Genomic DNA, 68,028 nt, shown 5'->3' with positions numbered 1-68,028 from the left:
GGGCACCAGGGAGAGGGTCCCCAGCGTGCTCTCCGGCTGGCAGCTCTCCTGGGAGGCACAGGGATCCTGCAATGTCCTAGGGATAAGGGTGCGGGTGACACCCTGGGGGGCGGGTCAGTCAGAGGAACCCACCTCATGCCTACTGGGCTGGCAATTTCGGGCACTGACCACCCCCCGGCACTGGGCTCTTGCCATGGCCTTCTGCCAGCCCACCACCCCCTACCGCCCCAGGGTGACCCCAGCCCTTCTCCAGGCTTAGGAGCTCAGGGCAGCCCATGGCTGTGTCTCCAGACAACCTGCCTACCGCCAGGCCTTCACCTCTGTTGCCCCCCCCCCCCGCCGCTACCCCACATTCCGCCAAGCTCAAGACCTGCCCCCTTCAGAAAGCCTCACTGGACCGCTCCAGCCAGTCTGCCCTGGAGGGCTGCCAGGTGAAATGCAGGCTGCCCTGTCACATTTGAATTTGAGATAAACAGCAGATACTTTTCAGTATAAGTATGTCCCAATTATTTCGTGGGACACACTCATACTAAAAAGGAAATTTTTAATGTAAAATTCAATCTAACTGGGTATGTTTTTTATTTGCTTCAAACCTGCAACCCTGGTCCAACTCCCCCGTCGCACCCACGGACACCAGGAGCTCCTGCCCCAGGACGGGACCTGGGTCTGCCCCACTCTCCCTCTGTCCCAATCACAGAAGCCGGAGAAGGGCATCACATGCAACCACAGCACGTCAGGGTCTGAGGCAGGGGGTGCAGGGTCTCACGAAGGCTGGGCTACTGCAGACAGCAGCTCTGTGCCCCAAAGCCCCTGGCACTCAGGTGTGGCTTATCGTATCTAGAACTGCTGCCCCATCTTGGGCCAGAGGAGAACTCTGCTGTTGACAGGTTTGCGGCACAGGGAGAGCCCGAGGGTCCTCTGTCTCAACTGCATGGGAAGAGGGGCATTCGGGCCACCGGCATCTGGTTCTGTGACTGCCCACCACAGGGCTCAGTAAGTGTTGTGCTGGAGGAACTGGTGAGTGTGATTGATCCTGCGTCAGCAGGAAGGGCCTCACGTGTTCCTCTTTGGACCCTGGAGGAGGCTCTCCCTGTCTACCTGCCCCCGACCCGAACTGAGCTCCTCTGGCGGACACTGCAAGGAGAGACCCAACATTAGTGTGGGCCTGGCTGCAGAACAGGCAGGACAACCAGGAGTGAGAGAGGGGACCCCAGGGTGTGAAGGAATGGCACAGGGAAGCCAGACTGGGCAGAACACTGGGGTCCACGCAGGAGGGAGCCTGGGAAGAAGGGACTCTCCCAGAGGGACCCTCAAAGTTCTGGCAGTAAGGCGGAGACAGGCCCTTACTGGGTCACAGAAATGAGGTTGCTGGACCCGGTGAGCTCCTGATTCAGACAACCCCTTTCTCCACCAGAGACACTGCACAGCTTTGGGGCAGTTTCCCAGAGCCTCTTGGGAAGGGCTGACTGGACCTCCTCTAAGGGCTGGCACGTGATCCGGACAGCGGAGAGTGATGCCACCCAAGGTATCTGATGGGCACTGATCACAGATCCCAGCCACTGGACAGAGAGACCAGGGCCACGTTACATGTACACCTGGTCAATGCCAGGTCAGCCCTCAGCAATGGACAGGCAGCCACAGGAGCAGCCAGGTCAGAGTCCCCCCCGACCTAGCTCCAGTCCAGCCATCCGCCCCCCCCCCACAGCCAGACTGGGCCCAGGTTCTGAGAATCTGCTTCCCATATACTCTGGGCTCACCCCTGAGGTCACGTGCTGCACGCAAGTCCCCCTGTGGGCCATGGCTACAGCCACAGCCTCCAGGATCAGGCTGTCCATCAGTCCATCTGTCCTCCAGGGTGAGAGGCCTTCACAGATGGGGACTGGCTCATATGAAGTCATCCCCACTCCAGACAAGCAGACTGCTCCGTGTTCCCTGGACAAGGCTCTGGGGCCCCTGTGTCTCCATCCCTCAGGCCCCACCTCCAGGAAGCGGTGTGTCCCCATCAGGCTCCCAGGCCCCCAGGGCAGGGACAGGGGCTGTCCCGACATAGTTAGCCTTGGAGATCCCAGCCCTCCCTGCCCTGCGCAGACCCCAGGCAAGCTCCTGCACAGATGAGGGGTGCAGGCTGGGAGATCCCTGTTGTTCTCCCTTTAGTCCTTACAGTGTCCACGCCCTGCAGGCCATTCACCTAGGGGGCCAAAGCCCAGGGCTTAACACAGGCCAGAGTCCCAGGGGGCTCACCCACTAGTTCCAAAGGAGGGGACTTATGGAGACACTGCAGGTCCCAGGAGATGCTCGCCCCCCTACAGCACAGAACACGAAGGGTCAGAGCTGGGGGAGTCCTGCCCCTGTCCATCCCTTCCCAGTTTGGCCCCCAGGTCCCCAGTGGGGCTGAGGACACTGCTGGGCAGACGTGACTGTCACCCAGGTCCTGACCATGTGGGCTACATGGAACACACACGTGTGACATCACCCCAGCGGCAAAAGGAACACATTCAGACCTCCCCTCATTACCCGTGGCACATCTCACCTGAGGTCTCATCACACCCTCTGGCTGGGCCTCAAGAGCACCCTGCACTTTCATCATCCAAGGGGACCCCCCTGCCCCCACCAAAGTGTACAAACACAGAGAACCCACCCTTGCTCACTCAGCCCAGACGCCCTGAGCCAGTCTCCCCGCACCTGGTTCTGCCTCTTCAACTTCTGAAGCCAGCCATCTGCCCCTCCCTCCTGTCTGCCCCTCCTTGCCTCCATCCCCCCTCCATCCCTCCACCTCTTTAGCTGTCCATCTGTCTTCTGTCAGTTCATGGTTTCATGTGTCCATCTGTTCATCCATCCCCAGACCCTCACTGATGATGCAGCCTGCTCTGTGTGCAGCCCTCATGGGCAGTGCGTGGTGTAAGGAGACACAGGGGCCTGGGGAGGCATGCGCCCACTCGACAGGGGAGGTAGCCTGCAGCCTGAGGTTGGCAGGAGGCCATAAAGTTGGGGCAGCATTCCTGGGAGAGGAAAATATGTATGGACAGGCCCAGAGGGGCAGCATGCAGTCAGTGTCCAGGGACTTGGTACTCAGGACCTCCCAGAGACTCAGGACTCAGCACCTCCAAGGACTTGGTAGTTAGTACACCCAGGGACTCAGGACTCAGAATTTGCACTTGGCAGAAGCATAAAGAGCTAGAAGGGAGCTGCCAGGAGATGAGGCTGGGGGTTGGCAGAAGCCGGATCGTGGAGGGTCCTCAGGCAGCTGGGGCACTTAGTCAGCTGGGGGCCATGGGGAGCCATGGAAGGGCCTGGAGCAGGGAAGTGCACCCTCAGACCCAGCTGGGGGCTGGGGCCGCCAAGTCCTCCCTGCTGTCTGCACCTACATCTGCATACGTCCCTTTCTTTTCCTTCTTTTTTAAGATTTTATTTATTTATTTGAGAGAGAGAAGGAGAGAGCGAGCAAGAGACCACAAGCAGGGGGAGCGGCAGAGAGAGAGGGTGAAGCGGGCTCCCCGCCGAGCAGGGAGCCTGAGATCATGACCTGAGCCTAAGGCAGATGCCTAACCCCAGGCGCCCTTGCATATGTCCCTTTCAAAGCATTGATTTCCTTGCCTCAGCCAAACCAGGTGCTTCCCCTCCAGGCAGCCCTAAGTCTCTCCTTTGCCCCAGCTCAGGACTGGCATGGAAGGAAGGGGCTGACAGGGCTAAGGCTGAGGTGTGCCCATATGCTAGCCTGAGCAGCCAGGTACCAGAGCTGGCTCTGGAAGGGCTGAGGAGGCCCTGGGCAAAGGTGGAGCAAGAGGCCACCTGCTTGGCCCACACCTGGGAGGGCCCCAGGGAGGCTGAGTGGGAGGCTGGTTTCGCTCTCCACCTTGGCACGGGTCTCCTCCCTGGGCCACCCAGGCACTGGCCCCAGTCTGGATGACCTCTTCCCTGGCAGAGGGGAAAAAGGATGTCTTCCCAGGATATTTTCCTGCCCACCTCCCTGGGGCTCCATGGCCTCCTGGTCTGCCCCCCAGAATCAGAATCCATCCGCCCCCAGCCAGCCCCCAACTTGTGCCTAGGGTAGGACTTCCAGGGAGCAGAGGGCTCAGCTGGCTACCCTCGGCCTCCCCAACCCCAGGTCAGCCATCCTGGAGCCAGAGCCCCCTTTCCCTTTGCAGGGCAGAGCAGCAAGTTCTGGGGATGGACATGCTCTCCTCATCTAGGTCTCACACGGGCTCTAAGGACCTGGCCCCGGGGTCTGCAGTATCCCTGACTGGGCAGGAGGAAAGCTGCCGTCCGTCTTCCTCCACCCCCAGCCAGCCCAGGGGCTCTGTCTGGGCTCTGGCGACCCTCACCTCAGCCTGGAGGACTGCAGGGAACCCCCGCAGGTACTTTCCAAGTGAGCTGGCAGGGCTCCACAGGCACGGATCCTCCTCTGGAGGGGGGGCGTGTCCTGGCTACAGGTGTGGACCCCCGCACAGCTGGACTCACCTGCATCCTGGCCCCGGAGTCTGGCTAGGGGCTGGCATTCGTGGTGCTGGCAGGACCAGAGTACGGCAGCAAGGCCCACGGGCGAGTCCTACCTGACTTCCGCCTGGGACTCACCCCTCCCTCCTTCCTCTCTCCCGCCTCCCACCTCTTCCTCCTCCTCCTGCTCCCTGTGACCCTTCTGCAGCCACGCCCCAGGCTGGAAGGAACACCCCTCCCTGTTCCCAGGGGCCTCTGACACATTCCTGGGGACCCAGTCAGGTGGGGACCCCTCCCCACACCTGAAGGCATCGCCCTCACCTGCGGGAGGGGATCCCCTGTAAGATGGAGGGAGATTGGCATCTCCCTCCTAGGGGGAAGCACCACGGGTTGGGCACATGAGCACTCCCCAATATCCCCTGCTCCCTGCTCCCCTTCACTCTTCCAGACCCCAGGACACACTCTCCCCAGGGCCCCTCCAGAGCATCCAGCCCTTGACTCCTACCCCCCGAGTCCAGTGTTGATTCCCTTAGAGGAGAAACTGGGGCAGGGAGGATTGAGGATGAGACAGACCCCAAGAAGAAACTCCCACCCTGAGCCCCTGCTTTGTGGACCCCACCTGGGGGAGGAGAGAGCTGGCCCTGGGCTGCGTGGACCCTGTGCTCTAGCCAGCAGCTGGGGAAGGCCCTGGGCCACCAGAGCGCAGAATGCCCCCAACAGTGATGTGGGGTACCCAGGCTCTGGGAGCTGCTGTGAAGCTGAGGACCCAGGGCACATGGAAACATGGAACAGTCTGAGGGGACACCCCTGATGTCATGGGGGCAGGGAGCGCCCCCCAGTGTCAGGGTACAGCATCACGCAGCCCATGCAAGCCTGTGGTTCAGACCCAGCATTGGTATATATTTGCTCTGTGATAATGTGGCCCCACCCCACCCACATTTCTGCCTGGGGGACCCCACGGCAGCCTGTGACAACAGCAGGGACCAGGACTGAACTACAAGGTGGCAAAGACAAGAGAGGGATCAGCACAGGACCCGTGTGACTCTGATGGAGCAAATCTGGACGAATACATTAAGATGGGTATCATGGAAACCCCAATGCTAGTGAATTCATATATATATAGCAACATATATATTGCTTTTCCCATAAATGAAGTCTGTGGTGGGCCAGTCCAGGACTAGCATTAACTTGACTTGTTGCTCTGCCACCTTATACACTTGGTCCCACCACATGCTTCAAAATGGCTGCTCAAGCTCCAGGCATCACACCCACTTTCAAGCCAGCAAGAAGAGGAAGAAGGAGGGGTGTTCTAGGCAGCACACGGTCACATGACCACAACTTCCTGCACAGAAGCCTGGGAAGTATGATCACTTTTCCTAAGGAGGAAGGTCACCCAGCTATCTGCACAGGCCAAAGGGCCTCAGATGCCCTATTCCAGTTCAGGACAACAGTCAGCCAGGGCTTCTGAGCATGAGTAATGCGAACTCAAGGTCTAGGTTGCCAGCCAGGTCCTGGCCTCTGTGTCTCCTCCTGGTCTCCAACTCCACCTGTTCAGTATGTCTGCGTCCGCACTTGCATTGTGTTAAAACAGCCCACTAAAGGGTTTCCCCTGACACAGGCACCGCTGCAGGTGTCGACAAAGCTGTGGGGTCTCCATGCCTCTACTTGGCATTCCTGTTTGTCCTGCCGCAGAAACACTGCTTGTCGCTTCCACTTTCCAAGGGCCCGAAGGAAGTCAAGTTATATCCAGATCCTTGCAGCTCCAGAGCCAGCGCCGGGGGCCCCTTGGGGCAAAGACAGCGTCTGCAGCCTGGGTAGGGGAGCACTGGCCTGGCCCCAAAGGAGAAGGTGCCCTACGCTCAGTGCAGATCCCATCTGGTCCCATCTGCAGAGAAAACAGGGACAGCCTTTTGGGAAAGCAATTCGGCAAAAGAATCAGAAGCCTAAAAATTGTTTATGCTTTGGTCCATTAATTTAACTTTTTATAAACTATCCTAAGGAAAAAAATAATGAAAATGTGTATAAATATATCCTTTGAGGCAAAAATGATAAACCACTTAGACGCTTAACAACAGGGAAATGTCAGCAAACACGATATACCCATACGCCGACGGAGCACTCATAAAATATGCTTTCCAAGAGCGATGAGAATAAAGGAAAGTGCTTATGTTGTACTGTGAAGTGAAGAAACACAGATCGCAAACACGTACACATTTTGTTGTCTCAACTAAGATCAAATGCATTAAAATGCTGAGGAGTGGATTTAATATTTATGCTCGTATCTGCTTAATGACGGGAGCTGTGGAGGGTGAGATGATGCTTCTCTTCCTTCCGTTTGCTTTCTTCAAATTGTCTACAACACACACCACTTTTATGAACTTAATTATTAAACTTACTTTATGATGATACATGTGGACTTAATTTCCCCAGACTCAGCCTTCCTCTTGGCCTTGGTCTTGAATGCACCCTCTGAAAAAGCCGCATGGCAGGGGATCAGCCCCTTGCAGGCGGTGTGGCCACCCCAGCTGCTGGCAGAGCTGACCCTGCCCTGTTTTGGGGAGACAACGTGGCCTGCATGGGCCTCCTACTCTTGCCCTGTGGACCCTGGACCCAGCTCCCTTTCCTTCCCCCTCCGAGCTCCAGAGCACCCTGCCCACCTGTTGTCTTCCTTCTGAGGGCCAAAGTGCAGCAGGAGACAGCCCCCCATTCCTGCTGTCTCCAAGGTGGCCTCAGACTTCTAACTGGGGGGCTGGTGGCCACCCTGCGAGGGAGGTCAGGATGACAAAGCCACCAGGAGTACCCCAGGTGAAATCCTGCAAGCAGGAACGATGACTGCTTGTCCTCACCTTGGGAATCTGTCCTCCCAACCCCAACGGCCTGGGCGTGATGTAGTTTTGAGATGTTGTTAGTGGGCTCGGGAGCCAACGGACAGTCCCCTGGGCGGGAGAGGCGCCGCTGCAGCAGTTCCCTGCTGCCCTGGAAGCGTGAGGAGCAAGTGGTTATATACCTTGGGGCTGGAGGAAGGACAGATAAGGGACGTCCCCAAAGGACTTTCATATGTTAAAGGAGACTCTCGAGGAATGTTACATTCTGCCTGTCTCAAATATCTGTCAGTGGGCATCAGGTTTAATTTTATCTACATTCCCTCTGCCTTTGTTTTCCATATCAGGTGTGGCCCAAAGACACTCAAAGTCTCCTGAGGATACTTCTCGGAGGCTCACAGCCAGGTCAGCCTCCCATGTTCTCTCTGGGCTGGTCCCAGATACCCCCAGCCCCCTCTGGCCTCTCTGGCTGACAGCCCCTGTCTGGGCAGCGGACCTCCCTGTGCTCAGGGCCCTACAGGGAAGCCTTTTTCCCAGGCTGGGCCTCCGCTCCTGGGGTCTGCCAGATGTTGGTCCTTGCCTGTCACACCAGGGCTTCAGGGTGGGGACCCCAGCCCCTGATGTCCTCACCCCACGGACAATTCTGTCTCCCAAATGTTGGCCCCCAACACCTCTGGGCCTTAAATTCCCACCGGTTCCTGTTTTCTGTCTTAAGGAGCAGAGAGCCGTTCTCACGTGAGCTGACAGCACAGCGGCCCCCAGTCCCTCCACCAGTCCTGGGAAAACCGCAGGTGGCAGGGATCTCCGGAGCTCGCTCACCTTGACAGACCCAGTGGCAGAAACAACAGTGGTTCCTTTAGGAACCCGGAGCTTTCTCTCCCTTCCCTGGAAGGACGTTTTGAGAAAGCACGTCTGCCAATATCTTCAGTGTTTGTCACCATGAGTGTGAGTCCCGCAGGCTGGGGAAGTCTTGGGGTCTGAGGCTAGGACAACCCAGATCTGTGGTTCTCGGGTGTGCTCACAGACCCGCTATTCCTGAGAAAGGCCAGAACTGGCCTCCTTTACAGCCCCTGGTGCCCTGGTGCCAATCACGTCTGTGGCTGAGGAAGGTCAGAGCCTCTGCAGCCTTCCCCAGGCAGGGCAAGTCCCAGACACGAGCGGATGGACAATGTCCCCAAGTCCTGCGGCATACCCTGCGGAGCCACACCTGTCTGAAGGGAGTGGCTGAGCAAGGCTGCAGCCGGAGGGAGGGGTGGTGGTCGAGACAGGGACCTGGTGGAGCTGAGACCGTATTATCAGGTCCTAGGTACAAAGCTGCAGGTGGAACGCTCCTTGCAGAGTATGGGGGGGCAGGGATCAAGGGGAAAAGCTCTAGGTTCCGGTGGGGTAGAAGGAGCCGAGAGTTGGGGGGGGGGGAATGTCACCAACCATTCTGTGTCTCAGTGTCTTAGTTTCTCAGCCAGAGATTAAAAATAGAACCCAAGGGAGTGTGAAGGTCACAATTGTTAGCATTTGTAAAGCGTTGGGAACTCTCAATGGCATGTGGCCAGAGCTTGGCAGCAATCGTTAACTAACATGTGGTCTGCGTGCAGGGCAGAGGGCACCCCATGGGGATCCGGCCCAGCCCCTGCCCGGTTCCACTCTGGCTCCACCCATAATGGGCCCTATCCCAGCTCCACTCCCCAACTCCTGGGGCAGGCTCATGGGATCTGGCCCCGCCCCTGGCCAGCCCTGTCCTGTCCAGCTTCTATGCCCTGAAGAGGCGGTGGCCCTCTCCATGCAGGAAGGGGGTGGCTCCCGGCACAGTCTGGGAGAAACACCCATATCCAGGAAGCAACAGCGGCAGGACAGCGCTGGGAATTTGAGTGCCACCAACTGGGGTGGAGAAGAGAGGTCCTGAAGGATGGCCCTGGGCCCCCAGGGTAGGATCCAGGAACCAGTCTACGGGGTGCTTGCTGGAAAGAAGGGGTGGGCAGGAGCTAGCCTGCTCTAGGCACTTGGGTCCAGCATCACTTCCCTGGACAAAGCAAGTCCCAATGTGTCAGCCGTGAAGGCCAGTGCAGTGGGGACCACAGTCCTAGTTCACCCACAGTGCAGCCAGGTGACCCTGACCTCATCACGCCTCCCTGTGGCCTTCAGGATGGAGACCAAGGTGCAGCCCTGGCTGTCCTCTCCTGCTTCACTTATCCTCACTTGCACAGGCGCTCGAGGGTGGCCACAGGGAAGGTGGCAGCCCAGGCCCACGTCGGTGGGGTCAGGGCCAGACAGAGGGCAGCAGCCAGGCCCTGGAAGGCTGGTTAACCTTAAAAATAAAACTGTCAGCTCTCTTACCAGCAACATGAGTTTATTTGGGACCAGCAGAGAATTACAATCTGGGACAAACGAGCTACAGCAAAACTATAGGCAAGTCCCCAGAACACAGGAGAGCAAAACTCTTAGAGGGGGAGGGGGCGTTCAGGGTCTGTTGTGAAGGAGAAGTGCACTGGGGCGCCGGGACTGGCTGGGCACTGCCTGGCTGGGAGGAGATCTCGTCTCCTCCTGCCGGGGCTGTAAGTAGTATCCACCCGTGAGGGGAGCCTCCTGTTGGCTCTGCAGGTGACAGCGAGGCCGGGCACGTGCGCTCTGCCTCGGCCTCCTGACTCCATCCCGCACGAGGGCTCCTTTACTCGGTTCCACGAGCCGCAGAGCACGCTTCCCGGGTGCATTTCCTGGCGCATCGGTAGGTGCCTGGCCTCTTGGGAGGTTCGACTTGGCCATCAGGGACGGACTCGTGCTTGGTGGGTGGGCTGGCGGGGGAGCCAGGTGAATCTATCTCTACACAGACATGTACAGTGAAACGGAATCAAGGAACCCTCACGAACACGCAGTGGAGCCCAGCAGGGGGAGCGCTCCCGCCCACCACTCCCCCATCTTGGCCCTCGGCATTCCCAGCGGGAAGAAGCCTGGGCTTCCCTGAGCCCTTGGGAGGAAGTGGTTCCTCCCCTCCGGCCAACCCGGCCAATGAGAGCATAGCTCAGCCAGTGGGTGCACAGCTCAGCCAATGAGCGCACAGCCCAGCCAATGATTGCACAACCCAGCCAATGAGAGCACAGCCCAGCCAATGGCAGCCAGTCACAGCTCAGCCAATGAGAGCAGATCCCAGCCAGTGAGAAGCCCCGCAAATGAGAGCATAGCTCAGCCAGTGAATGCACAGCTCAGCCAATGAGAGCACAACCCAGCCAATGAGAGCACAACCAGCCAATGAGAGCACAGCCCAGTCAATGAGAGCAGATCCCAGCCAATGAGAACCAGTCACAGCTCAGCCAATGAGAGATGGTCACAGCCCAACCAATGAGAAGCCACACTTCCAGCTCCCAGTTCACTCCAGAGGACTTCCAGTTTACAACAGCCTCTCTCACCTGCCCTCTTTGCATGGAAGAGCGCTTCACTCCTCTGTCCTAGGGAGCTATCTATTGGTTTTGTCATAGCTTGCTTGTCCCAAACTGCACATTTTCTACTATTCCTGAATGAGCCCATTTTGCTGGTAAAATAACTGGCAGTTTAATTTGAAGTTGTCAGAAGTGGGATGCAGGGAGCTACCCCCAGAGACTCTGAGGCTGGTGAGCAAACAGGTGCCAGTACCCACAGACCCAGTTGGGCTGCAGCTTTCTCGCCAACCCTGGGGTTTGAGGGTAAGTTTTCTCCTGGACTGGAGCTTCACTCTCCGTGTTTTGAGCTCTCCGGGCTTTATTCAAGACCTTATCGAGGCTTTGTCCTTTCTCGGAGTACTCGTTTGGCCTTTGGCCTGACTCCTTTCTAGAGCCAGGCTGTTCCTACTGGAACTGTGCTGTTGAGAGATTTTCCTCTTCCCTCTAGGGAAAAGCCTCTGGGAAAGGGGATCCCAGTGATCAAAATGCTTTGGGGACACCCCTGTGCCCACACTCCCACACTTCTGGGACCCCAGCCTGTTTTATGTTTCAAAACTGTGATCCCTCCTCATGTGCATTCTTAACTAAATGGACTGACTCAACCGAAAGCAGTTTACAACTTCAGTGGCCATTATGGGGAACTTTCCATCTCCCCAGATTTACTGTTCTCACAACTGAATTGGACAGCCATAGCTCTAAAATTGTCAAAACTGAATTGGATGTTTATTTTAACTGGTACCTTGAGGCTTCCAAACATTTTTAGGATTCAAAGTTTGTTCGCCTCTTTGGTTTGTTTGTTAATTTAGAAATAGTACTTTGCAAAGAGGCAAAAACTGAAAGAAGTCATTGCAGCTTCTGAATCTTGCCCTCACCACTTCCTTTGTCTCCAGACAGGTGGGGCCGCTTTGCACTCAGATTTGGGCCAAATAATAATCCAACCCCTACGGCAAATTCTAAACTTCCCACTACTTACCACTGTACAGGCATTTGACCTACTGGCAAAATGATAGCATTCGTGAACCAACATTGGTGGAGAAATATTAATAAGGCCACAAAAAGTGCCTACCTTGCTTGTCCTGCCTGTCTGAAGTACAATCCACAGAATTCCCATTCACAAAAATGGAGTTCATAGTTTCCCCATCCCATGGAGATAAACATGTTTTTGTCACGGTTTGCATGTTTTCTCTCTGGACCCAAGTTTTCTCTTGCGGACAGGCCACTGCTTCTCTTGTGGCTACAATTCTGCTAGAAAAGATTATCCCTACCTGGGAATCCTTCTCAAACTCACGGTGGCTGGGGAATCCATTTTACTGGTCAGGTTCTTTGATAGGTCTGTGCTGTTCAGATGGTTGTTTTGTTTTAAGATTTTATTTATTTATTTATTTATTTATTTATTTATTTATTTGAGAGAGAGAGCACAAGCAGGCAGAGAGGCAGGCAGAGGGAGAGGGAGAAGCAGGCTGTCCGCTGAGCAGGGAGCCCGATGTGGGGCTTGATCCCAGGACCCCAGGATCATGACCTGAGCCAAAGCAGGCGCTTAAGGACTGAGCCACCCAGGTGCCCTGTTCAGATAGTTTTACAGCACTCAATCCTCAGAGCTTCTCGAATGTGCAAACAGCACTATTAAGACTCAGTTGGCACAATTTGTAGAGACCCTCCAAACGCCTTGGTCGAAAGAACTGCCCTTGGTCCAACTGAACTTCAGATCCACTGCCTTGGGAACTCATACATTCTCCCCCTTTGAGGTAGTCAGAGGACATCCCAGTGCACTTGGCCCCTGCCTCCTCTGACCCACAGTTGATCAAAGGAGGTATAGGTCAATGCTGTAAGGCCTAATTTCTTCTATTAAAAATAACCATGGCTCGGTAGAGCGATCTTTTCACGGTGTGCTCCCAGGAGACGATGACATTAAATATCATATCTTGCAACCTGGAGATTTCGTTTACAGGAAAAGACACCTCCAGAAAGACTCTTTTCAGCCTCGCTGGAAAGGCCCTTATCAGGAACTTTGAACCAACCCTGTGACGCCAAACTCCAAGGACAAAACTTTTGGATTCACGTGACACATCTGAAGAAAAGCACCAAACCCTGATTGGCCCTGCACGCCATCTGGTGACCTGAGGTCAAGATTTCCTGGGGAACATCTGGGGGGCTCAGTCGGTGAAGCCTTTGGCTGAGGTCATGATCTCAGGGTCCTGGGATCAGGGTCCTGGCATCGGGGCCCATGTTGGGCTCCCTGCTCAGTGGGGAGTCTGCTTGTCCCTCTTCCTGTGCCCCTTCCCCTCCCCCTGCTGGTGTGCTCTTTCAAATAAATAAAATCTTAAAACAAAAATAAAAAGATTTCCTGGAATGGCAGCGGATGACCTCTGATCAGACACTTTCCCAAGGTGTCCAGACCGGCCTGTGTATCCTTTCTCACTGCTGCATCTTCTCTCTCATGGGAGGACAATGTCCTTGTCTGCATTTCCCAAAACCCTGAGAAAAAGAAAACTTTTTTGGTTATGGCGTTTTAGAAACAGCTTCATCATGATCCTGTAACAAATTGATTTTTTCAGTTGTTTTTTCTGAGTGGTTAGAAGTTTCAGAATTCATAAGTCTTTCTTTCATCTGAACTAGCATCTGGCTCTGGATTCCTATCCAAACTCATGGCCTCTGAGTTTGCAACCTCACAGGATGACTTATTGGATAACATTTGTTTCCAAACAGTTCTTTTGAGATAACAACACTGTTTTAATACATCTTTGAAGTTTTGCTATTTTTCCAAAAATTTCTTCAGCTATTGCTTCATGTTCATACCTGGACTGCATCTCCCCAAATGCACCTGATTAATTCTGTCCGTGTTCTCTTGGCTGTATTCACTATCCTGCTTTCATGGCTGCTGCAAGTGGGGACTTCCAGGAGGCATGTGTGACTCCAGGTTTGCCTTTGTGGGGAGAACCCTTGTCCCATAAGTCAGAATAAGTGCCAATAAATATAAGTTGGCTACTTTCAGACCTAGGGTCCTAGGTTAGCACCATCACACAATTTGGAATTATAGTGCTACTTCTGTTTTGTGTGATAAAGTTTTGAACTTTGTTGCCTGTCAAACTTTTGTAAAAATGATGTGCTCAATACATGATGTCCAGGGGCGCGTGGGTGGCACAGCAGTTGAGCGTCTGCCTTCGGCTCAGGGCATGATCCTGGCGTTATAGGATCGAGCCCCACATCAGGCTCCTCCGCTATGAGCCTGCTTCTTCCTCTCCCACTCCCCCGCTTGTGTTCCCTCTCTAGCTGGCTGTCTCTATCCTGTCGAATAAATAAATAAAATCTTAAAAAAAAATACATGATGTCCAATGCTTATGATCCTGGTAGATATGGACTAGAGGTGGGAAGTGCCTGGGAGGTCTCCCTCCTGACCTTCCTTGTTACTTGAATGTGTCCTTAAGTGCTTTCCGACTGCTGTGCTCTTTCCCTCCAACGTGGAGCATGACAACCAGAAAAGGTCCTTCCTGGCACTGAGGGACAAAAGCACTAAATATGGAAAACCTGACTCTTGATCAGGGTGCTTTCAGAGAACGACCCTGACCGAAAGAGGGAAATGTGAAAGGTAATGAAAGGAAACCTCGGTGCAGAATGGAGTCAGGAGGCCAGCGCCCAGCACGAGTCACCAACTGCAGAGCCAACAGGTGGGTTTACAACCCCAGCAGGAGGAAGCAAGATTTTCTCTTCCTGGGGCAATAACCCAGCGGACGAGAAGCTACTATACTTCCAACTCTCAATCTACTACAATGGACTTTTTTTTTTTTTAAGATTTTATTTATTTATTTGACAGACACAGAAAGCCAGAGAGAGAAAACACAAGCAGGGGGAGTGGTAGAGGAAGAAGCAGGCTTCCAGCGGAGGAGCCTGATGTGGGGCTCGATCCCAGAACGGCTCTGGGATCACACCCTGAGCCGAAGCTTAACGACTGCGCCCCCAGGCGCCCCCCAATGGACTTTTTGTTTATAACAGCCCCTCCCCCAACTCGTCCCCTTCCTGTATAAAAAAGCTGTTCTCCCCTCTGTTCCCAGAACTTGCGTTTGGTTTTCTTGTGGCTGGTTTGGCTGAGGTTGCAATTTTATTCCAGAATAAACCCATTTTGCTTGCAAAATAACTGAGAGTTTTATTTTTAGGATTGACAATATATACACATACACGTATATTAGTAACAGTTTTGAGGTGTAATGCACGTACTGTACAGTTCACCCATTTAGAGCGCACAGTTAGTAGATTTTAGTATATTTACAGATGTATACAGCCATCACCACAGTCAATTTTAGAATAGTTTCATGGTCTGGAAAAGAAGCCCGGTACCCTTTAGCAATCACCCTCCTCGCCTGCCCCATTGTTTCCCTACCTGTGGTGACCATTGATCTGTCTCTACGGATTTGCCCATTCTGGACATTTCATGTAAACGGATCATATATAATTTTTTGTGACTGACTTCGTCCACGGAGCACCACCCATGCTATAGCAGGTGTCAAAACTTCCTCTTTCAGGGCCAAAGAACCTCCCATTGTATGAACAGACCACATTTTGGGTATCCATTGGGGGGGGGCGGTAGGTCGCTAACCCCTTTGGCTACTACGAGGGATGTTGCTAGAACAACTGGGTACTGCTCTGGGAGGGCATATTCTCACTTCTCTTGGGCGTGTAACTAGGAGTGGAAGTGCTGGGTCACATGGTGACCCCACGCTTAACCCTCTGAGGAGCTGCCACTGGTTTTCAAAGTGGCTCAAGGCTACACTTTTTTTTTTGCGGGGGGAGGGCTGATTATATTAACAATTGGAGTCAACCCAAATCCGGGCGTCCACACCATTCTGCCGGTGAAGACCCCGGGAGAGACCCGCCCGCCTACCGGCGGACCCTGCAGTCTAGAGTCCCGAGCTGCGGGTGGGGTGGAGAGTGGGGAGGCGCCCCCACGCGAGAGTCTGGGTCCGGACTCGCCGCGGAAGGACGCTCCAGGGCAGCGCGGGCAGGTCTAGGAAGGGGCGAAAGTGTGGAGGGGCTGGGGTCCGGCCGCCTGGCGAGGAGGGTCCGGAGCAGCCCGTACCCGAGGCCCCGGGGAGAGGCCACTCCACTCGCCAGCCTGCTCCGGCTTCCTAGCAACTAGGCGGCATTCTTCCCAGCAACCACTGCTTCTGACCCGCGGCATCGGAGACTACGAGGCCCAGAGTGCCCCGCGGCCCAGGCGCGCGGACTACAAGTCCCACAATGCACAGCACACCCTTTCCTAGCCGCCCCCCGCCCCAGCTCTCCCGAGACCCCGCCGAGGCAGCGCCGCGACCCCTTCCCGGCGCTCCCCGCGCCGTGCGCAGCGCGCCCTCGCGGTGACCCGCGGTGCGTGGGGTCAAGGCGCGGGGCGGAGCGGCTGGGCGGGCGCCATGCGGAGGGGCGAGCGCAGAGGCGCCGGGGGGCCGCGGCCGGGGTCCCCTGTGCCCGCGGGCAAGGCCTCGCTGGAGGAGCCGCCGGACGGCGCGGCAGCGGACCGAGCGAGCGGGCCGGGCGCGGGCCGCCGCAGCACGGAGTCCGAGGTCTACGACGACGGCACCAACACCTTCTTCTGGTGAGGGGTGGGGGTCGGCGGAGGGGCCACCGGGGTCGTGAGGGGCGTGGGCGCGGGGTGCTGCGGTGAGCGGCGGCCGCGAGTCCCCGGGACGGCCCCGCCCAGCCCAGCCGCGCCCGGCCAACCCCGGTGGTCCCGCCCCGTGCCGCTGGCCCCTGCCCCTTATCCCGGGAGGACTAGGCCCCAGAGTCACGTCGGAAAGGCTTTTCCTGATTGCCCTGGCCCACGTTCACCTGTGCCCGCCGTCGTGTCCCCTTTTTCTGATGTCCGCTGCTTCTGTCTGTGAAGTGGTCTGCGCTCCAGGCACGTAGCAGTGGCAGCCGCTAGCACGAGCGCCCCACCACGTGCGGGAGCGGGGTGGGTGTTTGTCAGGTGCAGCTTCAGTCCCTCTTCGGTTGTTGCTCGCGGAGCCGGCTCTCGACGCCTGTTCGACTCTGTCCAAGCCAAGCCTCGGGGCAGGCTGTCCCGCAGGCTGTCTCAGTGGGTGTCGGGGAAGGAGAAGCCCCCAGGAGCAGCTCCTGCCCTCCCGGAGCCTGTGTTGGGAGACTTCGTGCTCTTGCTTTATGCTGAGTTTGGCACCCATGTATTTGAGGTCCCGGGAGTGGGTCCTACGCCAGAGGTCTCTGTGACCTTGGGGTAACCCTTAACCTTTCCGAGTCTCTATCCTCCTTGTTAAGAGAGAGAAACCCCATGTACTAGAAAGCATGCTCCATGAGGGTTGGAGTTTGGTTTTTCTTCACTGGATGCTCAGTTCTTGTCCAGCTAAACAGGACAGTGCCGGCATTTGGGTCCTGTGGTCGGCGGGGGGACAGGCGAAGTAGACGGGGCCACCAGCGGCGAAGGGAATGCCACCTGGAAGCACCTGTTCAGAGAACCCAGTTGTGGGCTTGTCACGGAAGATCAGATCAGGGAAGAGGAGAGCCTGACAGGGGAGTAACTGCCTGTTTAGGGAAAGGTGCTGTTCTACGGTAGGAACCGTGGAGGAGGTGCACGTGGGGCTGGATGGGTGTCCTGGTTTTTGTCAGACTCAGGAGCCGTGCAGGAAGGGGGGTGTTCGTAGGGGTGCAGCCCTGCATCTGGACGAAATTGTTGTCTTCCCTGTGGGTGTCGGCAGCTGCGGCACAGGAATGGCTACCAGCCCTGCCTTGGGGACATAATGCATTCAGGTGGCCGTGGGGCCAGTGGGAGGGAGAGAGGGACAGCGTGCCTCATCAAGGGAGCTGTGGCCCCGGAGCTAGTGCCTGGAGCACTCTTGGACCCTGCAGAACCTGCCCCATGAAGATCAGGCCCCTACACCAGCAACCCCCTTCAGACTGCAGGAGGGAGGGTACCATCCTGAAATGCGAAATGCGGTGGCTGTGCCCGGCTCCTGTTTCCTATTCATTCACATATTTTGGGGGCCCCGCCTGTGTGCCAGGTACTGTTCTGTGGATTGCAGCAGAGAACTAAACGGGAAGCTTAGATTCTGGCATAAACCTGGAACTTCAGAAGGCAGGAAATGTCCTAGCTGAAGGGATGCTGAGGGTTGCAGCACCAGCAGAAGCCAGGGAGCACACATCTCACCCGTGCAGTGAAAGGCGCCTGCGGACTGCTTCAGAAGCACACAGGAGCCTGCACCCCTCTCAGGTCCTGCCCACAAGGGGGCGTGGTCAGTTGGGAGTTGGACACACACATGCCTGCTGTAGCTGAGCTTACCTATGAGGAGGGCTGGTGGGGACCAGGAGGGAATGTGACGGGGCTGCAGGTTTCAGGTACCTGCCTGGTGGGTCCCCAGTACAGGTGTGATGCGTACTGTGCCCTGGCACTGGTTGGTGATGCAGTCTGTGGTCTGCAGGTTCCTGCTGCATCCCAGGCCTCCCCCTCACCTGTATAGGGAAGGAGCTTCACGTTTCCTTAAGGCAGGCAACCACATGCCTGCTTGGTGAGAATTACTAATTCTTACCTGCAGAGCTTAGCGACTTGCCACCTTCTGAGTCTCCTCTCACTGCTTGTTGTGTTAGGGTTTAAAAAACTTGTGTTTTAGAGAATTTTAGTAATGAATGTTATAAAAAAATTCATTTAAAGACTAAAAGTATATATTTGTGGAAGTGATTTTGTGTTCCGGAATTACTCAAAGGAACTTTTGTATGATTCAAAACCTTGTTTTTAGGATTTTCACAAAAGATTCCCCATGCTGGTGTTCGTACTGGGCCGCGTAGGACTCTGAGTGTCTTTGTTACCACTTGTCAGCCACAGGGTACGTAATTAGGGTTCAGGGTTTGCCTTTGCCTGTCCCTTGGAACTTGAAGCTGGGCTCTCAGAAACCAGGCCCAAGGGAGGGGGCATGAGGACTCCTGAGTTCTGCAGTGGCAAGAACACCCCCTCTTCTACCAGTTGTGGTCTCCACCGTGGAACATCCGGAGGCAGTGTAGAACCACAGACTCAGAGGAATGGCACAAAGACGTGGTAGCTCTCATTTCCTAAAGATCGCTCAGGAGACACTTGGAGACTTGATGTCCTGAAGAGGTGGTACCGAATGTTGCCACCTGGAGATGGAAGTTGGGTGAATTGCTATTGGGTTAGCACACTTCCTAACCAGCTCCTAAGGCAGGAGGGGAGGGATGGTTGTGACGTTCTGGGAGTGCATGCGTCTTATGCCACCAGGCCTCGGGTGAGCACTCTTAGTGATCCCCAGGACTCTGCTGTCTGCGGTGTGTCATATGGTAGCCGCAAGAGCATGCAGAGGTGATGCGAATGACCCAGGTTCTGGAAGATGCCTTTCTCAGTCACAGTGGGGCAGGGGTTTACCAGCTTTGCCCACGTGTAGGAAGCTTGACTCAGCAGCTGATGCCTTTTTAGTCATGCTGGTCAGCAGGCCAGGAGGGTCAGTGTCATGGCCGCAAGCACCTCTTGCATGCCTGGGGCAGGCCCTCTGGCCTTGGCCTTTCCTGGCTGAGGCTTCCTTGTGCTCTCAGTGTGCCGGCCACACCTTCATGTTTTCTCTAATTGGTTTGGCGGGCCTTCCTTTCTGCCCACTTGGCATAATGAGCGTGGTCATCTCTAGGGAGGGACTGACATCTGGGTATTTTCCATTCATAGTGGCGGGGAGCCAGTTGTCCTCACGCCTTCGCTCTTGCTGAGTGACTGGGGAGTCACAGGATTTACGGCCACTCTCGTCCTGTGCCTGGATCACAGGATCCAAACCTCCCCTGAGTTATCTCTTAGCCACTGAACCGAGGGAGGCACTTGTCTTCCCCACGCACCTGGGAGGTTGAGCAGGGAGGCATCTGGGAGGGACAGGGAGGTCTGCCTGTAGAGTGGTCCTCTGCATTTCCATAGATGTGGAAATGGTGCTGTGTGCGAGACAAGGGGGTCGTGTTTGGTTTTGGTTTTGTTTTTACCAAACTTACAGGTAATGTTTTTATTTTCTACACCAAACTTGCAAGTCAGTATTTCTATTCTCATTTTGAAGGTGGGAAATTAAACCTGAACGATGAAGAAAGTTACTCAAGACCGCAAGCGTACTGAGTTGCAACCCTGATAATAAAAGCCATACTTTCCCACTATGTCCCTTTGCCTCTGCAAGGAAAAATGTGAAAGTGGGAAACGTAAACTTTACAGTGAAAAATCAGAGGAAAGCACAGGCCATGGATTGAGCAATGGTCTGAAAATTAGAATTAATGGAGTTCTCTCTCTCCTGGATGCTGCCCTGGGACTTCCTTCTTCTGCCACAAGCTGCCTGTTAAAAGTGCTCTGTCAGGGATTGAGCCCCTGACCATGCAAACACTACTTCATCTTAATGATAGCAGGTGGTCTGCACCTACGATTCTGCCCTTAAAAAACTGGACTGGGGCGCCTGGGTGGCTCACTTGGTGAAGCCTTCAGCTCAGGTCGTGATCCCAGAGTGCTGGGATCAAGCCCCACGTTGGGCTCCTTACTCGGTGGGGAGCCTGCTTCTCCCTCTCCCTCCCTCTGTCTGCAGCTCCCCCTGCTTGTGCTCTCTCTCTCTGTTGTCAAATAAATAAATAAAATCTTTAAAATATATATGTATTTTTAAAAAAAGAACTGGGCTGATAGTATTGTTTCTTCAGCACGGTATGTAATCATATGTTGACAGTGCTCGGAGAACTACAAATGAGGTGCCAGTTAAACATCACTGTGGGTCAATACAGTAAATTTATAAAGTGACTTGACAAAATTTTTTTTATCAAGAAGGCAACTTTATTATTGTCCCACCTGCAACCATCAACCCGTTCTCTATGAGTTTAGTTTTTCTGTTTTGTTTTGGAGAGAGAGAGTGCGCGCACACGTGCGAGCTGGTTGAGGAAGAGACAGAATCCTAAGCAGGTTCCGTGCCCAGTGTGGAGCCCGACGCGAGGCTCAATCTCACGACCCCAAGATTGTGACCTGAACCGAAATCGAGTTGGATGCCCGACCAACTGAGCCACCAGGCGCCCCTAGGAGTTTGGTTTTTGTGTTCAGATTCCACATGTAAGAGACCGCACAGTGTTTGTCTCACTCACTTCACAATGCCTCAGGTCCCTCCCGTGTTGCAGATTTCAAGATTTCTTCCTGTTTGTGGCTGAGTAATATTCCATTGTATAAATATACATTTGCTTTACCCATTCATCTATGGATGGACCCTTGGGCTGCTTCTGTATTTTGGCTACTATCAAGAATGCTGTGGTAACATAGGGTACAGACATCTTTTCAACTTGGTGTTTTTGTTTCTTTCCAGTACCCAGTAGTGGAATTACTGGTTCTCATGGTAATTTTATTTAATTTCTTGAGGACCCTCCATACTGCTCCACAGTGGCCACCCCAGCTTGCGTTCCCACACAGTGTAAGAGGAAGGTGCCCCTTTCTCCGCATCCTCGCCAACACCTGTCGTTTCCTGCGGTGTTCGTTTTAGCCATTCTGACCGGAGTGAGGTGGTGTCTCCCTGTGGTTTTGATTTGCATTTCCCTGCTGCTTGGTGATGTTGACCACCTTTTCCTGTCTGTTGCCCATCTGCATGTCTTACTGCAAAAGTGTCTACTCAGATCCTCTTCCCATTTTTTAATCAGACTGGTTTTTTGCTGTTGAGTTGTGTGAGTTCTTGACGTGTTTTGGATAGTAGCTCCTTATCAGGTACGTGATTTGCAAATATTTTCTCCCTTTCCGTAGGTCGCCTTTCCTTTTTGTTCATGATTTCCTTTGCTGTACAGAAGGAGGGAGCTTTTAAAGATGGATTTCATAATTTAATAATAAAGATTTTACTTTCTAATAGCACTTGATTTAGCAGTTCTAGAGTCTGTTTTGAGACTGTGCTGCCCTGTCCTCTTCCCCTGGGTCTTTGACTGTCTGCTTCCTTCCTGCCTCGGATGGGACAGAGGAAGTCCTATCTATTTCTAATTCTGCTTCTGCAGGGCCAGGGGTGACTGCCTGAATGACAGTGTGAACATCGATCCCAAGGGACCAATAGTTGTTTTTATTTTTCAGGTAATCCTTGTGTTTTTAGGAGGATGGAAAGATACATGACCAGAACTGCCCCGGGCTCCTCAAGGATGTGTTTTAGCCCAGAGAAAGTACAGGAAGAGTATTGTGTTTGTGGAAAGTAATATGAAAGAAACCAGAGGGTTAAAGTCATTTTTTAAGACCCAGGACAGGGGTGCCTGGGTGGCGCAGTCAGTTAAGTGTCTAACTCTTGATTTCAGCTTAAATCTTAATCTCAAGGTTGTGAGTTCAGGCCCTGTGTTGGGCTCTATGTGGAGCCTACTTAAAAAAAAAAAAAAAAAAAAAAGACCCAGGACCAAAGGCTTTCACGTTTTAATTTTAGCTGCTGTGCTCCGGAGATGCAGTCCTGGTGGGACATCTGCAGGGGTGCCTCCTGTGCCGCGTGTGTCTTAGATCCTGCACACAACCCAGTGCCTGTGCGTGGAGGGGTGGCAGGGTGCCCAGGGACTGTGGCGGACCGCCCAGCAATCTGTTCGCTGGCCCGTGCGCAGCACCTTGGTGTGCTGGTGTCCCTGAAGCAGCATGGACGGGTCCTGGGCCACATAGCGGCAGTGAGGTGTTCCCTTTGCCCTGCTGGTCTCTTCCAGAACATGTGGTTTACTTCTCCTCAAACTGACTGGCTTCTGTTTTTTTCTGTGACTCTGATGCCAGCTTCTGGGCCATTACCTATTTTACTCTCCGTTCTCCCTCAGGCTGGGGCTTCTTCCCATCTGTTTGCTTGTAGCCACTTGCCCTGCTGAGAACCTGTGGGCCAGGTAGCTGTGCAGTCCCATGGCTGGGCCCTGGGACGATGGTCCCATCTCTCTCCTGGGCGGGCGCCCCCACCAGATGCTCCTATGCACCCTGCATACTGTTGGTCAGGTCAGCCTGCTGTGGGCACTTCGCCCCACCTGGAGGCCTGGAGCCCCCTGGAGGCCTAGAGCCCCCCAGACCTGTCCCTCCCTTGGAGTCCTCGGCTGGGGAAGCCGTGCGGAGGAGGCTGTCCACAACTCTCAGCACTTCTCCTTTGTCAAGGGTCACTTCAGAAATGTGCAGCCTTTGGAGAAACCACTGTTTCTCAGAATTGCTGGGGGTGGGAATTGGGTCCAGAGGCTTCTTGCTCTGAGCTGGTCTCTGGGTAGTGCCTTCTCGGAGGTGCGTGGGACTGGCATTCTGCTCTGCACCCCTTCAGACCACTCGGGGGCTCTCCCAACACACTTCCCTGGATTCTGACCTTGTATCAGAAATGGTCTATACATAGCAATTTAGAGATTTTTATTTATTTTCTCTTGTAAGTTACCTACAGCAAGTCCGACTTCGTAGGGTGCACAGTTCCGTGAGCTTCTGTGCACGCAGGTGCCTGTAACCGCCGTCACAGGCAGGGCATGGAACGCAACCTCCCCCCGGTCTCTGGCCTGCTCTCTGTCATCGTCGTTTGGCCTTGGAGAGTGCCATGTAAACGGGGTCACGAGGTGCGTGAGTTCTGGACGCTGGCCTCTCACCCGTGCGCCTGAGACCACGCGGTGCTGGCGTGTAACAGTCTCCGTTGTTCAGTTGTTGTGTTAGGTAATTTACGTTCAATTATTGATGTGTTTAGGTCTGCCGTTTTATTCCTTGGCTCCGTCTCTGTCCCCTGCCCCTCCCCCGCCCCGTGTTGATCGTGTGCTCCGCTTCAGCGAATGCGTTGCCCTGGGGATGCAGTGAGTCCTCCTGAGCTTTCATGGTCCCAGTCTCCCCGCTCTGCCACATCAGGTCTGTGTGGACCCACTCAGCCTCTCCCCTTTGGCTGCGGGGGCCCTCACCACACAGTGTTACAGTGGCTGCTTTCAGTAGTTAGACACGTTTTGAAGAACTGGGGAGAACCGTCTGTTTCACCAGGTGTTTACCATTTCTGTTGCTCCTTATTCCTTCCTGTGGCCTGGTTTCTTTCTGTCTGAAGACTTCAGTTAGTGGTCCTCTTGGAGCAGGCCTCCGTCTCTCCTTCCTCTCTCCTTATTCCTGCTCAGAGTGTTCACATTCATTCCTGAAGGGTGTTTGTTGGGTATGGAATCATTCAAGGTTGGAAGCATCCTCATTTAGAAATGAGGACCCTGAGGCTTGGAGGGGTTGCATGCTTTCCAGGGACATTCTCTGCTCATCTGGATTTGGGATTTGGGTCTGTGACTCCCGTTGTAAGCAGTTGTTAGAATGCAGAGGGCCAGGGTGGTATCTGACATGGGGCAGTGTGCAGGCTTATCTCGGCGTCAGCTGCTTGCCCTGCGGTCCGGGTACCTGACTGGTTGTGGGCCCTGATTCCAGGGGAGGTGCACCCACTGGCTGCCAGAGAGCCTTGCCTCCTCCTTCCAGAGTGGGGATGGTCAGAAGGGGCCGGAGCCCATGTCTCTGCCAGGTCTTCTGAGTAGATGGTACTGCTGGGGACACTAACCTCCTCATTTTGGATCCTGGTATCTCTTTCTCTCACCTCTTTGATTCTTGGGCTGTCCTTTCAGATCTCTCAGATGTGGTCATTTCACAAATTCTGAGGCTGGTCGTATCTTGCTCAGTGAAAACTGCCATGTTTACCTACTGCCCAGTCTCCCTGAGCAGTGGACCCCAGCTCCAGACAGGAGACGCAGCCTTCTGTCTCTGAGCGGCAGCCTTGAACATTCCAGTATGCCGTGTGCTCTCCTGGCAGCTTGGGGCTCTTCCCACTTAACTGATGGGCTGACACAGCAAACGCAGAGCCAGCCCGGAGCCACCCTACTAGGGACTCCCAGTCAGTGTTTCGGAGTGTGAGGTTGAAGGCTGAGCTCATGTCACAGGTGTGGTCGTGCTTTGTGCTCTGACACATTCTCTCTGTGTGTTTGGATTTCAGGCGGGCCCACACCCTAACTGTGCTCTTCATCCTCACCTGTGTGCTTGGCTACGTGACTCTGCTGGAGGAGACACCTCGAGACACAGCCTATAACACCAAGAGGTAACCAGGCCCCCAGCCTGGGTGGTACAGACGCCTGGCATGGTTGGGTATGGGTCCTTGCTCTGTCAGGCTGGCCCGTGGCCCATGGCTTGGTCCAATCTCCACTCAAAGGCTGCTTGGGCTCTCAACCTCGCCGTTGCATGTGCCTGAAGCCTCTCTCCAGGCTGCCTCTTGGAGCTGTGTGGCTTTTTTTAACCCCACTTCCACCGGTCCCAGGACCCTTGAGGGTACCATCTCTCGTGGGACCTGTAGCTTGCGTGGGATTTGCACAAGTAACAGATCAGAATGCTGCAACAGCACCAGGGGTGGAGCCCAGAAGGGTCACCGGGTCTGATGGAAAGGGTGGCTTCCCTGCACACCCACCAGCAGTGCTCTGGACACCACCTGAGTGTCCTACAGTTCAGCTCGGTCCTGAGACCACCTGCTCAGAGACAACAGCAGGTCGCATGGGTTGAGTGCTCAGTCCTGCAAGACTGTCCTCATTCCCCCAGTGCAGGTGCCAGTCACAAGTTGGGGCTGTCACCTGGGCTTCTGACCAAGCGGCTGTAAATCAGAGGTTCCCATGACTTCTTGGTTCTATTCATTTGACAGAGCGGCTCCCAGAACTCAGGGGAACATTTTACTCACTAGATCACCAGCTGATTACAAAAGGATCCAAGTCAGGAATCGCCAGATGGAAGAGATGCCCAGGGTGAGGTCTGGGGAAATGTCCACGGCTGCTCCAGGCACACCACTCTCCCCGGATGTCCACGTGTTCCCCAACCTAGAAGTTCTCAAAACCTTGTCCTTTGGGTTTTATGGAGGCTTCGTTACTTAGCCGTGACTGACTAACTCATTGGCCTCTGGCGATTGAACTCAACCTTCAGCCCCGCTGCCATCCCCGGAGGTCAGAGGGTGGGACAGAACCAACCCTGTGGTCCCTTGGTTGGCTCTCCTGGCAGCCAGCCCTCATCCTTAGACGAGGGTCCCAAAGTCACCTCATTCACATAACAAAAGCCTCCTGGATCACAGCAGAGATGCCAAGGGCTTAGGGGTTCTGTGCCAGAAACAAGGATGGAGAGATACATCTTTCTTAATATAAATCACAGTATCGCAGAGCCTGTGAGTTTTGGTGTCTGGGGGTCTCCAGATTTCTGTGATGGCCGGTGGCGGACGAGTCTCTCCTGTCCGCCAGCACCATTCTTGATCTTTGTTGATACTAATGCTCTCTGAAGATTTTAGACGGGCTTTCTTATGGACGGTGTCATCCTGCAGGTCAGGAAGTGGGTAGCCTGCCTTTTCAGTATTATCTCCAGACACAGAGTAGCTGGTAGAGCGTGTTGTTTGCCGGAATCCCACAGGTTCTGAGGCCACTCTCAGAAGTGTGTGAGGGAGATAAGCTGGTTTTAGGACTGATTGCTGTGGGGTTTCTGTACTGGACGGACACCTTGGGCCCGTGAACCCCCCGTTGCTTCTCTGGCCCACTTGCTCTAGTGGGACGGGGCACCAGGGCAGGGACAGAGGCAGAGAGCGGTGCTGGAAGACCGCTGGTCAGATCTGGTTGGTGGGGCCAGGGCCTGAGAAGTGGGGGTGTTAGCATCTGCCTGGGAGTACGGCATGAGCACCGTTATGTGCTCCACAGGTGTCTAGCCCGTTAGGATGCCAGGACGTTAGGTGCCCCCTGTCAGCAGCGTGCCTGGCCGCCTATGTGTGCGCGCACTGCAGAGCCCCCGTCTGGTCTCCTGGGCTGCAGCCAGAGAGTGGGGACTCTGCTCCCACAGGAGGCCCATGCCTTGTCCTCAGTGAGAAGACGCCCTGGCTCCTGGTTGCACGCTTTGCGGGATATCCTCCCGCCTCTCCCACATTGTCTGCCAGGCGTCTTTGCTGGGTCTTCCTCTTTTTTCCAGAGCCCTGGGAGTCAGCCTCCAAGTCTAACATGTCCACTCGGGCAGTGCCCATTGCTCGGTGCCCTGCTGGTGCAGGGGGAGCCGGTCGGTGCAGCGTGCATAGGTAATGGAGTCCATAAGTAGGAGAGGGAGCTTGGCCCCTCTGGGTGGCCCGAGGCTGCCCTCACTGTGGTGGGTTCCTTCACCAGGGACACTGAACCTGTGGACGCAGGAAACAGTGAGGTCGTGGTGGGAGCCCGAGTTTGCTTAATGGGGGTTTCCAAGTAGAATGCGGCCTCCTCTGTGAACTTGTCTGTCCGCACTGGGACCTGCTGGGCATACATGGGCAGGGAGTACCAGAAAGCAGGACTTGGTCACATTCGAGGGCTGTCCCCCTGTGGCTGTGAGGTTAGGCCAGCGATGAGGAGTTCCAGGCAAGAGTTGTCACAGTTTAGAGCACAACCCCAGCCGCAGTGGCCCATGTGGGGCATCCTGGAAGTGCCCTCCAAGGGCAGGACGTTGGTTCTTACTCACCCGGCGCCTGCCGGCGAGCTCCTCCAACCTGGACCCTGAGGTTAAGGGGCCTTGTTGGCTGTGTCTGGGCAGCAGCTCTGGACCCATGTGGGTATGTTCCACCTTTGCACCTTGCACTGGCCCCTACCTGAGCTGCCCCTGCACATGAGGGGCTGGGACAGTGAGCAGCAGGGACGCCTGGGCCCTCACCCCAGCAGCCCCCGTGCAACTTCGCTAAGCGGGAGACCTTGAGGGGGTTGGGACTTTAAGGGTTCCCAGACACTTCTCTGAAGTTCTGTGCATGGGGGACACTGGAAATCTTCATGGCCCGTAGTCCCTGGCCCTGTAATTCTGCAGGTGGCGCCTGGAACCTACTCCTGGCTCCTCCCTGGAAGCCTCCGTTTTCCCAGGGATGCTTCCAGCCCATCCTTACACATCTGTGGCTCTGCTGCTGCCGCTTCCAGGGATCTGTCGTGGCACCCCGCAGACCCCGGGCCGGCCCGCAGCCCGCCCAACTTCAGCACAGCTGCCTGGCCGAGGCAGCCCCCAGCCCAGCCCCTTTGCTTATGTCAGAGCTTTTGATGCCCTCAGGCTTAGGTTTCATGTAAAGAAAGTGCTTCTAAAGATAATGTTTATTGTTAAGAAAAATAATGTTTGCATTATTTAAAATGTAGAAAATTAGCTTGTGTTCCTGAAGTTCTTAATTGCAGCTTGTATATCATTGTTCTTTTTATGGATCGAACAAATTCTGTTACTTTGGGGGAGTAGGTTTTCTTCTTCTGAGGTGACTTTATCGACCAGTAATGTAATTCGACGCAGACCTGCAGCGCACAGCTCAGTGCGTTTCCACAGAGGTATGCGTCTGTGGAGGCGCAGCCGTCCGCCCTGCAGGTTCTTCTTGCCCGTGGTACAGTTTCACGTACACGGAGTCACTCAGCCTGCACTGCGTGTCTGGTCCCTCCGTGTGGCACGATGGCCTTGTGTGTCCGTGTTTGCTGCCTGTCAGGGGTTGGTCAGGTTCGTGGCTGCGGAGTGTGTCGCTGTGTAGACGGGCCACTGCTTGCTGATCTGTTTAGCCTCTGGTGACCTTTGGGCTGTGTGCATACATGCATGAGCATACATGTGCAGATACATACGTTACCACGTGTAGAATGTGAGCGTAGTTTGCATATTTATAGCACACAGGAAATATAACGGATCTGTAGTACTGAAGAGGAGCAAAGCTGGAGGCATGACCCTACCTGGCCTCCCTGACCGGCAGCGGTGATGAGGCCGGTGTGGTGTCTGCAGAGCTGTCAGTGGAACAGACCCACACAGATAGTCACCCCGCTGCGGGCAGAGGGGCACAGGCAGCTCGGGGAGAAAGTCTTTTCAGCCCACGGAGCTGGAACAGATAGATGTTTATACGCACAAAAAGGAACCTACATACAGACTTCACACTTTTCGCAATCATTGAAAATGGATTATAGACCTAAATGTAAAATAAGAAACTATAAAACTTCCTGAAACAAACAGTAGAAAATCTGGTGACCTTGGGTTTGGTGGTGACTTTTTAGATACAACACCAGAAGTTCTTACCATGGGATCCAGTAACTGGACTCCTAGGTATTTATCCCAATGAAATGAAAACTCCCGTCCGCACAAAAGCCTGCACGTGTATGTCAGAGCAGCTTTATTCATAACTGCCCAGACTTGGAGCAGCCAGCACGCCCTCGAGTAGGTGCGGATACATACAGGGACACCCAGGCCATGAAATATTACTAAGCAGCAGAAAGAAATGAGCTATGAAGCCATTGTTTTTGTTTTGTTAAAGATTTTATTTATTTATTTGACAGAGAGATTGACAGCCAGTGAGAGAGAGAGCACAAGCAGGGGGAGTGGGGAGGGAGAAGCAGGCTTCCCACCGAGCAGAGAGCCCCATGCGGGGCTCGATCCCAGGACCCTGGGATCACGGCCTGAGCAGAGGGCAGACGCTTCACGACTGAGCCCCCCAGGCGCCCCATGAAGCCATTGTTAAATAACAAAATTCAGCCAAGTGAATTTAAAGATCCAGTTGGCTTTATTCAGCGGTTCATGGCTGGACAGCATCCCAGCCAGCAGTAGAAGGAGCTCCGCCAAGCTGCAGCAAAGGAAAGGTTCGTAGAGACAGAAGATGAAGGAAGGGAAGGTAAAGAAGGTAAAGGAAATTAGGAGCAGAGAAGTGGTCGGTGGGGCGGATTACACCTGCCTAGTGCTGGCCAGCTAATTCCATGCTGACTGGTTAAAGGTCGCATTCCTGCGGTCGAGATGACTCTTCTGGTGGGTGATAAGCCCGTCGTCGTTTGCTGACTGGGGCTCAGCCCAGGTGACTTTGTTTGGGGCCTGCTGTGGAGCTCTGATGCATCTTACAAAGAGAAAGAAGCCGTGTGCAAGGGCCGCGTACTGTGTGATGTTCCCATGTGACATTCTGGCAAAGGTGCCGCCATGTGATGGTGAGAACAGTGGTGTCTGGGGTGATGGGGGAGTCTGTGGGCGGAGCATGGGATTGGAGGGTGTTTAAAGTGCTCTGTACGGTACCGTAATGGTAGCTATGGGACCCTGCGCATTGATCAGAAAACCGGGAGCAAACCTAATGGATGCAAATTAGAGAAAAGGAACTAAGTCAGGACGTCGGGGAACCCAGGGAGCGATGCAGACGGTGCAGGACTCTCTCTGTATGACACACGTTGAAGCCACCTCAGCAATGGGGCTGGAGTCTGCAAGGCTCAAGGGGGCTTCCCGCGGGGGTCCAGCTTAACAGCTCTGACGCTGCTGCACGCACACACTGGAATGGAGGGACCAAGTCGGTGGCCGGCGGAGGCTGGGAACCTGGGGTGTCACTATGGAGTGGGGGTGACAGGGAATCAGGGGAGAACGGTCCGTGGGATGATGGACGGGAGTCGGAGGCACCCGCTTCATGCCGACACAGACGGTTACACAGGGACATAGTTCAGACTGGTGTAGATGCAGTCGGTACACACGGCTCCGTCTGTCGGCTCAGGGGCCCAGAAGCTACGACGCCCCAGTGGCGAGGAGCACACCGGCCCCCGGAACTTGGTTCCAGACCATCCTCCGGTGAAGGAACCAGGGCTCCTGGAGAAAAGGCTGATTCCAGGGCTGGGGCAGGAGATGCCAAGCTGGGTCTGGGGGGTCGTCCAGCGCCAGAAAGGAAGAGCTCAGAAAAACACAAAATCCCGCAAGGATGGGGTATGTCAAAGCTCTGGTACAGGAGACAACAAAGTGCTTGCAACGGCCACAGCGGGAACAGTTTGAGCAACAAAACTTAAAGAGTAACGTCACAGTGTAACGCAAGTATAAAATACACACCCACGCGTCCGTCCGCCTGAGGTACGCGGTCCAGTAAGTAAGTGAAGGAGCAGAGACAAGTCGCCCGAGCAGACAGATTCCAAATACATGTAGGAGCTCCCTATCAAGGAGTGGGGGCTCGACCCCCCAGTCCTTGAGTCTGGTTGTGCAGAGGGACCCTCCCAAGAGCAGAGCAGGAGGGCACCCGACGGGTGCACCCAGCGGGGGGACATAAAGATTGTGTCGGTATGATGTGATCTTACTCCCGGAACGTGCAACCCTGACGAATGACAGGAGGCAGCTGGCAGTACTGACTGGGGGACACCCTCTTCGAAACTGTCCAGGCCACCCAAAGCAAGGACAATCTGAGGTCCTGTCACCACCCAGAGGGGCTGAGGAGCCACGACGATGGAATGTCCTGGGCCGATCCTGGGGCAGGAAGGGGGCTTTGGATAAACAGTGAGGAAACCTGAAAACACAGCCGACTGTCATTAACGTACCAGCATGGACTCGTGAGTTGTGACAGACGCCCCGTACTAGGGTAGGGCGCTAACGGGGACGTAGGTGTGGGGAATAGGGGGTTCTGTGCATTCTGCGCCTGACGGACACGTCTTGCTAAGTAACCCTAAATGTCTTATGGTGCGACGCCAAGGTTGGAATCATGAAGCGGACCTGGGGAGGGGAAGGGGTCATCCAGCAGCACTGGGGCACAGGCGCCCTGAGATTTCGCCTCCTTTGTTCTGCTCTCGTGGTGACCTCTCTGCTGGTCACCCATTACTCCAGAGCCATCTCTGGATCACACCAGAAGGCGCCTCTCCTGGGCGTGGAGGGTGTCACACTGGGAGGTGGCTGAGTGGGGGTCTGCGTGCTCCTCCAGGCAGCCTGTGTGGACTTCCCCCCACCCCCAAACTGACCAGTGTGTGTCTTTGGGCAGGTGGGCACCCCCGGGCCCTCTGTATGGGCCCCTGCTCCCCCAGTCCTGCCCCCTTATCCTCTGATGGGGACATGGGTCCTGCCTGCTGAGCACTGTGGCCAGTGTCCATCTGTCCCTCTGTGCCTCCTGCAGTCCAGAGGCCAGCAGCTGCAGGAGCAGGGAGCCAGGCCCAGAGACTCAGGTGTCCCCTGGGGGTGTGCCAGCCCACAGCAGCACACCGCCCAGGATGATCAGACCTCATCCTGGCCATGTGAGGGGCGCACAGAGCCCTCTGCCCCAGTCCTGGCCCTGGGGTGGAGACAGGCAGAGGGCTGCCAGGGGGTGTCCTGGGGTGCCCTGTGAGGGCAGGTGCTGACCACCCTTGCGGCCCGACTTTACCTGTGCCTGCCCTCGACTCCTGAGTGCATTTCGTGGGCGGAGGGGGATAAGGTATTTTCAGGCTGACACCTTTGGCCTCTTGTGTGGTCTTGTGTCGTATGCGTGTTTGAGCAGAGCAACCCACCTAGAAACAGCGGGCGTGTGCGTCTTTCCCGCGTGATTGCCGGCAGTGGGAAGGCCGGGGTGCGCGGCAGCCCTTAGACCCTCTGCTGGGCAGGGCGGTGGTCGGAGCGGCCCGCGAGCAGGGCTGTGTGCCTGTCCTTGCTCCTTGCACCACGCAGGCGCGAGTCTACGCGTCTGGACGACCACAGCGCGGCGCGTGCACTCTGTGCTGTGGATCGCACTGCTGTCCGCCGAGTCCTTGCCTCGTGGGAGCAGAAAGCCGTTCCACCCCAGCATCTTTCACGCGTGGGATGGTGGGTGCTCCTTAAGTGGGAGGCGTGCAGTAGTGGGTACACTTTGCAGCCCAGCCCCTAACCAAGGGCCTTCTCCCGCGGGGGGTGCTGCCCTGTCGCCCACCTGTACCCCCGAGGCCGCCTCCCGCCCCACTGGGGTCCCTCCCGCCTGGGAGACGCGCACTGAGGGGCTGTCTGTTCTTTATTTGCAGAGGTATTGTGGCCAGTATTTTGGTTTTCTTATGTTTTGGAGTCACACAAGCTAAAGACGGGCCGTTTTCCAGACCTCATCCAGGTAACTTGTCCTTTCTTTGTCCGCGTGTGCCCACATGACAGTTCTGTCCTGAGCGGTCACTCCACGTCCGTGCTGCCGGCTGCGAATGTCCTGTCCTCCCTCTTCCCAGCCCTTCCTGGCCGGCCAGGCATGCTGTCATTAGCTGAGGAGGGTGAGGGGTGGGTTCCTCTTGTCTCAGCCCCTTCTCCCCCCTCTCTGCTCCTCACCCTGTCCTGCGTTGTCCTTGTCCTTCTCTTCCTCTTCCACCCACTCTGTCTTAGGGGGCTTCTTCTGCAGAGCGAGGTGCCCCAGGACTGTCCACGAGGTCGGCGTGGGCCTGAGCTGGTGGCCCTGCCATTGAGGTGCTCACCGTGTGCCATCTGCAATGAGTCTTCCTGTCTCTGACCCCCAACCCCCAAGTTAAGGGAGGAGTTCTAACACCCCCTTGAGCCTCGGAGCTGCAGAGCATTGCTCAGGCTGCCCTTGGTCCTGCCACCAGCCCTGTCCCCCTGTCCTGTCCCTGGTCCTGTGTCCCTCTGGTCCCCAGTCCCTCTATCCTGTCCCCGGTCCTGCCCCCAGTCCTGCCCTCTTATCCTGTTCCTGTCCCCCTGTCCTGTGCCCCAAGTCCCGCCCCCCATCCTGCCCCCTTATCTTGGTCCTGTCCCCCATCGTGTGCCCTTGCTCCTGCCCCCTTGTCCTCTTCCTGGTCCTGTCCCCCTATCCTATTCCCCGTCCTGTGCCCCAAGTCTTGCCCCCATCCTGTCCCAGTCCTGCCCCCCCTATCCTGCCCCTGGTCCTGCCCTCCTATCCTGTCCCCAGTCCTGCCCCTGGTCCTGCCCTCCTATCCTGTCCCCAGTCCTGCCCGTGGTCCTGCCCTCCTATCCTGTTCCCGGTCCTGCCCCTGGTCCTGCCCTCCTATCCTGTCCCCGGTCCTGCCCCTGGTCCTGCCCTCCTATCCTGTCCCCGGTCCTGCCCCTGGTCCTGCCCTCCTATCCTGTTCCCGGTCCTGCCCCTGGTCCTGCCCTCCTATCCTGTCCCCGGTTCTGCCCCCTGCCCTGTCCCCCTGCTTCTGCCTCGTGTCCTGTCCCTGGTCTTCCCTCCTGGTCCTGCCCCCAGCACCAGTGCATCTAGGGCTCCAGCCTCACTGAGGGGCTGCCTCTAAGGGCAGGGCATGGTGAATTTTCCTGAATTCTTAGAGCTTAGTAACATGTTTCCTTTCTGTGTTAATAGGGATGTATATTCATTGTAGAATATTTGGAAAATACGACCACTGTGAAGTTTAACGTGGTTTTATGAATATACACACACACAGCTTAAAAACTGGGCTCCTCCTCTGGGTGTGATTTTATATCATGCGTGTCTCACTTCAGGCTAATGCAGACAGCTCCTTAGGATTTTTTTTTTTTTAAGATTTTATTTATTTATTTGACAGAGAGAGAGACAGCCAGCGAGAGAGGGAACACAAGCAGGGGGAGTGGGAGAGGAAGAAGCAGGCTCATAGCGGAGGAGCCTGATGTGGGGCTCGATCCCATAACGCCGGGATCACGCCCTGAGCCGAAGGCAGATGCTTAACCGCTGCGCCACCCAGGCGCCCCTCCTTAGGAATTTTTTATTGGACAGCTAGACACTTAACGGCTGCTTGTCTGGCCATCATTCCATGTACGACAGTTTACTTAGCAGTCCCGTACCGTCACGCGCTCCAGCCTTCGTAAAGCAGGCTGTGGTGAATCTCTGCCCTTGCGTCTGTGTGTATGTATCGGACCGGTCACTCGACACCGAGCCCGGGGAGGGGAAGCCACGCTGGAGGGTGAGCACATCGTAGGCCCGTGGCGGAGGTGACCAAACAGCCCTCTGGAAGCGGTCAGTGAGCGCTGTGGCTGTGAGGCAGGCCCCTGCACAGGGAGCCTGCACTGGCCAGGCTTGCCAGCTGCTCTGCCCCCCCTCAGTGTGCTGGGGACATTGATGCCAGGTGACACCGCCTCTGGGGCAGTGGGGAGGGCCCAGCCCCCCAGCTCCCTACCTGCTCAGTTCGTTGGCCTCTGCGGGGTCTGAACTCCCAGCCGAACAGTGGAGAAGTGAGAGAACAGTTTAAAAACCACCAAAAATCACAGTAAAAGTCCAGGGGCAGCAAGTGCCTGTTGGATTGGGAAGAGTCAGTGGTTCCAGGCGTGGCAAGTCCCTGGGGGGCGCTGGGCCCTGCCTGGGGGTCGGACCGCCGATGGGTGGCTGTTTGGCCTCTGGACTCCTGGCGACCCTGCGCTCTGTCCAGTTGGGGTGCCGGTCACCCTCATCTGAAAGGCTCCCCTGTGGTTTCTGGGGGCTGCGTGCGCATTAACCCAGGGCCCCGTCCTCAGAAAGCGGTCTCCCAGCTCGTGTTCTGAGCTCTGCTCCACCTTCCTTTTGGTGTGGTTGCTTGGTGTAAACTGTCTCCCTGCCAGTCTGTGGTTTGACCAACGTGGGGATCCTGGTCGGCAGAAGGCCTCAGACTTCCCAGATCAGGACACGCTGGACGTGAGTCCTGTCAGCCCTGTGCAGCATGCTGTGGGGACAGTGGGAGGGTCTCCAGGAAGGACATGCTGTGGGGCTGCACGACCCACAGTCTGGGAGGGGACTGGAATTGGCTGCAGTTTCCAGCGAAACTGAAATGGCATCCTTCTCTTCACAATTTTTATTCTCATCTGTGGCTCCCTCCGTACACTGGAACAAATAGAATATTGCCAGGGCTGCTGAGGCAGCCAGACTCGATGCTTAGGGAGAAAGTAAGCGTGCCAGTGGGGCGGCCACTGAGGGAAACCAGCCTCAGGAGTCTCCCAGTGGGACTGTAGAAGGAGCGCCTGCTGTGTATTTGGGGTGGGTGGGCAGGTCTGGGGCCCTGGGGGCTCTACAGGTAGAGGGTGATGGGCAGCGGGAGATGGCCGGCGCCCTGGCCAGGGGCGGTGGTCGCCGAGGAGACAGATTCAGCGTCAGAGGGTCCACGGGGAAGGTGCTGTCGCATGGTTATGGGGCGAGCGCTCCGGGGGAGGCGCCCTGAGTTGCTTTACGGCAGGCCCTTTAGTTCCTGCTGCAGCCCTTGACCAGGGAGAACTTTCCAGGCTTTTCCCAAACTCAAGGGTAGCAAGGCTAGTGTGTCATGTCCACTTTTTATCCCGTGCCCTGGAAGTACTTCAGCAAACCGCCCTAAGAACTGACCATCTTCACGCTTCCCGCCCGTGACACCAGCCCGGGCTTTCGGGAGCAGGTGAGGTGCAGGCCCCTGGGGTGCTGGGTGGGCCCTGGAGCCCTTACGAGCTGCCCCTGTCCCCGAGGCCAGGCGGGGGGTCTTCCACGTTTGCAAGCACCACCTTTTTTATTCAAGGGGAATGAGTTTTTAAAAGCAGGCTGGTGGTTTTTTTGTAAACAGGCGTAAGTGAAGGGAAAGTAGATACTTTAGGCCTTTATTAAACAGGATTATCAAGACATTTGGAAGGCAAAAGTTATCATCTGTGTCCCAGAAGAGCGTAGGCAATCCCTCTGCCTTTATCTCCTCCCCTGGTGAAACACTGAGCTTTCCGTGCCAAGCTATGAAAACCAGGTGTGGAGAGGGGTCCTGGCGACTCAAACGGATCTTGAGGGACGAGTTCTTCTTTTCTCAGCTCCGTGGAGGTTTAATCGACCCCTGATGTGTGGGTTTGAGCTGTACAAGATGGTTGGACACACGTGTGTGCTGTCCGCTGGCGGCCACGGCAAGGGGAAGGCCTTCGTCCCCTCACAGAATTAGTTTCTCTTTGTGGTGAGACGTGTGCGATGTGCCCCGCCCGTGGCGTGGAAGCACGCGGTCCCCTCACGTAAGCTGCAGCCACCCCAGGGACCAGTCGTCCTGCCAGAATGGAGGAGGTCGCCACAGCCAGGTTCGGGTTATCCCAGGGACCCGGCGGTGGCCCGGCGTCAGAGAACGTGCAGTGTAATTCCTCACGTGAGCGCTAGCAAGGAGGGGTAGAACTTCCTGCCCATCCCGGGAGAAGAGCGAGCTGGACTTAGTAGGTTCTCTTAACTTGGTAGAGGGCGTCTGAAGGGTACTGCAGATTTGCTTAAGGACAGAGGGCAGAAGGTGACTAGTAGACACGGACAGGGGTGTGCGCTGCCCCTGCCCCGCAGCTGCCCGAACCTGGAGGGGAGGGGGGGAGCCACGCTGCGCAGGGCCGTGCTCGTCCGTGAGGGAGCCGCTGCGCCCTCCTGGGGGCTCCGCCTGAGCCTGTGCTCCGTGTCTTTGTAGCCTACTGGAGGTTCTGGCTCTGCGTCAGCGTGGTCTACGAGCTGTTCCTCATCTTCATACTCTTCCAGGTAAGCGGCTTTTCTCGGTTGGGTGGTCTGGGAATGCAGGTGATGCTGTAGCCCCCGGTAAGGGAAAGGGTTCGAGAAGACTTTGCCCGTCGGCCCCTCTGGAGCTTTGGCGGAACCCGAGGCTGGACCCCGCTAGAAGTGGGCAGAGGCTGCGAGGGGGGACCCTCCGGAAGGATCCAGGTGTGGAAAGGCTCTACCTGCCACGTTTCAGCAGGGTCTCCGCCCTGAGCGTGGAGCACTTTGAGGGCCCTGCCCAACGGCCTCGGTCGGGAGCAAGGACAAGGCCCAGCGGAACCACCTGGCTCAGGTGCGGACGCCTGCTGGGCAGTCTGTCCTGTGAGCTGCCGGTGCTCTGGGCCGAGGGGGGCCCCAGCTCACCTGCTCCCACACGGCACTCAGGACTGAAGGTGGCCCCGGCCATTCAGGCCCTCCGGGCGCACAGGGTGGTCGGGAGGGAGGTTGGAAACTCCTCGCCTTAGTAACCCTTGGGTCAGGACTTGCCGGCACGGACATCTGTTCTGTTAACGTCCCTCATGTTGCTTAATTCGGTGTACGTTTTGATGGCGATCTTCAGTTCACGAAGTACTTGACTCACAGCCGCAGAGCTGTCCGTGTGTCGCTCACGGTTGGTGCTGGTGGTGTGGTCGAGTGTACTTCCTTCAGGTGCGGTTCTGTGAACGGTGACCCGTGTGTGTGTGACCCCACGCGGTCTCCCCCAGAGCCACTGACCCACTCTCCCTCCCCCACCTGGACCCCTGGAGGGCATCCGGGTCCTGTGCCTCTTTCCTGCCGCGTGGGGTGGCCGGCGACATCAGAGCTGTTGCTGGAGCGGGGCTGTTGGCGACAGGCTTTCGCGTGCACCCGAGCGCGGTTGTGGGCCTGCCGTGTCCCGCGCACGCCACCTGTAGGGAGCGGCCAGACGGCTCCACCCCTGCGCTTGTCAGGATCTTTGCTGCGGCCGCTCTTGGCGTGCCGTCATGTCTCCTGCTCTCGTTGGCGTTTCTGGAATGCCCTCTCCGGTAGCGTGCGCGCTGGGGGGCGGCCCCCATGGGGCGCTCAGCCTTCAGAGGCTCCTCACCTCGCACACAGGTTTGACCTCTCGTGGGGCTCGAGCGCCCACGACTCTGGGCTCCTGCTGACCTGCTCTCCTGACGTAGGGACACAGCGGTGTCCTGGTTACCGAAACCACACAGGGCTGATTTCAGTTGGTAGCGAAGTCACTGTCCCGGGGTCATTTCCAGAGACCCCAGCCGGGGCACAGGGTCGAGTTGCAGGACGAGGCAAAGTGTCTGTGTAGCACAGGTGGCCTTGGTCACATGACACCACGCAGGTTTGAGTGTCTTCTGCCCATCGGCCGCAGACGTCTGTCACCCTCTCACCCTCTTCCTGCTTCATCTCTTGGCTAGTACTTGGGGCAGGAGTGGGGGGACAGGGTCCTGACAGCGAGTGTCCTGGGGCCCCTCCCTGTGGACTGAAGGCCCCAGCTGGTAGCCGGAGAGGGCCTGAGGGAGGGGGAAGGCTCGTGTCCACGCGACCCCAGAAGTCTCCTGGCGCTAAGACCAGAAGGAGCGATGTCTGGGAAAGCTGCCCTGATGTCGTGCTCCTTCTGTGAGGGGACATGGGGAGGGGAGGCGGCAAGACTAGTGACCTGAGCCCCTGCCCTGCAACCCCACCTGTGTCCCCACGTGGGGGCCGTGGGGCAGTCTGCCCAGCCCTGTGTTGGGGGGACGGCAGTAGAGACAGGATGTTTGCCCCCGCTCGGTGGAGGTGTCTTCCACACCCCCCAGGCCATACACGTGGCTCAAGGTTTCGGGGGTTTAGCTGGCTTCTCCCATCGCCACCAGCAGCGTCTGGCCCCACTAACCAGGGTGCTGGCCTTGCAGACTGTCCAGGACGGCCGCCAGTTTCTGAAGTACGTGGACCCTAGGCTGGGCGTCCCACTGCCTGAGAGGGACTACGGGGGGAACTGCCTCATCTATGACGCACACAACGAGAGCGACCCCTTCCACAACGTCTGGGTATAGACAGGCCCAGGGAGCCCAGTGCTCAGGGTGGGGCCAAGCTCCCAGGTGCTGAGTCGTCCTGGGTGGTGTTTTGGGAACCCCGGTCACTCTCCAGATTGGATGGGCCCTGGTAGGGGCCCTGGCAGGCGCTGGGCTTCCTCCTGCTTGACCCGGGGCTCCCTTCAGCTCCGCCCACTTGGAGCAGTGTAGGGGGACCCAGGGGCTGTGCAGCCCACACATGGGGGCCCCGTCCCAGCTCACCAGGAAGCAGGTCCCTGCCTTCCAGCCTAGAGACTTAGTCTCGACCCAGCCCATTAACTTCACCAGGGGCCCCAGTGACGGGGACACATGCTCTCCTCGGTGGTCAGGGCTTGCTGTCGGCTCGCGCGCGGGACCCCAGCTCTGTCCCTCGGGTCCAGCCGGCGCTGCTCAGGAAGGCTGAGACCGTCCCAGCAGTCCTGGACTTGGGTGGGAGCGGGGGGCAGGTGGCTGTGGGCTGCACACGAGGCTGGTGTCCTGCCCGCACAGGACAAGCTGGACGGCTTTGTGCCTGCACACTTCCTTGGCTGGTACCTGAAGGTAAGACAGCCTCGGCGGGAGGACTCCCTGGGTCCGCCCCATGCCCCGAGTCCGTTTCGCAGCCACGCGCTGACGTCGGGAGTGCTGGAGTGTGGTGGGCGAGGGCCTGCAGCCAGCGCCTCGCCCTGCTCGGGAGGGCGCCGGGGCGTCCCCGGAGGGTCTGACGCTGTGTCGCGGCCTCAGACCCTGATGATCCGAGACTGGTGGATGTGCACGATCGTGAGCGTCATGTTCGAGTTCCTCGAGTACAGCCTGGAGCACCAGCTGCCCAACTTCAGCGAGTGCTGGTGGGACCACGTAGGTGCCGGCAGCTTCCCGGGGGTCGCGGGGCGCAGAGGCCCTCGGGCGGGGTGGGACAGCACGCTCACCCCTCCCTGGCCCCCGCCCCCAGTGGATCATGGACGTGCTTGTCTGCAACGGGCTGGGCATCTACTGCGGCATGAAGACCCTCGAGTGGCTGTCTCTGAAGACGTACAAGTGGCAGGGCCTCTGGAACATTCCAACCTACAAGTGCGTCTCTCTCGAGCCGCCGCCCTACTCCGTGGGGGCCAGGGCGTCCCCGTGGGGTCTGGAGGTGCCGCTAGTACACCTGTTGGGGGTGCACCGGGATCTTGCGCGCTTCCTCTGTGCGCGGGAGCCCGGCCCGGGCCCTTGTGGTGGCCGGGAGGTGGGCCTCAGCACCACCCTGTCCAGTCAGCTCCTCTTCACCCCCCCCCCGCCCTTCTCAGAGGCCTCCGGGTCACCCCTCTGGGGGCTGCCCTCCTCCCATTGTGCTGCGGGCACGCGGTCATGTTCACTTGGAGACTCGGAGCAGCAGTCCGGGAACAGACCGGAGGGCTAAGGAAACCCCCCCAGGTCCATCGTTGGCTGCCGGGAGCGAGGTCAGGCAGAGGCGCCCCAGGGTGACGGGCACCTGTGCTCCCAGGGGCAAAATGAAGAGGATCGCCTTCCAGTTCACGCCCTACAGCTGGGTCCGCTTCGAGTGGAAGCCCGCCTCCAGCCTGCGCCGCTGGCTGGCCGTGTGTGGCATCATCCTGGTGGTAAGGCTGGCCAGTCTCGTGGGCGTGCCTGTTGGGCAGCCCGGCTCGCCACCCACCCTCCCGTGTCCCCCAGTTTCTGTTGGCAGAGCTGAACACCTTCTACCTGAAGTTCGTGCTGTGGCTGCCCCCGGAGCACTACCTGGTCCTCCTGCGGCTGGTGTTCTTCGTGAACGTGGGCGGCGTGGCCATGCGGGAGATCTACGACTTCATGGATGACCCGTGAGGGCCCGGGGCGGGCGGGGCGGGCCTGGGCGCACACTTGGCGTGGCCGCCCCTGGGGCACAGCCGCGTCGCCCTCAGCCGCGTGCCCCCCCCCACCACAGGAAGCTGCACAAGAAGCTGGGCCAGCAGGCGTGGCTGGTGGCAGCCATCACGGCCACAGAGCTGCTCATCGTCGTGAAGTACGACCCGCATACGCTCACGCTGTCCCTGCCTTTCTACATCTCCCAGTGCTGGACACTTGGCTCCGTGCTCGTGCTCACCTGGACCATCTGGCGCTTCTTCCTGCGGTGAGTGCCGTGGGCCTCCGCGGGCCATCGGCCGCCTCCTGGGCTGGGTCAGCTGGTGTCTGGGTCTTGGGGTCGCTCCGTGGGCCGGCTGCCGGTGACACGGCTCCCACTGTCCCCAGGGACATCACCCTGAGGTACAAGGAGACTCGGCGGCAGAAGCAGCAGAGCAGGGGTGACCAGGGCAGAGCCGTGGACCGCGTGGATGGACACCTGCCTGAGCCAGAAGACCCCCCAGGGCCTGCAGAGGCAGAGGGGGAGGGGGCGCCGGCCCCAAACTGATGCACCTCATGACCGGCTGGAGCCCAGGCCTCCGGAGCCTTCCCACAGGCCTCGGCCCTTGCAGTTTTATCGCCCTTTCTCCCGTGCGCACAGTGGGGCTCTGCGGGCTGGGGGCCAAAGGTGGCCCCTGTCCTGGGCGTGTGTGGTGTGTGCACATGTGTGTGAACACGGGGTATATGGGTGTGGGCACGTGTGCTCCATGTTCCTGAGGCTTCTCTCGGGCAGACAGGTGTGGCTGGGCTGGCCCCGGGCAGCCGGTCTCCTCCCCTTTCTGCACCATCAGCCCGCTGGCCCCTGGGCCGCACCAAGCCCTCAGCACCAGACAGCCCTGCCCAGCACAGGCATCGCGGTGCCTTTCTCTGCTCCCTGGGCCCCTGGCCACTCAGGCCATGGGTGTCCATGCTGGCTGCTCCCAGGCCCCCTGGCAGCACGTGTAAAGGGCACCCCGAGATGGCTGAGAAGGGGCAGGTCTGAGCAGGCAGCCTTGAGCCATTTCCCAGGGAGGCTTCATCTGACCCCACAAACGTAGGGGTGGGAATGGGGCCAGAGTCACAGACTGGTCCCTTGAGGAACACGGAGTCAAACTCAAAGGCCCTGTGCCTGAGGTGGGGAGGAGGGGTTGAGGGTCGTCTTCACGAGCAAACAAGAACAAGAGCAAAAGGCTTGCAGGGTCTGCAGCTGGCGCGCCTCCTGGCTGCCAGCCTCCCGTCCTGTACCCAACGCAGGGGTTGCCCAGAGGGGCGGGGGGGGAGGGGCAGGGCCACTGTGGCATTTATCCACTCACGTCGGTGGCGGCATGCGGAGGGGCGGCCCCGGGAGCTGGGTGTGGTGGGGGTGAGGGAGGCCACTGTCCGGGCGTGTGCACGCACACAGCAGAGCGCCCTGACGACACACTCGGGAAGCTGCGCCTGGTGGGGACCCCACAGAAAGAACAAGCAGCCCTCCTACCATAAAAGTGCTTTAATAAAGTGTCTAAAACTTTCTTGCGAAGTGAGTTGATTAGCGCGTTTTCCAAGCCAGGACACCAGTGGGGCAGCCCCGGGGAGGGGCCGGGTTTCAGAAGATGACCCTCAGGCTGGGCTTGCGGCCCTCCAGAGCCCGCAGGCTGTTGTCCATCTCCTCCGACCAGTAGATGTCGTAGAGGCTGTGAGGCAGCGGGGGAGGGGAGGGGACGCAGGTCAGGGCCTTGTGGGGCCCGCACCCCACCCCACTCCCCCCGCCGCATGCGTCACTCACACCAGCTGCTCCAGCACGCAGTCGGGCTGCTCCACGCTCTCCATCAGCCGCAGGATGCCCTGCTCGTCCATGCAGTTGTTGCTGAGGTCCAGCTCCCGCAGGCTGCGGTTAGCCAGCAGGACGGAGGCCAGGCTGGCGCAGCCACTGTTGGCCACATCACAGTCCCCCAGGCTGCGCGGAGAGCAGGGCACAGGTCAGGACGAGAGGGTCAGGCCCATGCCCCCCCGGGGCCCGTGCCACAGAACACGGGGTGACAAGGGCTACGCAGTGAGTGGGGCCCCAGGGTCACGGCTGTTCCCCAGACCTCAAGCTCAGGAGCTCATGGGGTTCCCACTGTGGCCCCAGGCGGAGGTCCCCGCCCAAGAAACAGGCGTGCACAGCTCCCCTCCGCAGGCACAGTGGTCAGGCTGACCTAAGGCCCGCACACCCTGGACTTAGGGCCACACCTCCCCGGGCAGGCAGGAGGGGGCACCAAAGAGCCTCGTCCGACGCCTCACTTCCTCGCCCACCACCGTGAGTGAGGAGCGGGCTGGGTGGGAGGGGGCTGCCAAGGAGGCAAACAGAGGCGAAGGCGCTGGGGTGCGGGTATGCGGTGCGCGGGCCTTGCGCCTCCCGGCTGAGGACAGCGGACAAGGACAGGCCCGCTGCTGCTCTCGCCTGTGCCCCGCCCAGCATGGCCGGGCATCCCCAGGAGCCGCGGTGAGAAGCAGAGACCAAACAGGACGGCAGAAACGAAGGACCGCGAAGACGGGCCGCGAGACGCAGAACAAAAACCCGGAAGGACAGACAACGGTGCGTCGGGCCTCCGGCCGCGAGACGCAGCAGCGGTTCCGAGCGCTTCGCGAGGAAAACCATCGAAGGCACACGACTTCTGCGCAACCAAGCGTCCAGCGGGTCAAGGAAGCAGGACCCAGCCCGGCTGCACGGCGCAGGCCGGGGGGCAAGTTCCAGCAGGAGGAGGAGGGGTGCGGGGTCCCCGCACGGGCACGCTCACCAGAGCACCTGCAGCGCGGCGCCGGGCTGGCCCAGGCCCTGGCACAGCTGCTGGACGCCGCAGTCCCCCAGCTTGTTGTTGCTCAGCTGCAGCTCCGCCAGGCGTGTGTTCCGCGTCAGCATCGAGCTGAAGTGCTGGCAGCTCGCCGCCGTGAAGCTGCACGACTTCACCCTGCAAGAGGCGGCAGGACCGGGGCCTGACTGGGGCGCGCACCTCCGCACCTCGGAGGCCCCTGTGCCGAGCATGAACCCCCCCCAACCCTGCCCTCCGCAGACACCCAGCGCCCCCGCCCCTTCGCAGAGGCACCTGCATCTCGAAGGCCCCGCACCCCTGACCTGCCCTCGGCACAGAGGCTGACCTGGCCCCGACCCGGGGCCCCGGGGCCTCAGCAGCACCCTCATCCACGGGGTCCCCTCGGGCACCATCTCTGCACGGGCCCGGCCGTCCCCTGGCCGGCACCGGGACCGCGCTCACCACAGGGACTGCAGCTGGCAAGCAGGCTCCAGCAGGCTCTCACACAGCAGCCGGGCACCCTCGTCCCCCAGCGCATTGCCCGCCAGGCTCATCTCCTTCAGGCTCTCCTTGGCCCTGAGGACGCGGCACAGGTCTCTGCAGCCCGCGGTGGTGATGTCACAGTCCCAGAGCCTGCGGGGCCAGGGCACATGTCACTGCAGGGTCCCCAGAGGCAACACAGCTGACCTCAGCTACTCCCCGCTGCCCGCGGAGGCCGCGGCCCTCCGAGAGAGCAGGCTGGGTGCTGACTCACCACAGGACCCTGATCTGGCAGCTGGGGTGCAGCAGGCTGGGGCACAGCGTGGCGATGCCCTGGTCGCCCAGCTTGTTGTCCCCCAGGTCCAGCTCCTGCAGCGAGGGCTTGGAGGCCACGACTCCGCACAGGTCCTCGCAGCTGGCCGACGTGAGGCCGCAGTTCTCCAGCCTGGGGGCACAGGAGGGCCAGCTGGGCTGGGAAGCCCCTGCAGCTCCAATCACCCCCAGCGCCCCGCCCCCCCCAGCCAGGCCCCGCGCTTACTTGAGCGCCTCCAGCTGGCAGGCCGAGTCCACCAGGCCCTGACACAGCACCCGCACGCCAGCCTCGCCGAGTTCGTTGTTGCTCACCGCAAGCTCCTTGAAGTGCCGCTTGGCCCTGAGCGCCGAGGCCAGGGACTCGCAGCTGGCTGCCGTCAGGTTGCAGTACTCCAGCCTGGGGATGGGCGGGTGTCAGAACGCCAGCCGACGGAGCCCCGTCCCGGTCGCCCCCCCTGCCCCAGGCTGCGGGGCCTGTGAGACTGGAGGGCCGCCGGACGGGGACAGCACAGCAGTAGCTGAGGGCCATCTCCTCGGAGCGCGGTGCCCAAGCCTCCTGGAAGCCGGTCACTGACCACGAGCCCCGCCCCAAGCTTGGGATGCACTAGACCCAGGAGAAAGATGCGGCCTCCCGAGCTGAGCCCGGGGCATCCGATGGGGGTCACAGCCCCCGCACCACACAGCAGTATTGGCAGCTTTCTGAGAGCCCCTTCCTGAAAGCTCCCCGCAGCCAATGTGTGGGGGCAGGGGCTCCCCCAAAACCACAGTGACGGGGGTGCAGGCCAGGGGCGGCCCGGGTGGCAGGTCGCACACTCACTGAAGCTTCTCCAGGTGGCACTGGGGGTCCAGAAGTCCTGAGCACAGCAGCTGCAGGCCTGCGTCCCCCAGCGGGTTGTCACTGAGACACAGCTCCCGCAGGGTGGGCATGGAGCGCAGCACGTCAGGTAGGACCCCGCAGCCGGTCTTCGTCAGGCAGCAGTTCTGGAGGCTGGAGACACCCGAGCTGGCCATCAGCAGGGTTCCCGGCGGCTACGGCCCCGTGCAAGTCGCCCTCTGTCCTCAGGAGCCAGGGCGAGGCAGACACAGAGCCCCCCCAGCCCTCTGAATCCCATACCCATGGGAGCCCACCGAGCCTGGCCTTGTAAGAGGGCTGGCTCCTCCTCCGGGTCGGGCTCTGGGGTCTCCAGGCCAAGGACAGAGAGCAGGAGGGCTGCTCAGATGCACCTCAAGGCCCAGAGGAAGCTGGGCCGTGAGCCCAGGAACGACAGACAGGGCTGTGGCATGAGCACGCCCCCACGGGGGCACAGGGGCCGGGGACGAGGCAGGAAGGGCCCCCACGCTCCAGAACCTTTGGCTAAAGCCCACCCACAGCTGCCTGCAAGCCCCCAGTTCCCTGGGCCGTCTAAGGAGGCTCAGACCCGAGCCCAGGGCGGGGCAAGCACCTGGGACCACGCTGGCGTCATACAGGCTCACCCGAGCTTCTGGATCTTGCAGGTGGGGCTCTGCAGGCCCTGGAGCACCAGGTGCACACCGGCATCACCCAGCTCGTTGGTGCAAAGGCTCAGCTCGGTCAGGGAGGGGTTGGCCTGCAGCGCAGAGCTGATATCCTTGCACCGCATCTCCGTGAGGCCACAGTCGTCCAGCCTGTGGACGGGACGCTTAGTCACTTCACACAGCAGGTCCTGGCCTGTTAGTGGGCCAAGAACTCACCACGGGGTGGGGGGGAGGGGTCCACAACCAAAACGTTTAAAAATGAAATGGGGGGACTCCTGGCTGGCTCAGTCAGAGGAGCATGGGACTCTTGATGTCGGGGTGGTGAGTTCAAGCCTCACACTGGGCATAGAGATTACTTTAAAAAATAAACTTAAAAAAAGAAAAGCAACAGAAACGCGTATGGGTCATCTCACACAGCATGTGCTGCAGGTCCTGGCACATCCACAGACACGTGGCTGGGCCACCGCGCTCTCTGCACCTTCCCGGGCGGCACAGTCGGCACGTGAAAGCTCCCATCTCCAGAGCAAAACCAAACCGAGGAAGTGCTGGGAAAGGGCACAGCACCACCGAGGGACACGCCGGAGGGGCTCACGAGACAGGCGGGCAACAACGCTGACCGTCACCCAGGATCAGGGCCGCCCCAACTACATGGAAAACCCAACATGGACAGGTGGGAGAAAAGCCAGCTCTTGCTCACAAGAGAATGACAACAGATAAATGTGGAAGGAATGAAGAAATCAAAAATCCCAGTGAGGAAAAGGCCCAGTAACGACCGTTCTGGCAAGATCCACCGAGGGATGACAAAATCAGTAAGCAAAAGTTTGAGCAGTCTCCAGGCCCCTCACCCGAGACATTTATCAGTTACCAAGAGAAAACAGTGACGTTAGAGTGGAGAACAGGTGGCCATGGGGACCTTTAGGGGTGACCCCATAGCGCCATGGCGATCGACAGGATACACAGGCAGACACAACAGCATTTCTGTGTCTTCTCACGAGAAACCTGTGTCTCAGCCACGACAGGACACCTGAGCCTGAGAGGACTCAAGAGTCAGACGGCCAAGGACAAGGAGGGACAGAGGGACCGTCACAGACGGGAAGGGGCCAAGGAGACGTGACGTTAAATGCCATGCGGGACCCTGCACAGACCCGGGTGCACGAAAGGGACACAAGTGGAAAAGCTGGTGGCGTCCGAGTCCAGGCGGCTGTGTGGGCTCTTCATTTTACTGTCTTTATAACCTTTCTATAAACCTACAACTATGTCAAATAAGTAAAAGAGAGAAGTACGAAGGCCCTCATCCCCTGCTTGTAAACCCTGGGGAACCTGCGGGTCTGAGAAGCTGAGCAACAAAACCCAGTCGTGACTCAGCTTCCCAGCCACAGCCCAGCGGCGACAGCGGACGCGCAGCGAGCGCCCCCACACTCCTCAGGAAGACAGTCTGCTCTGCCCGCCCGTCCTCGGAGCCTCCGTGCCAAATCCTGCCCACACAGCTGAGCCAGGAAGAGGTTTCTGTTTTCAAATCGTGGGAAGAAAGTACAATAACATCTCACGCCACGTGCAGATCATATAAAAGTGACACTGCGAGTCCACAAACAGTGCTTTCGAGCTCACCCCGCCCACTCGCGGGTGTTGGCCGGAGGCAGCAGAGCCACGGCGGTGGGGTGGACAGCCTGCCCGCCACCCCCGCGCACGCGCACACCAACACGGCTGTTTTCTACCTGACCACCTCGTACTGCTGGATCAGAGGCAGAAGCTCCGTCCACCGGGCGTCACTCAGCTGCTGACACTGGATGTCGAGGCTCATGGTCCCAGGTGAAGGGTTTTCTAGATGGAAGACACAGGGAGGAGACCACCTCAGCCACGCTCTCTCAATGTCTGACAGGTTTTCTAGATAGAAGACACAGGGAGGAGACCACCTCAGCCACACTCTCTCAATGTCTGACAGGTTTTCTAGATAGAAGACACAGGGAGGAGACCACCTCAGCCACACTCTCTCAATGTCTGACAGGTTTTCTAGATAGAAGACACAGGGAGGAGACCATCGCAGCCACACTCTCTCAATGTCTGACAGGTTTTCTAGATGGAAGACACAGGGAGGAGACCATCGCAGCCACACTCTCTCAATGTCTGACAGGTTTTCTAGATAGAAGACACAGGGAGGAGACCATCGCAGCCACACTCTCTCAATGTCTGACAGGTTTTCTAGATAGAAGACACAGGGAGGAGACCACCGCAGCCACACTCTCTCAATGTCTGACAGGTTTTCTAGATAGAAGACACAGGGAGGAGACCATCGCAGCCACACTCTCTCAATGTCTGACAGGTTTTCTAGATAGAAGACACAGGGAGGAGACCATCGCAGCCACACTCTCTCAATGTCTGACAGGTTTTCTAGATAGAAGACACAGGGAGGAGACCATCGCAGCCACACTCTCTCAATGTCTGACAGGTTTTCTAGATAGAAGACACAGGGAGGAGACCACCTCAGCCACACTCTCTCAATGTCTGACAGGTTTTCTAGATAGAAGACACAGGGAGGAGACCATCGCAGCCACACTCTCTCAATGTCTGACAGGTTTTCTAGATAGAAGACACAGGGAGGAGACCATCGCAGCCACACTCTCTCAATGTCTGACAGGTTTTCTAGATAGAAGACACAGGGAGGAGACCATCGCAGCCACACTCTCTCAATGTCTGACAGGTTTTCTAGATAGAAGACACAGGGAGGAGACCATCGCAGCCACACTCTCTCAATGTCTGACAGGTTTTCTAGATAGAAGACACAGGGAGGAGACCATCGCAGCCACACTCTCTCAATGTCTGACAGGTTTTCTAGATAGAAGACACAGGGAGGAGACCATCGCAGCCACACTCTCTCAATGTCTGACAGGTTTTCTAGATAGAAGACACAGGGAGGAGACCATCGCAGCCACACTCTCTCAATGTCTGACAGGTTTTCTAGATAGAAGACACAGGGAGGAGACCATCGCAGCCACACTCTCTCAATGTCTGACAGGTTTTCTAGATAGAAGACACAGGGAGGAGACCATCGCAGCCACACTCTCTCAATGTCTGACAGGTTTTCTAGATAGAAGACACAGGGAGGAGACCATCGCAGCCACACTCTCTCAATGTCTGACAGGTTTTCTAGATGGAAGACACAGGGAGGAGACCATCGCAGCCACACTCTCTCAATGTCTGACAGGTTTTCTAGATAGAAGACACAGGGAGGAGACCACCTCAGCCACACTCTCTCAATGTCTGACAGGTTTTCTAGATAGAAGACACAGGGAGGAGACCATCGCAGCCACACTCTCTCAATGTCTGACAGGTTTTCTAGATGGAAGACACAGGGAGGAGACCACCTCAGCCACACTCTCTCAATGTCTGACAGGTTTTCTAGATAGAAGACACAGGGAGGAGACCATCGCAGCCACACTCTCTCAATGTCTGACAGGTTTTCTAGATAGAAGACACAGGGAGGGGACCATCGCAGCCACACTCTCTCAATGTCTGACAGGCCAGAGATCCAGCAGACGGAAGGACAGTCCTAATAGGAGCCCCCAGGTGGGGAGCTGAGGTTTCAGAAGCCACAGCCTCTCCCTTGGCCAGTGCCCTTCTTCACCTCAGCCTCCAGGAGCAAAAAATGGGGGCCAGGCAAGAGGAGGCTGCAGCCACTGGGCTCCCCTGACAAAGGCCAGCACAGACCACAGAGCTTGGGGACACAGCTGTGGGATCAGAAGAAGCCTCACCTCTCAGCCTCCTGCACTCAGCCTTTATGGGCCCCTCCTACCCAGGAGAGCCAGGACCAGTGCTGGCCATCTGAAGCCGCGGCCTCTCACTTGCCCAGGTGACACCACAGTGTAGAGACCCCAGCTGGTGGAGCACAAGGGCCAGCAACCCGAGCAGTGCCACACCCCCACCTGTCCAGAGAGCCCCCCACCTGGCATTTGAGAAGCATGGACCTGAGCTACTTGCGAGAACCCTAGGCCTCACCCCCCTGAAGCAGCAGGGTGGGACAGGTGCCTGTGGTCAGCTAACAGTTCTTCGAGAGGAACCAGCCACAGGTGCCCTGGAAAGGACGGAGTAGGTAAAGTGGGGACCCCAGGGCCCCTGGCCTGCACTCTGGCAATACATTCATGGGTGGCCACTCGGGATGCCTGTGTCCACAATATCTGGCTGGGGACTCCACACAAGCCAGGACACATCCTCTGCCCCACCCTGGGTCAGCCCAGGCCCATGGAGAAATCGGGCAGGACTTCAGCACATGAGTCTGGCATGGGAGCAAGTCACAGGCCCTGAAACATCAGGGACAGCGGAGTCCAAAGAGGTGATTAACTGTCTACTGATATCAAAGTTTTAGATGGGTGCTGACTGCACTGGGGTGTTCCTGAGGCCCTGAAGGTGGGAGCCAGCAGGAGAAGAGCACAGCCTGCTGGGATGGAAGCAGGGAAGGGAGGTGGGTTTCATTCAAGCGCAGTCAGAAGGCCCAGAAAGGATTCAGCTGCCCTTTAGAAAGGACGGGACAAACAGGATGACTCAACCCCACATGAGGACCCCAGTTCTGTGAAACCCAGTTTCCTAGGAATATTGCCTCATTTGTGTTCCTGGCCGTGCCTAGCAGGGCCTGGCCTTGCCGAAGGGAGGACTCCCGGCCTCGACCCAGGCCAGTTCAGAGCCTACAGCTGGTGGGGGTTACAGACCAGTAAAGGCTCCGAGCGCCAAACAGCAGGCAAGAGTCACGTGTGCACATCCTAACTGATGAGCCAGCCAAAAAAAAACTGAGGGGAGAGGATCTTGGTAACTGGCCACGTGTCACGCAACCAACAAAAGAAGGAACCCAGCGTCCTCGGCCCAGCCCACTGCCCCTGGCCACGTGAGCAAAAACCAGACCGCCCCCACCGAGCCCAGGGTGTGGTCTGTAAATCCCCACTCAAGAATCCTTAGTCATCATCACTGGAGAACGGGACTGGGAGGGGCGAGTTCAGAGCGACCCTCTCTCACAATCCAGTCTGACATCAGGGGGCTGGGCTCTCCGGAGGTGATGTGAGGTGAAGAACGAGGACAGGAAACCCGAAGGGAGCAGCTGAGCGCACCCCCCCCACCCGCCCAGGGTTTAACCACAGCCTGGGGGGAGAAACGTCCGGGTTGGTCCTTGGGACTAGGGGGACACTTCTTAAGCTCTGTGGGTCACGGATCCCTTCAAGAACCCCATGAAAACCGATAACGCCCAGCAAAGACGCCGCGTCTCGCTGCTTCTCCTGGAATCAGGACCCCCACTAGCTGAGCTGCTCCCTAGGGTCCCAATAGGACGCTTAATGCTTTCACGTGTGAGAACGGGCCGCTCCGCAGGGCCGCGTCCAGGGGACAGGAGCCCTCGGCCTGGGCCCCCCGGGCCGGACCGGAAGGCAGGAGCGCGTCCCGGGCCCCCTGAGCCCCAAGCCAGGCGGCCCCGGTCGGCGGCGCGGTTACCTGCGCGAGGCGCGGGGCGCAGCCAGGGTTGCGCCGGGGTCCTTGCGAGGCCGCCCAGGGCCGCCACCGCCCTCCGCGCGCGCCGGAGGTTGCGCATGGGTCCCGGGCCGGCGCGGGGTTACTCTGCGAGGAAGCGGCCGCTCGGGCCTCGCGCGCAGGGACCACCGCCCCACTCCCGCTCCCCGGCCCGCTCCCCGCGCCCGCTTCCCGGCAACCCGGCACCGCGCAGCTCACCTGCCGCCGAGCCTCCGCTTCCGCCGGGGCCAGGGCTGCGGTGCGCAACATGCCCCGGGGCGGGGCCAGGCGCTGGGCCGGGCCGCAGGCGGGGCGATGCGCCGGGAGGCGGCCCGGGACCCACGGGGAGGGCCGGGGTGGCCCGTCCGCGCCCCCCAGTCCTCTCCCAGGGCCCATTAGCCGCACTCCGGGGCAGGGTGTTTATCGGAGACAGCCGTCCTTGCAGCGGGAGCTCCGCAAGCAAAACTTCACTCAAGCACTTGCATTACGGAAAAGAGAAAACTCGACCATCAGCAGCGGAACTCTGCCCCTTAGAAAAACCATTACCGGCAGGGAGAGGTCTTCAAAGGCACCTGTTCCGTTTTGTAAATACGCGGAACAAGACACACTGTCTTTGAAAAAACGGAGAGGGGCCCGGGTGCGTTAGGAATCGCTCTGCCGACTAGGTCACCTCCCGGGCGCGCACAGCTGGAGGTCGTGCCAGCTCTCCCGCGACCCCGCGCTGACGTTATTTGTTCACTGACTCACGCACCGTTAGAGCAGGGATGCTGGATGCGTTCTCAGTCACACAGGCATTCACTACTTCAACCGAGGCTTACCCCACACCGACTGAGTGACAAGCACTATGCTGGGCGCTTGGGCTACACTGGTGGTCAAAGCAGAGCGAAGGTCTCGCGGCCCAGGGAGCTCACAGTCCAATGTGGGGAATGCGTGAAATAAAAAAGTAAATTAATAGCATTTAGAACGTGGAAAGTCAAGGCAGGGGATAACGCGGGATAAAAACGAATCAGGAGTGAGTGAGTGCTGGAGGGGCAGGGCGGAGGGCAGGTAGGTCTCCTCCCCAGGGCCAGCAGGCCTCCGGTGGCGGAGGCCCTGAGGCTGTGCCAGGCCGCGAGGGAGGTGCCTCGGTGTTCGGTTTAAACGCAAACGGGTGCTCGGGGCAGACCTGGCATAATCTTCGTGACCACCAGGGGGCAGCACATAATGGGTGGGGGATGAGGAAGCTGGGCCCTGACTTGTTGTCTGGGAAGTAGGTTCTTTGGGGAAATAAAGTAAGAGTTATTCAATTTGGGGAGAATATTTGGCTGGATCAGTCCTTGTTTGGGTGGCTTGCTGGGCGCCAACGGACAAGGTGGTCTGGTCACCAGCGTGGGGCCACGGGTCCCAGAGATCCCCTTGGATTCAGAGAGGTGAGCCAAGGCAGAGCCAATCGCCCCAGGCCCCCATGAGCTCCCTCAGAGCAGGTCAAGTTGTCAGGTTGACAAGTCGTCACATGAAGGCAGTGAGCAGCTCTCTTCCACCTTGATGCACGAAAACGAGGGTGGAGCTGCGTTTCTGGCAGAAGCTGCTGAAACCTGAGGTTGGTAGAGAATGGAGTGAAGCAGAGGGGTGAGGTTGGAGAGGGGCCTCTGGGTGCAAGGGGGCTCGAACCAACTTTCACATTTTGTTTGTCTTCTTCAGGTAAATACCCAGAAATAGAATTGCTGGATTGTATAATATCTTAACTTTTTGAGGAAGCTCCATACTGTTTTCCACTGTGGCTGCACTGATTTTCATCCCCACCAACAGTGTGTAAGGGTTCCCTTTGCTCCACATCCTCACCAACATTTGTTTGTTGTGTAGATTTTAGCCATTCTGACAGGTGTGAGGTGATGACTCATTGTGGTTTGGGTTTGTATTTCCAAAATGATGAGTGATGATGAGCACCTTTTCATGTGTCTGTTGGACATCTGGATGTCTTTGGAGAAGTGTCTGTTCAGTCCTTTGCCCATTTTTTCTAACTTTTTTTTTTAAGATTTATTTATTTAGAGAGAACAAGCGAGCACAGGGGACGGGAGTGGGGCTGGGGCAAAGAGAGTCTCAAGTGGACTCCACAACGAATGCAGAGCTGGGTGTGGGGCTCAATCCCACGACTCTGAGACCACGACCTCAACCAAAACCAAGGGTCGGGCACTTAACCAACTCACCACCCAGGCACCCCTCCTCTACCCATTTTTAATCAGATTACTTGCTTGGGGCTTTTTGTTTTTTTGGTACTGTGTTGTATAAGTTCTTCATATATTCTGGATATTAACCCCTTATTAGATATGTCATTTGCAAATATCTTCTCCCACTCCATAGGTTCCCCTCTCATTTTGTTGATGGTTTCCTTTGCTGTAAAAGATGATTTTTATCACATGTGCAGTATGTGCTCTTTGTAGAAAAACCAGAAGATAAAAATAAGAAGATGGAAAGCCCTAGCATGCTCACCTTCCAGACGCAAAGGCTCTGACATCTGTGTGTCTGCTCCTACTCCTCTGTACACACAATACATTTTTTTAAAATAAGAAATATTGGTAATGGTAAGCAGAATAATGACCAAATTTTATTATGTCCAAATCCCCACCTTACATGGCAAAGGGGTCTTTGCAGATGTGACTAAGTTAAGGGTTTTGAGATGGGGAGATTGTCCTGGATTACTTGGGTAGGCCCAAAGTAGTCATGAGGGTCCTTACGGAAGGGAGGCAAAAGGGTCAAAATCAGAGAGATGTGACAGTGGAAGCAGAGGCTGGGCTTTGAAGATGGAGGAAGGCAGTCTCTACAAGCTGGAAAAGGCCAAGAAGCAGATTCTGCCCTGGAAACTCTGGAAGGAACCAGGCCTATGGCTACTTTGAGTTAACTCCCTAACGCCCATTTCCCACTTCTGACCTCCAGCACTGTAAAATAAGAAATCCGTGACAACGTGTTACAGCAGCGGTAGAAAACGAATGCGTTATGAGCTGCTACAGTTTTCACTTAATAGTTACGTATGCGTGAATATACAGGTACACTAATCAATATGTAAGTCTAATTCTGTAAAAAAAATTTTGTTTTTTAAAAGATTTTATTTAATTTGACAGAGAGAGAGCGCGCGCACACATAAGCAGGGGGAGCGGCAGGCAGAGGATGAGGGAGAAGCAGACTCCCTGCCGGGCAGGGAGCCCAATGCAGGCCTCGATCTCAAGACCCTGAGATCATGAACTGAACCAAAGGCAGACGCTTAACGCACGGAGCCACCGTGGTGCCCCACACAGTCTAACTTGTAATGGCCACATCCTGCAACTGTCTGAACACTGCCAGTTTACGCAACAAACTTCCACCGGTTGACATTAGCCTGCTTTCAGATTTTTCAGACTTTACAGGACACTCTCCCACGTGGTTATCTTCCTGGTACACCATCCTAGAGGGGAGCGTGCCTGGTTCTGAGGTCCTTCCAAGACACTGCCCACCTGCCATCCTGAGATGCTGCGAAGTCCACCAGCTTTCCCCACACTCGCGTGTCTCCACACCTGCGTGCCAGTTATACCAGCCCAGTAATGCAGTGCCTGGGCTCCCCTTTTAAATCTCAGCTAATTCCCCCCCGAGGTGCTGTCCTATTTACGTTTTTGTCTCCCCCCCCCCCCCCCCCGTGAGTTGTCCATCCAGCTCTCCCCAAGGTTCTCGGGTGCCCGGATAGGGGTAGAGCTACCGGGAGGGGAGATGGCCACGCCCAAGGCCCAGCACCCCGTGCGGTGACCCGGGAGAGTCCTCTTCGCCAGGGATGTCTGTCCTCCCGGGGCGGAGGGTCTGCTCTTTGGGGACTAAGGGCTGAGGGTTATTCAACTTGGAGTAAAATGTCGGGTTAGCCAGCCCTTGCTTGTGCACCTTGCTGGGCGCCAAGGGACCAGGGGATCAGATCGAACCACCCGAAGGTACGCGGAGACCTACCAAGACTCAGACCACGCAGGCGCGCAACCAGCTCAGCGCAGAGACTCCCAGCATGCCCCGGGAAGCAGGCCGGCGGCAGGTGCGCACGCGCGGAAGCGCACTTGGACGCTCTGACATCACCGTTACGCGCCGACCTCCAGCCCCGACGCGCCCCACCCCCGCCAGCCCCCACCCTCGCCGTACCCCGCTCCCGCTCCTCCTGCACTCCGCTCTCCAGTGTGGCTTCAAGAGCGCGCGTCTATCCTTGGCAGCATGGCCGCAGGAGCGCCCGGCGCGTGTCCACAGGTGACCCGACCAAGGTCGGCGCCAGGACAGCGGACCCCGGGCACGGACCACAAGAGTTACTGACCTCCAGACGACGGACAGGGAGAGTGACAGTCCATTCCCGACAGGGGTGGGGCCTGGCTGGACGCGGTCTTGCAGCAGAGTCGGGTCGGGCGGTGGGGCGGGGCCTGGGCGTCGGGGCGGGGCCTCGCGTGGGGCGGGCACAGGCTCTGTGAGGCGGGGCCTGGGCGACGGGGGTGAGGCCTCGCGTGGGGCGCTGGCTGGCTCTCCTTGGCTGGAGTAGTGGGTCTCCCAGTTCCTACGTGGCGGCAGGGCAGAGTGGTGGTCCCGGCGCGGCCCCCCTCGCGTCCCCCTGGCAGGTGTTCCTGGGACGTGCGGCCCAGGCGGTGACATTAACGTGATGGGGCTGGGGGCTCGGTTCGGCTTCTCCCAGCAAGGTCTGGGAATGCACATTCTGCACAGCGGTCCTCTGCGGAGCGCGGACTGCTTGGTAGAGCTGGACAGTATACGTGGGTAGATAGACGCAAAGATGATTTTGTAAGAAAGAAAGTGTTATTCATTAAGGCAACGTTCGTAATCAATGGGCAATGGTTCATTTATCTAACATTGTCAAAAACTCTTAATAATTCTGTGTCTCACCTAAATGCATTCATTCAATAAATATTTCTTGTGTAAACTCTTTGTGCCCGGCTGTGTTGTAGGTGCTGAGGATTCAACACTGAGCAGAACAGGCAGAAATCCCTGGTAGGGAGAAGCATGGAAGGGGGAGGCCAGGCCTGGGAGGAGGGACCAGGAGTTGTGGGGCGTGTCCCGTGTCCACTGAACACGTGGTGCTGAGCCCTAGGACATAAAATGGAAAGGGGAGTTTTGGGGGCGCCTGGGTGGCTCAGTTGTTAAGCGTCTGCCTTTGGCTCAGGTCATGATCCTGGGATCCAGCCCTGCATCGGGCTCCTTGCTCATCAGGGAGCCTGCTTCTCCCTCTGCCTGCTGCTCCCCTGGTCACGCTTGCTCACTCTCTCTCTCTCTCTGTCAAATAAATAAAACCTTAAAAAAAGAAAGACAGAAAGCAAGCAAGCAAGCAAGCTGGGAGTTTTACTGAGAGGGGGAAGAAAGGTCCGGAAGTAGCAGTAAGGAGCAGGGAGGACGTGTACCTGTCCTCCAGGAGCTCCTGTTCCCGCTGGAGGAAAAGGGATGGGAGGGTGCTCAAGAAAAAAATGGCTTTTCTTGAGAACTTACTTCTTTAAGTGCTAAAGTTTTATTTTAACAATTTTAATATAAATTGTTTAATTCGGGACACCTGGGTGGCTCAGTGGGTTGGGCATCTGCCTTTGGCTCAGGTTGTGATCCCGGGGTCTTGGGATCGAGTCCCGCGTCGGACTCCTTGCTCGGCGGGGAGCCTGCTTCTCTCTCTGCCTGCAGCTCCCCCTGCTTGTGCTCGCTCTCTGTCTCTGACAAATAAATAAATCTTGTGGAAGCATCTGGCAAAGTTGGAATGATGTCAGTCTCTGATGTTGTCTCCCCTCCTGAGAATCCCCACAATCCCGCAGAAAGAAGCATCAGCACATGGGGATGCATGCACAGTGAAGCTGCTGATGCTTTGCCTGGAACAGCAGAAACATGGGGCCATGGGAACGCCCCTGAAGAGAGAATGTGTGAACACCCAACAGCATAGCCACACCATAGGTGATCAGACTGACACCAAGCATTGCCCCTTCAGCGACAATCCAGGCACTGGGAATGCAGCAAGGAAGCCAGACAGGTAAGGTGGGAGGATATCCACTGATGAGGACAGAGCTTCCAGAGAGCCATAAAGTGGCCGGGGAGATGCAAACACTGTCTCATACTAAGGATGTGCACTAAATACTTGCAGTGTGGTGATGGTGTTGTTGGCATGCATACAAAGGGGCTCCCCATTTTCTAAAATGCATAGGGGATGTCTACAGATAAAGTCGACCTGAGGTCTCGGATTTGCTGTGACACACTGGCTTCTGGGGAAGCATGTGGTGCACACAGGACCCTGGGCTGGACCTGGCTGATGGCATTTGGGGGTTCATCATACTATTTATCTTTGCAAATGATGGAAATTACAAAACTAGTCAAGAACCGTGAAAGAGCAGCTCTGGCCCAGCAGTCTGACGTCCTGGTTGCCGCCCCAGGGCAACTGTCCTACGCAGGGAAAAGCTGCCTGCAAGAAAACATTTTACACCCTTGAAGTCCAACTGAGGATCTCCATAGTGAGGCTCAAGGTAACGATTTCAGAGCAGCCACCATAGTAAGGCGAATGGAACAGTGAACTGCCAAAGCAGGATGGTGGGAAAATGTGAATTAAGTCTTGCTCAATCTGAAACAAGGCGGAGAAGCAGAAAATTGTTGGGCATAGGAAAGCAAGGTGAAGCTTTCCCATGTGTTTTCTTCCGGGGTTTTACAGTTTCAGGTCTTACCTTGAAGTCTGCCATTAATTTTGAGTTCATTTATGGTGTTGCTGGTGTAAGATAAGGGTCCAAATTCCATCTTCTGCATGTAGATGTGTGGATGTCCAGGTTTCCCAACTCCATTCATGGAAGGCCTGTCTTCTCCCCACTGTGTATTATTGGCACCCGTGTCAAAGATCAGTTGACTGTCAATGAAACAAGGACTTGGTTCTTTGAAAGAGTTAATAAGATCGATAAACCCCTAGCCAGATTTATCAAAAAGAGAAGAGAAAGGACCCAAATAAAATCATGAATGAAAGAGGAGAGATCACAACCAACACCAAAGAAATACAAACAATTACAAGAACATACTATGAGCAACTATCTGCCCACAAACTAGGCAGTCTGGAAGAAATGGATGCGTTCCTAGAAATGTATACACTACCAAAACTGATACAAGAAGAAATAGAAAACCTGAACAGACCCATAACCAGCAAGGAAATTGAAGCGGTGATCAAAAATCTCCCAACAAACAGTCCAGGGCCTGATGGCTTCCCAGGGGAATTCTACCAAACGTGTAAAGAAGAATAATACCTATTCTGAAGCTATTTCAAAAAATAGAAATGGAAAGGAAACTTCCAAACTCTTTCTATAAAGCCAGCATTACTTTGATCCCCAAACTAGACAAAGACCCCACCAAAAAGGAGAATTACAGACCAAAAACCCTGATGAACATGGATGCAAAAATTCTCAGCAAGATACTAGCCAATAGGATCCAACAGTACAGTAAAAGGATTACTCACCATGACCAAGTGGGATTAATATCTGGGCTGCAAGGGTGGTTCAACATCTGCAAATCAATCAATGTGATACACGACATTAATAAAAGAAAGAGCAAGAACCATTTGATCCTCTCAATAGATGCAGAGAATATATTTGACAAAGTACAGCATCCTTTCTTGATTAAAACTCTCCGCAGTGTAGGGATTGAGGGAACATACCTCAATATCATATAGGCCATATATGAAAAGCCCCCAGCAAATATTCTCAACGGGGAAAAACAGAGCTTTTGCCCTAAGATCAGGAACATGACAGGGGTGCCCACTATCACCACAGCTGTTCAACATAGTACTACAAGTCCTAGCCTCAGCAATCAGACAATAAAAAGAAATAAAAGACATCCAAATCAGCAAAGAAGAAGTCAAACTCTCATTTTTTACAGATGACTTGATACTCGATGTGGAAAACCCAAAGGACTCCACCCCAAAATTGCTAGAACTCATACAGGAATTCAGCAAAGTGACAAGATATAAAATCAATGCACAGAAATCAGTTGCATTCCTATACACTAACAATGAGACAGAAGAAAGAGAAATTAAGGAGTTGATCCCATTTACAATGGCACCAAAACCCATGAGATAGCTAGGAATAAACCTAACCAAAGAGCCAAAGGATCTACTCTAAAGAGTACTCATGAAAGAAATTGAGGAAGACACAAAGAACAAATAATCCAATCAAGAAATGGGCAAAAGACAAGAACGGGCATTTCTCCAAAGAAGACATACAAATGGGCAACGGACACATGAAAAAAATGCTCAACCTCACTCAGCATTAGGGAAATACAAATTACAATGAGACACTACCTCACTCCAGTCAGAATGGCTAAAATGAACAAGTCAGGAAACAACAAATGTTGGCGAGGATGCGAAGAAAGGGGAACCCTCTTAAGCAAGCTGGAAAACAGCCCCTCTGGAAAACAGTATGGAGGTTTCTCAAAAAGTTAAAAATAAAGCTACCCAAGGACCCAGGAATTGCACTACTGGGTATTTACCCCGAAGATACAAATGCAGTAATCTGAAGGGGCCCCTGCACTCCAATGTTTATAGCACCAGTGTCCACAGTAGCCAAACTATGGAAAGAGCCCAGGTGTCCAATGACAAATGAATGGATAGAGAAGATATGGTATATATACAACGGAATACTACTCAGCCATTGAAAAAATGAAATCTTGCCATTTGCAACGACATGGATGGAACTAGAGTGTATTATGCTAAGTGAAATAAGTCAGTCAGAGAAAGGCAATTATCATGTGATTTCACTCCTATGTGGAATTTAAGAAACAAAACAGAGGAGCATAGGGGAAGGGAGGGAAAAATAAAACGAGATGAAACCAGAGAGGAAGACAAACCATAAGAGACTCTTAATCATAGGAAACAAACTAAGAGGGTTGCTGGAGGGGAGGAGGGTGGGGGGACAGGGAAACTGGGGGACGGGCATTAAGGAGGGCACATGGTGGAATGAGCAATGGGTGTTATATATAGTTGATGAATCACTGAACTCTACCTCTAAAACTAATAATATACTATACATTAATTAATTAATTAATTGGGTTTAAATAAAATTTAATTTAATTTTTTAAAAAAGATCAGTTGACTATATCAGAGTGCGTGTCCTTCTGGACTCTCTATTCTGCTCCACTGGCTTTTGCCAGAACCACATTGTTGTGGGTTTGTTTGTTTTTTAAGCAGACTCCACACCCTGTGTGTGGTCCAATGCAGGGGTTGAACTCATACCCTGAGATCAAGACCTGAGCTGAGATCAAGAGTCGGATGCTTAACTGTTGAGCCACCCAGGTGCCCCAGAACCACAATGTTTTAATTCTGTAGCTTTCTAACATGGTTTGAAATCAGGAACATGCTGCATCCAGCTCTGTTCTTCTTCCTCAGTACTGTTTTTACTGTCCAGGGTCATTTGTGGGGGCATATGAATGTTACAGTTGTTTTTTCTATTTCTAAAAACTACCAGGGGCAAGTAGGTGGCTCAGTCGGTTAAGCCACTGCCTTTGGAGCAGGTCATGATCTCGGGGTCCTAGGATCGAGACCCTCATCAGGCTCCCTGCTCATCGAGGAGCCTGCTTCTCCCTCTCCCTCTGCCCCTCCCCGCAGGTCATGCTCTCTTTTGCATTCTATTTCTCTCTCACTCTATCTCAAATAAATAAAATCTTTAATAAAATATTTTTAAAATCCCTGGTGTTGTGATCCTGATAGAATTGCATTGAAACTGAATGTTGCTTTAAGTTCTATGGACAATAGGAAGTCTCCCAACCCACGAACACAGGATGTCTTCCCAATGTCTTGTAGTTTTCACTGTACATGTCTTTCACTTCCTTGGTTAAGTCTAAGTATTTTGTTCTTTTTGATGCTACTGGGATGGAGTTATTTTCTTATTTTCTTTCTGGGTAGTTCATTGTTGGTACATAGAAAGGTGACTGATTTTTGTATGTTAATTTTGTGTACCGCAACCTTCTGAATTCACTCATTACTTCTTCTTTTTTTTTTAAGATTTTATTTATTCATTTGACAGAGAGAGAGGCAGCAAGAGAGGGAACACAAGCAGGGGGAGTGGAAGAGGGAGAAGCAGACTTCCCACTGACCACAAAGCCCAACATGGGGCTCGATCCCAGGTCCCTGGGATCATGACCTGAGCCGAAGGCAGACACCCAATGACTGAGCCACCCAGGTGCCCCTCACTCATCACTTCTAACAGTTTTTGGTGCAGTCTCTAAGGTTTCCTATTTATAGTACCATGTCTTCAACAAATACGGACAGTTTGACTTCCCCCTTACCAATGTGGATGTCTTTTCTTTTTCTTGTCTGATTGCTGCAGCTAGGACTTCCAGTGCTGAGAGGAAACTTCCTTGTCTTGTTCCTGGTCTTAGGGGAAATGGTTTCTGGTCTTCACCATTGATTATGAGGTCAGCTGTGGTCTTTCATACATGGGCTTTATTCTGTTGATGTAAATTTCCTCAAAACCCACTATGCTTTTTATGTTGTATTTTGTCAAACGCTTTTTCTGTAACTATTGAGATGATCGTACGGTTTTTGTCCTTTGTTAATGTGATGTACCAGAGGGAAAGTGGGTGGGAGATGGGCAAAATAGATGAAGAATATTAAGAGCTATAAACTTCTGGTTATAAAATAAGCAAGTCACGGAAATTTAAAAAGTACAGCATAGGCAATACAGTCATTAGTATTGTAATAACTTTGTATGGGGGCAAATGGTGACTACACTTCTTGTGGGGAGCGCTGAGTAATGTACAAAATTGCCAAATCACTAAGTTGTAGTCCTGAAATTAACATAACATTGTGTGTCAACTATACTTCAATAAATAATCAAGACTAGAGGCTTCTGATAGAAATCACGGTGAACCCATGAAAGGCAATCATGCAGCCATTACCAGTATGAAGGCATCTCTGCGGAGATGATAAAGATTTCTCAAATGTTCTTACATGTTAATTTTTTAAAAGATTTATTTATGAGAGAGAGCGTTCTCGCAGGTGTGAGCAGGGGGAGGGGCAGAGGGAGAGGGAGAATCTGAAGCAGACTCCATGCCAAGCCCAGCCCAACACAGGGCTTGTTTCCATGACCCTGAGGTCTTGACCTGAGCTGAGATCAAGAGTCAGACATTCAACTGACTGAGCCACCCAGGAGCCCCTCAAACGCTCTTAAGTGCAAAACGCATGCTGTGAACCCTGGGGGTGGGAGGACATCTGTGACACAGTCTCCCTAGAAGGTGGGACGCCTGGAGGGCCCGAGCATGGGCGCCGAGGATGGTGGGAGGGAGGCACGCCTGCCCTTCCCACCGTGCGTGCATGATGCCAGGACCCTCCCCAGGAGCTTGACCCTCAGGATGAAGGGCTATGTGCAGACGGAACCCACCGACCTGCACTGATGACACGGGACCCATTGCGGGCGGAACGGTGGCACCCCGGGGTTCCACCGCTGCCTGGCGCGCACTCTGCTCTGTGTCCGCAGGCAGTTGGAGGCGCTCGCGCTCTCTGTCCCTGGCTCTGCCACACTCACACTGACTCCCTTGCCCCACGACCCCCGTGTAGACAGCAGGTGCAGCTCCCACAGCGACAGGCCACAGGTGAGTGTGAGCTGCTCCCCGTTCCCCTGGGGCCACTGTGGGGCCTGTGGGCTCCTGGTGGGCCGTGCTGGCCTCCGGGCTGTGGCCGAGAACCCCCAAGCCCTGAGTGCTGACTGTGTGCGTGCGGTCCTTCCACGGCTCCGTGGGGTCGGGACTGCCCCCCTGCTGCCCCAGTCCTAGCCTCCTGGGCCAGGAGCCAGCGTGCTCCACCCCAAACAGGGAACACGAAGCCCCTCCTGCTCTCCCGACACCCCTCCTCGGGCTATGCGCAGTCCTGGCGTTCGGGGTGGGAGTTTGTTCACACTCTTGCTGGCAAAGTCATTCATGTGGATGACGTCCAGTTCATTGCTTCTTCCCTCGTGTCGCGTGAGCTTGTGGGATCTGAGAGACACCTTTGATCCCCCCAAACCCGCAGGAACACTCACTGGCCGGCCGTTCCAGCCAGCCTCGTGCTGCCGGCCCCAGGCTGGGGGACGCCACACCGAGCATCAGGTCAGCGGTTCCCGGGAGTCTCCCGGCCCCCCGTGTGCTCCTGGTAACGGGGTGAAGAGACCCCGTCATCTCAGGGTGACTGCATGTCCTGGGACAGTGGCCGGGAAGGGAGTCTGGAGGCAGGAGTGCTACCGAGTGGGAGGGCCCGCGTGGGATCCGCCGGCCCAGCACGTCCCCCCCGGAGCTAAAGGGTTTTCTCCACTCTGGGCTCAGACGGACTGGGGATCTGGCCACAGGGAGCAGACGCTTGTGCTCTGGAGGTTTTCACACAGGATCCTATCTGGATGTGTTTGGTTTGCAGCCCCATGGAAGAGGACCTGGAGACCCTGCTGGCCTTGGAACGGGCCAACATCATCGCCAATTACACTCAGGTGAGGCCCAGAGAGGGCCCATTGACACGAGGCGCACCCATTGCAGGGGCGGGGACCAGAGCCTGCAGGCACGGGGGGGCCCAGGTGGGGACCAGAGCCAAGGATGGGCCCGTTCAGCCCAGACAAGGACCGGAGTCTTCAGGAACGAGAGAGATCCGGGGCAGGGAGGGGGTCCTAGGCATCAATCAGCAGCAGGTGAGGGTCCATCCGGGATCACAGTCGTCCATAGCAGATGAGGCCCAGGTGGGGACCACAGGCAGGTGTGAGCAGCTCTGGCCCAAAAGGAGTCCCAGCAGCAAGAGCAGTTGTGTCCCCGGTGGTGAGCGGAGCCAGAGTCCAGCAGCTGAGCCCAAGTGGGCACGTTGCCAGTAGGAGCAGGGAAGCCAGGGGGGCTCATCGCTGGTAGAAGCAGGTGAGGCTGTCTGGCTGCTCCCCTGGGGCAGACAGGTCCTGCCTCTCGTGCTGGGCCCTTTTCAGAGGGTCCTGGGCTCCCTGAGGATGCAGGGGAGAGAGGAGGCATTCTGTACCCTCCTTTCCCCCGTGGCCCTGGCTCTGAGAGGTGCCCACCCCGTCCCCTGTTTCAGGCATGCCCAGCAGGGTCTCCCCGGGGCCCACGGGAAGATGCTGAGCTCTCGCTGTGCAGGCTCACGGACCATCACGGCTTTCTGCAGTGAGTCCCCGGGCCCTCCTCCATCCATCTCGGGGTGGACTGCATTTGTAGGAACACCTCTCTCGAGGCAGGACCCATCTCTCCAGCTCAGGGCCTGGTCTCCTGGAGCCCTCTGAGGCCGGAGTCTGGGCTGGGCTGGAGCCAAGAGACCCAGGAGGCAAAGCCAGGATGTGGGCAGCCATGGAGCCGGGCCTTGGGCCAGGCCCCTGGGCACTCCGAGGAGGGGCCTCCACGCCCACTTCGGGGAGGGCCCGTGTCTGCCTCCAGCATTCAGAGCACGGGTCCAGTCTGTTGAGCAGGGGCTCCAGAGGGTGAGGGGCTCTGGGAAGGTGGCGTACTTTCCGGTCTGGGGCGAGGGCGGAGGGGTGCTCCTCAGTGACACCCCCAGGCCAGGGCCGTCACAGCTCCTGAAGGCCCCTGCAGGATGGCAGGAAGATGCCAGGGACAAGGCAGGGTCAGGGAGGGAGGGTGGGCAGCTGAGGGAGGGGCCGACCCGCCTGGGCAGGAGGCGGGAAGAGGAGGAAGAGGCTGCCCTGGGGCGGGAACAGGGGACGAGGGACAGCGCAGTGGCCTTGGTGCAAGGAAAGGAGGCTGCTGGGCCGATGGCCGCCACGAGACCTCGCCGAGCCTGGAGACTCCCTGTGTGGCCACCAGGCTGCTCCCGGGGTCTCAGTCCCTGCTCACCGCCCAGGGACAGGGGCCCGTTTGGAGGGGTCAGGGGTGGGTCATGCTCAGGGCTCTGACAAGACAAGGGGTAAAAATGGGCCAGAGAGGCAGGAGTGACCTACAAGAGGGGTGGAGTCGGGGGACAGCAGGGGTGATGGCCAGGGTGAGGGAGAGGCAGGCTGGACGCCGGGCAGCCAGGCTCTAGGAAGGCCTGGGGATCTCAGCCCGATGGTCCAAGGAGGCCCCCAGGCTGCACTGAGAGCTCTCATGCTGGCCCATCCCAGGACGGGCAGGGGACCTTCTGGGGGACTGCTGAGAAACCCTGCCCAGCCCACCTGCCAGCAACAACCTCTCTCACACCCCAGACAGGAAGCTGCCCCGGCCTGAGCCACAGGCAGCTGGCGGCCCCCGCCCTCCCTGGGGTCAGCCGTCCCCTCCCGAGTCTCCCGGGCTGAGCCTTGGGGGCTGTAGGGCCGGGGCCTGGTCCTCAGAGCTCTGCTTCTCTTGCCTTCCAGGGAGAAGGAGCTGCCCGGCCCCAGCCCCCACGAGGCAAAGGTACGAGCCTGTCCTGGGGCTCAAGCAGGACGAGGTGGGTGGGCCTGGGGCCAGGTGACGGCAGACCCAGTCCGCAAAGCTGCCCCAGGGCTATTTTGCCAAAACCCCCGTCCCAGCCCTCCATGCTCTGCCGGGAACGGACCTGAGACCCGGAGCCGCGGTCAGCGGAAGCGGCCCCGTGCCTCTCTGCTCCTCTGTGTCTGCTCACACGAAGGCCCCGAAGGGTGCCTTAACACTGCCCGGGCACCAACCTACAGCAGCGGGCGGCCTATCTGCTGACCCCCCTCTCATTTTCCAGCAACGTCGCCAGGAGACCCGGAGAGCCGACAAGTGGGTGAAGATGCTGAGGAACTGGGACCGCTACCGGCACAGTGAGAAGGTGGGGCGCCGCGTCCCCGCAGACGGCACTGTGTCCCGCCCGGGGGTGGGGTGCAGCCCACAGCCTCCCTCCAACCCCCCCCGACCCCACGATTGTCCCCTGCCTGGGGAGCGTATGCTGCCAGAGCCAAAGCCTCCCCAGGCCCAAGGAGGACAACAGAGGGAGCGACAGGGCCGGGCCACAGTCCCCTCCTCCTTGTGGGAGTCGGGGCCCCGCTCTAGGGAGACCCAGCCTCTCTGCAGACACCACGGAGCCAAGGCCAGAAGCTTCGACATGCCTGGTGCTCCTTGGGCTCCGTGGTGCCGAAGGGGCCTGTCTCACCAGCGCCACCTTCTTTCCTGTAGATGCGCCGTCGTGTCTACAAAGGGGTCCCTCCGCAGGTGCGGGGTCAGCTGTGGGCCCTCCTGCTCGATATCGAGACGGTGAAGGCCACCAACCAAGGGGTATATGAGGTAAGCCCTTCCACCCCCAGCAGAGGCATGGCCCTTGGATGACGCCTCGGCAGGAGCTCAGGGGAACCCGTGGGGAGGGAGGGGTGAGGTCATGTGCCTTGGGGACCCGGGGCGACCCCAGCACTCTCCTGGTGCCTCTCAGTCCCGAGGGTCCCGCCATCTCCCTGCTGCCCCCGCCTCAGTCCCATGGGCCCCAGAGCAGGGCAGGCATGGGGTCAGAGACAGGCAGGGCTGTGGGGCTCTGTCCTCCTCCTGGGTGGGCTTAGCATCAGGGTGATGGTAGCCGGCACCCTGGACAGGCCCAGAGCCCCACAGCAGCCCTCCCGGCCCCGGAGCTTGGGATGGGGGCCGGCCAGGTGGGCCGGTGCCAGATTCCTGCTCGGCCCGCAGAAGGAGCTCATGGATGCGAAGGGGAGGAGAGCCAGCCTCTGCCCTGCCCTGCCCCACCTGGGGGGCTGCAGGGCTCCAGGGGGCATCAGGAGCACAGGCCCAGGGACCCTCCCTGTGTCCCCGAGTGCCCTGAGATGGGCCTGGGCCCTGGGAGCACATTCCAGGGAGCAGCCTCTGCGGGGACGCGCTCAGGGCCCAGGCTGGCGCTCAGTCCTGGAGGATGGGCCCCTGTGTGGGGGAGGGGAGGAGCCTCGGACTGACCATCGGGAGTGCCCTCCCTGCCCAGGGCTGCAGAGCCCGAGCCCCGACGCGGGCATCACGGCACGGTGGGCACTGGGGCGGAGCCCCGGCTTCAGAGACAAGGGACGCAAGGAGGGTTCTGCAGGACACACGACGCGGCGGCCAGCAGTGCTCCCTGCTGAGGAGGGCAGTTGGGGGCAGTTAGGGTTCCGTGGCCCTGACGCAGCCCCTCCTCCCCGGTTCTGCCCACAGAAAATGAAGGAGCAGGCCCAGCTCTTCTCCAAGGACATCCGGCAAATTGATCTGGACGTGAACCGGACCTTCCGGAACCACGTCATGTTCTGGGACCGCTATGGCATCAGGTGAGGCTGCGGGGCAAGCAGGCTTCTGGGGTCCCCAGGGGACACTTCAGGGGTCAGGGTGGCCCAGGGGCTTCTGGGGGGGCAACCCGGGGTCTCTGCGGAGGGGGGGTGATGGCAGCAAACACAGTCCTGCCGCGTGGGAAAAGCGCTGGGGATGACCCAGTAGCCCCCAGGGTCGGCGGCGACAGGGAGGGCGCCGGGACAGGGACTGGGGGCGAACCCACGGAGGAAAGGCCTAGGGGCTGCGGGCAGCGGTGCAGGGGGAGTGCCTGGCCCCAAAGGGGACGGTCAGGGTGCAGCTGGCGGCCACTCCAGGGCTGCAGGGGCAGGGGCAGGGCGAGCTGATGGCTCCGTGAAAACCCAGGAGCTGAGCATCCCAGGGCGGCAGCTGTCATGGAGGCAAACAGAAAACAGCAGAATGAAGATAAACTCCCACCGCACTGTGTGTCTGAGCTGGCTGCACGTCACTGTGTGTAGACCTGACCCCAAAGACACGGCCCCCGCCCAGATGCCCTGAAGACCGCAGGTCCCAGGAGGCTGGATTCTGCCCCCGCAGGCCTCGCTGTGCGGGCTGGCCGGACAAGAGCCACCCACCCTGCTCTCCCCTTTTCCAGGCAGCGAGCCCTGTTCCACGTGCTCTCGGCGTATTCCATCTACAACACCGTGAGTGTCCCCCTGCCCGGCCTGCTGCCCCGCGGGTGCCCTCCGTCTCGAGGATTCCTGACCCACCAGGGCACATAGTTAGGACTCCAGCTCCCAATGTCCCAGAGACACAAGGGAGGGGCTCCCGACTCTAGG

General features: G+C 57.1%; 3 protein-coding genes across 8 annotated transcripts in view; 1 reads left to right on the top strand and 2 right to left on the bottom strand.

The window, feature by feature from the left end:
- ANO9 (anoctamin 9) overlaps positions 1–4,670 on the bottom strand; it is a 15,962-nt gene extending 11,292 nt beyond the window's left edge. Inside the window, exon 1 of the mRNA XM_040639757.1 lies at positions 4,459–4,670. Within this exon, the coding sequence (XP_040495691.1) occupies positions 4,459–4,464 (6 nt within the window). The 5' untranslated portion in view covers positions 4,465–4,670. The remainder of the gene's footprint in view (positions 1–4,458) is intronic.
- An 11,395-nt stretch (positions 4,671–16,065) lies between these two features.
- Positions 16,066–41,720, top strand: PTDSS2 (phosphatidylserine synthase 2). Of its 2 annotated transcripts, XM_040639755.1 has the most exons (12): positions 16,066–16,247; positions 24,556–24,657; positions 32,279–32,361; positions 36,593–36,660; positions 38,544–38,678; positions 39,192–39,242; positions 39,426–39,539; positions 39,634–39,752; positions 40,168–40,282; positions 40,356–40,501; positions 40,606–40,791; positions 40,911–41,720. In XM_040639755.1, exons 1-12 carry the CDS (start codon positions 16,066–16,068, stop codon positions 41,068–41,070), a joined length of 1,461 nt encoding a protein of 486 aa, XP_040495689.1. In that variant the 3' UTR covers positions 41,071–41,720. The 2 variants fall into 2 exon arrangements, with proteins under 2 accessions (XP_040495689.1, XP_040495690.1); XM_040639756.1 differs by lacking the exon at positions 38,544–38,678.
- Positions 41,721–42,015: 295 nt separating this feature from the next.
- Positions 42,016–55,499, bottom strand: RNH1 (ribonuclease/angiogenin inhibitor 1). Of its 5 annotated transcripts, none has more exons than XM_040639753.1 (10): positions 55,377–55,499; positions 47,314–47,419; positions 45,578–45,748; positions 44,922–45,092; positions 44,331–44,501; positions 44,067–44,237; positions 43,775–43,945; positions 43,301–43,471; positions 42,307–42,477; positions 42,016–42,214 (listed from the first exon to the last, which is right to left on the bottom strand). In XM_040639753.1, exons 1-10 carry the CDS (start codon positions 55,408–55,410, stop codon positions 42,127–42,129), a joined length of 1,425 nt encoding a protein of 474 aa, XP_040495687.1. In that variant the 5' UTR covers positions 55,411–55,499; the 3' UTR covers positions 42,016–42,126. The 5 variants fall into 5 exon arrangements, with proteins under 5 accessions (XP_040495687.1, XP_040495684.1, XP_040495688.1 ...); XM_040639750.1 differs by having other exon boundaries at positions 47,314–47,482; positions 55,377–55,425; XM_040639754.1 differs by lacking the exon at positions 55,377–55,499 and adding an exon at positions 51,302–51,404.
- Between the last annotated feature and the right edge of the window lie 12,529 nt (positions 55,500–68,028).

Source organism: Ursus maritimus, unplaced genomic scaffold (genome assembly GCF_017311325.1).
Source record: "Ursus maritimus isolate PB19 unplaced genomic scaffold, ASM1731132v1 scaffold_23, whole genome shotgun sequence".
Lineage (NCBI taxonomy): Eukaryota > Metazoa > Chordata > Mammalia > Carnivora > Ursidae > Ursus > Ursus maritimus.
Note: the sequence above shows the minus strand (reverse complement) of the source record. Positions and strands in the feature narration are given on the sequence as shown.

Excerpts from the sequence above, each read along its gene's own strand:
- PTDSS2 (XM_040639755.1), top strand. The coding sequence starts at position 16,066 with ATGCGGAGGGGCGAGCGCAGAGGCGCCGGGGGGCCGCGGCCGGGGTCC. Across the intron at positions 39,540-39,633 it reads GCGAGTGCTGGTGGGACCAC|TGGATCATGGACGTGCTTGT; the intron begins GTAGGTGCCGGC and ends CCCCGCCCCCAG. Across the intron at positions 39,753-40,167 it reads TGGAACATTCCAACCTACAA|GGGCAAAATGAAGAGGATCG; the intron begins GTGCGTCTCTCT and ends CTGTGCTCCCAG.
- RNH1 (XM_040639749.1), bottom strand. The coding sequence starts at position 51,164 with ATGCGCAACCTCCGGCGCGCGCGGAGGGCGGTGGCGGCCCTGGGCGGC. Across the intron at positions 47,483-51,067 it reads GCGCCCCGCGCCTCGCGCAG|AAAACCTGTCAGACATTGAG; the intron begins GTAACCGCGCCG and ends TCTTCTATCTAG. Across the intron at positions 42,478-43,300 it reads GCCGCGCTGCAGGTGCTCTG|CCTGGGGGACTGTGATGTGG; the intron begins GTGAGCGTGCCC and ends CTCTCCGCGCAG.